The sequence below is a fragment of the Anabas testudineus genome, chromosome 13, assembly GCF_900324465.2.
Source record: "Anabas testudineus chromosome 13, fAnaTes1.2, whole genome shotgun sequence".
Lineage (NCBI taxonomy): Eukaryota > Metazoa > Chordata > Actinopteri > Anabantiformes > Anabantidae > Anabas > Anabas testudineus.
The window spans coordinates 11,417,006-11,489,094 of record NC_046622.1 but is presented as its reverse complement, the minus strand read 5'-3'; the positions used below and the strand labels follow the sequence as shown (position 1 = coordinate 11,489,094).

The 72,089-nt window shown below is 41.2% G+C and overlaps 1 protein-coding gene across 5 annotated transcripts; it reads right to left on the bottom strand.

Annotated features, from left to right (window-relative positions):
• Positions 1-30,171: 30,171 nt before the first annotated feature.
• ets1 (v-ets avian erythroblastosis virus E26 oncogene homolog 1) lies at positions 30,172-67,338 on the bottom strand. 5 transcript variants are annotated; one of them, XM_026366692.1, is made up of 10 exons: positions 67,223-67,338; positions 65,841-65,917; positions 60,203-60,350; positions 41,351-41,470; positions 40,492-40,692; positions 40,091-40,168; positions 39,409-39,654; positions 37,866-38,126; positions 33,620-33,738; positions 30,172-33,412 (listed from the first exon to the last, which is right to left on the bottom strand). In XM_026366692.1, the coding sequence occupies exons 2-10, from the start codon at positions 65,907-65,909 to the stop codon at positions 33,197-33,199; spliced, it is 1,458 nt and encodes a 485-aa protein (XP_026222477.1). In that variant the 5' UTR covers positions 65,910-65,917; positions 67,223-67,338; the 3' UTR covers positions 30,172-33,196. The 5 variants fall into 5 exon arrangements, with proteins under 5 accessions (XP_026222477.1, XP_026222481.1, XP_026222478.1 ...); XM_026366696.1 differs by lacking the exon at positions 40,492-40,692; XM_026366693.1 differs by lacking the exons at positions 60,203-60,350; positions 65,841-65,917; positions 67,223-67,338 and adding exons at positions 51,814-51,837; positions 52,389-52,786.
• Between the last annotated feature and the right edge of the window lie 4,751 nt (positions 67,339-72,089).

Here is a 72,089-nt window from a genome sequence, read left to right as displayed (position 1 = left end):
ACACAGTTTGTAATTTTGTATTCCTTACATCACATTTTATTTGTTGGTTTGTTTGGCTCAATGTGAAGTGACAGATGGAAATGAGTGCATAACTCTACCCATCAGTGTAGGCCATTTGTGCATGCCTCCATTACTCCGTAAGCGTCAGCAAAGCTTTTTTTTTTTTTTTTTGTTTTTTGTTACAGTTTCTCACAATAAGACAGGATAATGCCTGCACAAACTACAATTTAATCCTGAAATGGTCTTAGGCGGAGAAAGTAAGATTAAATCAAGCTTCTACATGACTGAAATATTTCCTGGATAATTACTGTACGCCAACAAGACAGTGCATAACGTAGTCATGTGTTTTGCTATTTGTTTCATATGAACATTCCTGGGGTTAGCTGAAAAACCACACAGTTATTATGTGGGAAATATCAAAGGCTGGTGCGGCCACCAGGGATGAAGTGGAGAGTGTGGGAGGTTTGTGACATACCCCCCAATTTTTCTCCATCTGCCCACTGAAAACACGCATTTACTGTATTTGTGTGTGTGAGTGCAGCTTTTTGTGCATTATCAATCATCATACCTGTAATAAACAGCATCTGATTATTATTAAATCAAGCTCAGGCCTGTGCCAACTTTAAAAAAATAATTATTATAGCGATTTACTGGATATAAACTCTTCACACTGACTTTTCGGGGTTTTGAATTCTGACCACGCATGTTTGTTTGTCTGTGCATCTCCGTATGTTTGAGAAAAGGAATGTGTGCCAGCGCTTGGTTTATTGGTGTTCACATCAGTCTGACCTCAGGGTGTAAAGGGCTGTTTCTTCACCGTTACTTCACCAGCTCATGTTACACACCACCCATCCACCCTCGGAGAGAACAAGATGGAGGTGGCCGATGCCTGAAATGGTCCAGCTCTCTCACATGCAAATTAAGAAATGTGTAAAATCACCACAACACCACACAGCAGTTGGTATTCATTATGGGTGGTTATGTATGAGCAGGCTCACATCAACACACACATATATTTAGTGCTGAGCTGTCTTTTTAAGCCTGAAGTGGAGTAGTTGTATACAGGCAACCAAATACATGTTCAAATTATGTAACAACTGATCCCTGCATATGCAATCATCACATCGAATGTCTCTATCAGAAGGATACTTCACTTGTGCACGTCCATGTTTATGTACAGTCCCCCAAATTTCAATTCTCAGGGGTGATACCCTGTGGTGTAAGGTCTCAGCTCAATAATGAACATTTTTGGCCTTGAGAAATCTGTGAATGTCACTGGTCCCAGTATTTATAAGTCTGGTTTGTGAATCTCCCCACAACAAGGTCCTTTTCCACTAAAATGTGTTCTCCAAAGCCTCTGAAGCTCTAGAGCAATCTTTTAGCTTATTTTATGACCACTGGGAAGGAAGATAATGGATAGTAGGAGATGGGAAGCTATGCATGGTAGATGATGCACACCTTTATCTTATTGCTCACATTAATAAATAGCAGATTTGTGCAAAGAATAGTAGCTGGGGAAGCTAGAAGCTAACTATAAATAAATAGATTAAATATGAACTTCTCCCCCATACAGTCTGGGTACAGCACATTTATTGGCTGGAAGGTACAGAGTGTGGAAGAAGGAGTCAGCCCTCTCCTCTTCTTTCATCATTTCCCCACTCCCTCCACACTGCCGCTGCCCCAGAACCCACCTTCATTAAAACTCACTAGAGGGTTATGAATGGGCCTGTCTGGCCCGCTGCATGGCCTTGAAAGCCCAGCTGGTTCCTATTACAGACTTTCAGACATTCACAGTGTGTGTGTGTGTGTGTGTGTGTGTGTGTGTGTGTGTGTGTGTGTGTGTGTGTGTTTGTGTCGATTTGGGTGTGGGTGAGAGAAAGAGAGAGGAAGAGACAGAGAGAGCTCAGTCATCTGACACTGAGTGGTAACAGGTTCTGGTTAATCCCTGGCAGGTAGCTTTGATGAGACACAGAATTCAGGTGCTGCCAGAGGAGACTGTGAGGTGGGGGCAGTGATGGAGGCAGGAGGGGAGGTGGAGAAAAGAGATGTAACCCTTGTTTTCAGACCTTATAGGGTGCCTATCTCCAACTTCACAACCTCCATCTCTTTTTCTCCTCCTGATCCCATCCTCCTCTTCATCCTCATGTACTCCACTTCCTTCTTCCTCCTGCTTTCACTTACAACCACCCCCAAATTCACATCACTCACGTCTCTCACTGGCTTTCCGCTCTTCTTCTTTCACCTGCTTGCCCTCTGTAATTTATAGTAATAAATAAAAATGTTGTCTTTTTTTTTTTGGTAAGACGTTATTTTCCTGGCTGTGATCCAAACACAAGGATGGGATTTCAGGCCCCAAGCCAGACTTTTTGGGCTCATTTTTATGGAAGTGTATAAATCTGAGTGGGCCACAGAGGGGAGGTATATGCTCAGTCCCATGGCCTTTTGTTCTCATGTTGTTCTCTTATTGCAGCAACAGGGGGTTGAGCGCTGAAATAAAATTGTTCAAATGAAGAACCCATGCTACAGTAGCCTCGTATATCATCCAAACAAGGGCAGACTTGATGTATGTCTGAGTTTTAGTGCTCAATTTGTTCACAAAAATAATGGGAGTTACAAGATTATCATCATTATGAATCGTAAATCCATTTAATCCCCTCATCTCTGAATAATATTCATTCATATCTTTTATTGCTGTAAATACACACGTGAAGGGCACTTAATGTACATTCACTCTAAATGGAAAATGACCTAATAGCCTGACAGCATAACTTCAATTCAACTGTAATGGGCATATTTGAGTCATATGTGTATTTTCAGCCCTCTTTCAGTAACAGATGCTAAGTTGCTGGAAATAATAGTGATCATGGCCGAAACAAGGGGGAGAAAGTGATGGAAAGAGGACACGTCTTCACTTATGATTACTTTGTTTGTTGGACACTGTAGTTTAAATAGACTCTCACCACTTTGTATTCCCAGGCCTGAGTAGCCGCCTCACTTACATTGAGGTTTACATTCTCATGCTCTCCCATCCACCAGAACCCCAGCATCCCCCCCCCCCCCCCCCCTACAAACTGAGACTTTTTTTTTCTTTCTCCCATCAGCAACACCCCCATTCACAATGGCAATCTATACCCCTCCACACCCCACCTCACCCCAACCATCCTAATCTGCTACACAGTGCAACACATGTGCTTCCAATTAGGTTCTCTTTTGTGAAGTGAGGCTCCTAAGACCACCACCTCCTGCTTGTATTCACACACCCCCACTTTAGTTCTCATGAACACATATGTATGCAAAACATTAGGCACACTGCCTTAATATTGACTTACAGCCCCCTTTAGTACAACACAAATTTTAGTGGTCTTACTGCTTTAATGTTCTTTTCATTCATCTTTTCAGTGTCTAAAGAAGATTTAGTTGATGAGTGATGAAATGAATAGGTGGTCGTAGGTTTTGTGCATATGCATTCACCTTATCAGCATGATGTGGTCTCTTAGGAGGTGTTATTGCACTGCTCTCTCTGAGTTACACTGTACATGTTGAGAAATTCATCCATCTGTGCAAACTTCTAGTTGTGACCACTAGAGGAGCCCCTACGACACACAAACACCGCACACCACTCACTGACAAACACCCAAACTCGTTTTTTGGTGCAGAAGTCTGTAGCAGGAAGACCTATTTGTCACACATCAGTGAAGTCCTTGCAATTAACCGTGCAATTATCTTCCAACCGCTAATGGTTAATGTGGTCTTTTCTTGTCCTCAAAAAGTTGTGGAGTCATGGAGGTCTTCCCTCACGTAGCATTCAGTCTTACACCGTGCATCCACTTGAATAAAATGAATGCACACACAAACATGCACGCACATTAGTTTTTTTGTTTGCTGGTGACTCACATAGCAACATTGTTTAAGTATAGTTGATTTCTAGGCCGCTGCTGCGGCTTGTGATTGAAATTGCTGTTGCCAGGGAAACGCTCTAATTTGGCTTCACTGTAGACATTGTGGTTAGAGCAACAGGTGCCTGTTATTTTTGGTTGCTTTGTTGCAGAGTGCTGTGTGTTTAAGTACTTTTGTTTGTGTGAGTGTGTGTGTGTGTGTGTGTGTGTGTGTGTGTGTCTGCAAGGGTGCATGCACATGTTTGTGTGCTGGTGTGTGTCCTACCATGCTACCTTTGCATCTTCACAGTGACAGAAATACACAGCCACAAGCTGAGACAAGCAGGAGCAAATAAGGCTCTGCGGTTCGTCGCGCTCCACACCCATGGGATACATAGCATTTGTTTACCAACCCCCCTTGAAGGTGTGACACGAAAAAAAAAAAAAAAAAAAAGAAATGTTCTTTAAACCTCTGTTCAGTTCACACAAACAAATCAGGCATGAGGGGAAAAAAAATCAGGTTACTAAAGCTGTTGCTCTAAATCAACCGCCACTCAACCTGACCTTTCAGTTTTTCCATTCCTCTGTTCAACTAAGCTGATGCGTAAGAGTTTGAGGTGACAGGTAAGGTAAGAAGATAGAGTCTGATTAGACTTCAGAAACACCAACCAGCACCATTTGTGATATGAAACTGTGAGCAGTCCATACTTAATGTAAATGACAAATAGTAAGACGGCTCTATAGATGCAGTCGCTGCGGGTAACTGACATTTTAGAGATCTACAAACTACACTAATGCACTCAGTGTGTACACTTGTGGACTGTGTTAAATCGGCACAGCTTGAAAACATTTCAAGGAAAATTAAGACAGGAGATGCTGTTGCTTGGTTTATTTTGCAGTAATAATAATGTCACGTTAGGTTAGGTTAAGTGAGTCTTAATACTTGACTGTGTGTGTGTCACAACTGAAGTTTAACATTCATACAATGACTTAAAATAATAAATCAGATGAAATAGATACAAATCTACAGGATACAACTAGGATGCAATAAAGAAAAAGGGGTACAAGTTACAAGAAGTTGGGCTCACCTGTATATTCTTTATATATATATATCATGAAGTCCTGATAGTCTTAACAACCTATGCAATTAAGGGTCATCTGTTTTAAAAACAGCTGCAGACAGGAAATGCAGAATATCCACCTCAGTCCAATCAACACTGGGTTGCATATTCTTAAAAAAAAAACACTCAGAGCTTCAACAAATATTCAGATGTCAACAAGGTTAAGCTAAATTCTTGTTCACTCACACAGCAATTTAGACTTCTGGTAAGAGCAGCAAAGTCAGACACCAGAGGTAGGAGAGAGGCCCACGCAGTGAACTTTACCACACAGCAAGAGTGCTGCTTTGGGCATAATCCTGCCTGCGCAGATAAGTCTGATGAAGACATACACAGCAAAATGCATATGTGCACATTCCACACACACACGTACACTGACACAAACAACCTCACTCTCGCTGGTCCCCGTCTCACATTCAAAGCGTTTAGTGATAAATGTCTTGCAACACGGGGTGGGGTGTGGGGGGGCAGGGGAGGGGGCTTTTGACCTTCGCCACTATGTCCACCCACCATAGGCCCACGGGAGTCCATCTCCCTGTGAGCTTTTGCCCGGCTCATCTATGTTTGAAGGGGCGAAAGAGACAGAAAGAGAGAGAAAGAGGAGGATAAGAAAAAAGGGAAAAGTTCTCTAACCCTGTGACCTCTCTCCAGGCCCTGAGCAGGGGGTAGGTTGGAGCCTTCCATGCCACATGAGGCTCAGCTGCGTGGTGCTTTCCTTCTCTGTTATTCCAACTCTCTGGTTACAGTCCTAAACCCAAGGGGGTCTTTAACAGGGGCCTTGGGATCACAAGCCTGACTGTTAACAGCTCCAAGGTGAAAGGCCTCGGACATTGCCCTAAGCCTTGCATGTTACTTACTCCCCTAACGTAGCCAGTTCCCTGGAGATTCCATCCTGCTCCATGGGTTTTTTTTTTTTTGTTGGCATGCAATGCCTACTTTCTTGCTAGCTGTGGGTATGCCATGGCATCTGTTACTCTCTTGTGCACACTGTAAAAAGTATTTTGGAATGGAACATTTATTTTGTCACTGTACCCATGCATGGTTTTGAATGCATTCATAGACGGTAACTTAACTAATAATTAACATTGACCTGCCTGTGTGAGGGAAGTCATCAGCAATGTTTAGTTATCAAACCACCATCAGTGCCGTTTGCCTCTCACGAAATGATGGATTGCTCAAGAGAAAGTGAGCTTATAATCATTCAAATATATTCATGCTTGTCATCTAAATATTCAGCTTTTGTTTTCACCCTTTTCCCGACCTGATAATTTATCTTTTTGACAGTGTGGTCATGTTCAGCTCAGTGAAATTTCCATTATCTCTCAAACCATTATCTACTTATGTACCACAGTTAAACCTGTCAAAATCAATCCAAACATGGCAACTGATCTATGATCTGCTGCAGGCCCAAAGACCCTCTGCTCTTTTTGTCAGAATTACACTTGTCATTTTCTATCTTAAGACATGCCTCTCAAGATGACAGTTGTTCTTTTCCCACAGGTGTGATTCGTCATTACCATTTGACTCTTTAGCTCCCCCTTTTCAGTTAATCACATTACTTCTAAAGATATGTGATGCATTTAGTGTGGAGTGTCATTCCATTAATAGTATTCAAACCAGATTTAAATCCTTTTGCTGGAGCTCATCTATGTAAATTCTGATGCAAAGACACCGAATAGACTAACGGCCATTATCCTGAAATATAACACCAGGTTTAGCTGAACAGAAAATGAAGAAGCAACTTTCATCTTGGCTTATTTGGCAAAGAAAAAATCAGCCACAACAAAGGTTTTGCTGTGGTGCCCATAATCAGTAAATCTCACACTAAGAGTTGAATATGCCCTCGTTTATGCCAAGAATAACAACTTTTTTTTAATCCTTTTTCTTTTTTTAACACTCGATCTGACTCAGTCTGCAAATCAGCTCTGGCAGATGGTACATTGTTATAATAATTACTCTGTTGTGTCTGGCCTGGTTGAGGATTTCCTCTTGGAAGTGTCTAGCAGCAGCTGTAATGATGTCTCATTGAAAGTGGGTGGAGGTCCACTGCTTAACAGCTTAACAGGCTGCTTTAGGTGAGGTGCAGGATGACCTTCTTCCCTCTGCCACACATGTTCAGCATACAAGGGGACATGCATACACACACAAAGCGAGGAGCTAGATGGGCGAGTGATGCCCTATGTGTGCATGAAGCGTCCTGTGTGCGGGATGTGACGCACATTTCACCGGCGTCCTTTCAACAAATTCTCTGTCTCGCTAACTCTGAACTTGTCTTAACCACATCTGCTATGTTAATGTGTCACATTTTGTTCTTGCCTGTCCAGAACAAAACACATTCCTTGTATAATGCAGCACACAATTGTTTTGCCTTTAGATACAGTACTGGAACAATCCTTTGATAAGAACCACTTCTTTTCTGTTGTTTGTTCCCAACAATAGAGTCTTGAATCATCATGCACTTGGTCTTGTTTTGCGAACATTTGCTTGTGTCTCCCATGACCCTTGACGTCCTACTATCTCAGTCACACAGACACATCACAATTACACTGGTCAGGCCAGTGGCCTTGCTCCCCTATTGTCTCCTATCCCTCCAGTCGTGACCCCAGCCACCTCACTGTAGGACTCTGTTCCTATTTATAAAGGGGGGGGTTTCCTCCTCTTGTATTGTTGCTGTTTGCCAGTGCTTCCTCTTTTCATTGACTGACCTCTTCTCTACTTCCTGTTTGTGTGGTGGACCACTGGTCATCCCAAGGGTAGTTTGGTAACTCCTTTAAATTACTCAGGATGAAAGGGTTTAGTTTAGGTAGCATAGGCTGGAGGAAATCTGAGTCATGTCTGGATCGCTAATGATGTGTCCAAGTATGGTCACACTATCCTGTTCGGGAGTACTGTACAGTATATTACATATTATATACTGCCTATTGAACAACAAGAGACTGTTCTAATAGTTCTTTGTAATCCTTTAGGATTAGCTTTCCTTACAGGGAATATGTTCTTCAAAATAAAAGGTGTTTTCCAATACATCAATAAATAATAGCATGACAATTGTGTCTTCAATATTTTTCTCTATAAAAGGGTTTTGTACTAACACATAAGTGGGTAAAAAAGGTTGTATCTATGGATGACATTAGCACATCACCCCCTAACTAAGCTTTTCAGAACAATAAACACAATCCACTCACAATTACTGTAATGGCTTTACATACTGTATGTTTCCTCCTTCAACCTTCACTGACAAAGGCCAGTTTGGACTCTTTAAATCCTCTTAACATCGACGCTGTTTGTTTAGACTATCTACATAAAACTGCCTATCAACATTCTCACTCTGAGAAACTTTTCTGTAACTTTTCCCTGCCAAGCACCCAATATTTATCAGTTTATGACAATCCAGGCTGGTGGCGTGCAGTCACCACTGATTGCAGAACAATCTGTGAGTTCCACTTCAGATCTCATGTCCCAAGAGGGACCTTTTTATAGTTTAACAGGAACCAACCCTCCCCTGTGGGTTTTACTCATCTGTGAGAATGACATACTTTTCTTCATAATTTATCTGTTATTTTCTCCACTGTTTTACATTTCGCACACAAAGTAATCAACAGTCATAAGGGAGGAGTGAGTATATTTGCTTTTGTGGCGGTGGTGAGACGAAGGGTTAAAAACTGGAACACAATAATACTATACAGATTGAACTGCAAATTGCAATCATATGCATATACAGTCGTGCCAGTTTTGTGCCACTCTTTTGTTTTTCAGAAACTATGGCCTCAAGTGTTTAGATGAGCAATTACAAATAAACAATACGGTTGACACTGCAATTCAATATCAAACAATCTCCAGCACAACAATGAGCTGAAACATGGGCGATATGAGTGAATGGCTGACCATTGATGCATACTTCACTTTGTTGCCAAGCCGATGTTAAAACTATGGCAGGAAATGATGTAAATGGTGACCTGGAGAGGCAAAAACATTTTTAAAGAGGTCTCATGAGAGTCTGGGTGACAATGGATCAAAATGAGACAAGAAACAATGGAACCCAAGTTAATGACAACATTCACAGCCTCTACCAGATGCTAGTGTGGAAAAAACAAAACAAAACAGAACAAAAAAAATCTAGTTTGATTATTTAGACCTTTGAGCCTTTGGATTCAAGGCTATGGCCCACCTGGATGTTACAAAAGCCTCATCATACAGAATTGGGAGGCTGAACTCCAACTCATGAGCTCTTATCTCATTCCGACATCTGTTTGCACTGGGTCTTCCAGATGTTTCCTGCTTGGCTTCTGCTGATTCTTAGCAGGGCCAAGATCCCGCACACTTGCCTGTCCTCGCAGCCTAGTGTTGGTGCTAGACCTTTCGGTCCCATCAAATGTGTTTACGTAAGGCCCCAGTCTGATAGTAACTTGGCGACAAGGCTAAATCATATGCCAAATGTCATCATCTGTTAGTGGGAGAGGCAAGTTATATTTGATACAGGCAAGTGTTTTGGCCTTCAGGAGGTACAAGATTTTAACTGAGTGCTTTCTTATCCAAAGGACATGATATAATTATACCCTTTCTATCTCCTGTGTTAAGGTGCACCCAAAATAGTTGCTTATATATGATAATCAGCCGGATAGCCAAATGCAGTTCAGTCTTTCAGGCCTACGTGACTGCATTCAGTAACTAATAATGTCTGTTGTTAGTAACAGATAGTTTGGATGGCAGCCAAAGTCACCTTTCCAGTAAGTGCAATTCCAGGCTGGAATATGAACAATAATGCCATTATTACTTTTATATCTGATGTAGTATTTAATAAACAATGCTAGAGTCTAGACACGTACACAGCCTGGTGTTATGAGTCAGTGCAACATCACATCTTCTGACCGCTGACAGACACCAGGCATCTTTAAAATAGTAGCTCGTTACATAACATACGACTGACTACCGAGAATCTCTGAGAATTTTTAGAAATTTAGAGGGCGGTTTCTTAAAGTGGCTGTATTGATTTTCTCTCACCAAAGGGGTGTTGGTGAATACAGAATGAAGAGTTCTAGAGGATGGTTTGATATGACTTACTCTCTGGCAGAGACCAAACACAAAGTGAATATCGCTCTAAAGTGCGTGATAATTGTTCTGTGACTCCTGGATAAGTAAATAGACAAGCATAAAAATATCCTGAACCATAACTCAAAAGAATTAGAATTTCTAAGCTGACTTGTAATCAGAATTTGACAAATGATAGATAATTTCAATGTCAGCTTCAGGGCCTCACATAGTAGTATGTACTGTAAAAACAACATAGCACTAGAGTTCTTTTCATGGTCTACTATTACATTTATATTCGCTGATCATTATCTCATGCCCAGTGTAATGGGTCATGAACTCAAAAGCTGTTGTATCTTCAACCTGAACATGGAATCACCATTGATGTTAAACCATTTCATGTTTAAAGTGCCATCGTGGCTTTGATCTCCCACTTCAGTGGCAAATCTCAGCTCCACTGGGTCTGTATCAGAGCTGTGCAGGGATCAGTGTTTTACAGCAGCTTGATAATAGTCGGAGACAGTCTCTTACAAGATGCTGAGTTACTCTATCATCACTGACAGCAGTGGAGACTGCTTGCCTATCTCCTGTCTCATCCTCCTTTTCCTGACATATTTCTTCTCCCAACTCTCTGCCCAAACCTCCTCCCTGCTAAACCACGCTCTCGCTCATCCTCCTCTACTTCCTACTTCTTCTCATCACTCTTTTCTGTTTCTTTCATCATTCTTCTGCTCCACAAACCTACGTTAATGTAATGGTGGAACAAGCTATACTTAAGTTGGACATTTAAAATAATGCATAACATTTTTTCGTAAACATGCATCATTTTAATTTAATTCCAAATTATTTACACATGCCACTAACTTCTCACTTACGCTTTCCTATAACTGCGCTGTGTGTGTGTGTGTGTATATATCTTAAACAACATACACGTAACTTCTGCTATCGGAAAATTACATCTGCTGGAATGCACAGCAGAAGCTGTCTGTCACGCTACGCTGCAGCACTGCAAGCCGAGGTGAAGTCTGAACACGAGAACCCGTAGCACATATTACATCATGAAATGAGTGTCTGAAGCCTGCAGACAGCTTGCAGAGACATTGTTTGATGGTTTTGGTGAATGCGTAAGTGCCACTTCTCCTCACCCACACACATAAACAAACCAGAACCCTACATCACCCCAGAGAGACAGTGGTTCATTATGACTTTTTCCTCCTTGCTGCAGATTACAGTTTAAAAAAAATAAAGAGTTTTATAAACTAGGCTCGAAGGCTAGTGATACTGTGCAATATCAGTAAGATTCATTCGAGTAGTGCATTAACCTAACAGGATCAGAGTTTTGCCTGCCCTGCTGTTTAGGGTATTGTGGTTTTTTGTTGTTGCGTCACTGTGAAGTTCCAGTTATGTCACTGCTCTTGCTTGAACCCATTTCCAGAGAAAAAGAGGCTTCAACAGCAAAATGCAATTACAAAGTAAAATTCCAGTACATTTGACGGTGAACAGTGTGAGAATGGCTATTGGTTCAACATGACATAGATGGAAGTTACGCTGTAGATGTAGTATCCTGTATCCTGTCTAAAGCTTTCTGTGTAAACCTGTTATCAATTTTGAGTTATTTCTGGTACCTATTGCTGGTGAGTTACTCTACTCAAACCACTGGCACCGATGTACAGTACGCTGGCTTTCAGGCAATGGGATCTATTTAATATCTTCCTATGTTTCATTTGAATTATAAGGATCAGATCAAATTTATAACATGTACTGCCAAGATGTTTGATTCTTTCCAGACCATTTGGCACAAGTCTTCGCACAGTGCCCTGCAGATGGTTCTTTTATTCACCTTATCTGCTCTCCCCCCTCCCCTCCCTTTTTTTTTCAATTTTTTCTTTCATAAAATGTTGCGGCTGAGACTTTTTTGGAAACGAAAGAGGAAATCCATCAGATCTGCAGTGGTGCACCGTACCTCTGGCCTCATAAATTGTACATGCCTCAAAGTAGCAGGAAGCACAAGCCTAATAGGGTGTATCCTCCAGGTTTCCTGTTAGGTTAACCCATTGGGTCTGGGGTATTCTAACCTGCAATTAGATCATGTGACATGACCTCCCTCTTGCCCTAACACTTAAAATGAATGTGTCCGTAATAAAGTCAAGCTGCACAGTCACCACTGAACAGTGTTTTTTTTCTCTTAATTGTAATGTCTTGCATTTTCTTGTCATTTTTTTTGATGGAAACTTCAAGCACCCACGGTTGAATAGAGAGAACAGCTGATCTGTGAGGTGATTTAGAGTGATCTCATTTCAAACAAGTCATGTTGTTACCATTAATGTCTTGTTTGCATGCTAAATAATGATCAGGAAAACACACTCTTCACCCAGCTATTGGATTTCCATATCATTATCGGAATGATACTTGCTCAGACGCACGCATGCAGACATTTTGTCGGTGCTTCATCCAATTCCCTGCTGTTCGCTTGGTCTCTGAGGGATGATGTGTGGCTCACATTGAAAGGGTTAGATCTGAGCACAGGAAACTCCAGCTCAGAGCACGGAGAAAGAAAGAGTGAGGTGATCAGGTGCCCCATCTGGATCCAATCCCACCTGGGCCCAGATAAAAATAGAGGCTGGGTGATGGGCCATAGGCACACCAGTCCTTCAAGGCGTTAGAAGGACTGTAGGGGCCGCATTTGTCCTCGACAGTGTCCCACAAATGTCTCTTAATTTAATTTAAAAACAATAAATATTATTTGCTCAAATAAAATAAATAAAAATAATAAAAAAGTGAGCCTGAATGAAACCTTCTCCCTGTTTCCACCTGTTTTTTTTTTTTCTTTTACTCTTCATCTCTGTCCAGGATGGGTTGCAGGTTTTCTGAGAAGAGTTTTACAGCATGTTCCTAGTTTTCAGCAACCGTTGCAGACATTTCAGATGTTGAACGGTGGGCCACGGCTTCATTGCTGAGCAGAGTTAGGCCTTTGAACTGTGGGAGTCATCACCTTTGTGCCTCCTTTCACAGATAAAATGCTCAGATAGGACATGTCGAAAGGATATGTTTCCAATTTGACTCGTGCCACCGTTCTTCCTCTCAGCCACCCTCCCGATCCCCATCATCTTTCCTCCTATCTTTCCCCCTCTGTCTGCCTCTCTGTCTGCCGCGGTACATGTGTTAGACAGCTGATTAATTGAGTTGGGAGGGGAATGAGAGAGAGCGGAGAACACAATAGGGGAATATATTTATCATTTCTATATTCATCCTCAGGTATATAAAAAAACATTGCCGTACTTAGAATTACATAGATCTACCGCCTGACACCCACAGATGCTCTGCATTAATGTCTTCCTGGCCTCAGTGTAAGATAATAATTTAAAACTGTTTCTGCATGCAGACCCCAGGGATGACTCTTATCTCTGTGCACTTGTGCTCACATGGGTCTAGTTGCTCTAACAGAGATTGTGTGTGATTCTAACACACATGTATAGCTCAAAAAGCTCCAGCTAGACTTTAGTCAAATAGTATTTTAAAACTATCTTGGCATTTATTTAAGGGAAACTTAGGCAGAAGATTTAGTAGATGAGGCCATTTTTAAATCATCTTTGATGACATCTTGCTTGTGAGTCAAAGTTCTGTGTCAGCACAAATACGGTATTGACACAAAAAAATCAAGAACGGCTGACAATGACTTCTCTTATCCACGCATATGTGACTAAGCCCATCTGACGACATTGACTCATGATTAATAACAAGCTTTTGTAATTATTTACAATTTCTCACACAGGTCTAAACCCATCTGTACAATCCCCATGCTCTCTTCAACACCAAAGTCCCTTTTTACAGCTGCTATCAACAAAGTGATTATTATTCATCGCTGTTTAGTAAACATGAACTCGTGGCAGTAATGAATGCATCTTGTGCAGATTTCTTCCTGTAAACATTGTTCTAATTATATTTAACAAGATTTGAAATATGCAACAATGTGTGAACTGTGTTATGTCAGTCCATGGAAAAGCCCAAGTGGGCTGATATATATTTGTTTTTGAGCAATGCTTGCTTTGTTTTTTTACCAATTAAAATGTGTAAATCATTAAGCTGCAGAATCTTAAACTCCGTGCAGGTGTCACTAAATACCTCCAAACTGTGTAGACCAGGGGTATTCAAAAACATGTAGGACGTCCAGTCACTCAACAACCACGCACAGTAGGGCATTTATTGTTGCAATTGCAACACCTATCTTAACTTGATTATCATATATTATAGGTAGATTGCATTTTTAGCAATTTAAGCATGCATAGTCTTAAAATGACCCCAATGCACGAAGATATTTGGTAAAATGTAAATGAATTAATTGTTTGGCCCAACGGGTTTTAATTACCATCAAATCCTACAGCTGTGCAGTAACAAGTACTGGCAAGCCATTACACTAAATACCTTGTAAAGGCCTTACCCAAAACCCATATGACCTTTTGGCAGTATGACTGCATAGTTTTGGCCTGTCCTCTTTTGGTAAAACTTACTCAGGGATTGAGGAATGAAAGTTGAGGAAGTGCAAATTTAGTCAAATAGATCAACATGTTGTACTGTCCATGTTTGTTCACTGCTGATGAGGACACGCCATGGCTAGTCTGCCTTCTGAAAATAGAACTTGCACACAAAGGCAAATGATCTGTCCACTTACAAGAAGTTAAGAAGCCAATTTCCTAAATATTGTACCTAAAGAACAGGCAAAACAGTTCCCTGTTGTTTTGCATTGAGTGCCACATTATGATGGAAAAAAACCAAAAGTCATCGATGAAACTATTCTATCACAACATAACACAGCATATTCTGAGAATGACAGAAATGTGGGGGGAAAACATAACAAGGCTACTCCATGCAAAACTATTTCAGGCTGCCGAAGGAATCAAAGAAATTTAGATAAAATGATCCTTGTGGTAACATTAGTATAGTATAACTCACAAAGTGGTAGAACATTTAGAAAAATGAAATGTATTTTAAATGAAAGATGTTGCGTTTGATTTTTATGAACTATACAAAGAAAGCGAACCTACTTTTGAAATTTTAATTTGCTATTTAATGACAAAAAGATTTTAAAAAGAAAGAACAGTTTTCAAGTCCAAATGTGCAGTATGACTGAAAACGCGTACGTGTCCGCAATCTATGTTCTTTCAAGGACAAATAGCAAGTATGAATGGGTCTCAAGAGTCCACTTTCAATGCAGCTGCCATTGTGAGGCCTGTCGGTATGAGCCAACCTATTTTGGCAAAGGAGAGATGATTGTGTTGGAACGCTATGTTTATAGAGGCAATGTACCATGCTGTTGAACATTTGATGAATATGCAGCTCTTTGAACTTTCATATTGCAAAACAAGAATAATTTTGTTCGAAACATCTGAACAATTCATAAAATTGCCAAAATGTAACTTAGTTTAATTTAGTTATGAAAAAAATCCCCCTCTGTAGGAATTCATCGCTGGCAGTTTTACTCAGATTGATCAGTCAGAAGCATTCAATCAAAACAAAGGATGTCATGGTTTGTGTGGCTTTTTCTTTTGTGTATGTGTGTATTTTCTACAGAACACTTGTTTAGTGGAGGATTGTGGTACAGGACCGTCACAGAGCTGATATTTTAGTGCATGGTGATTGAAGCTGTTCAGCTTTGCGGGTGCAGCAAAAAAATTACTTCTGGGGTGGAGTCTCTGATAAAGGTGGTTTCCTGTATTTGCTTCTTTTAGTGAGGGTTTGTATTTTTGTGTGTGTGCCTGCGTGTGTGTGTGTGTGTGTGTGTGTGTCTGTGTGTGTTTGAACAGGAGAGAGCAAAAGCTATTGAAGACAGCAGTTCCAGCTGAACGGAAAGTGTAGAGGATTGTCAAATCAGCAAAGTACATCCTTGTGGTCATCCTAGTGTCTCAGTATGTGTGTGTGTGTGTGTGTGTGTGTGTGTGTTTATCAGTCTTTAAATGGAAGTACATATGCATGCTGCATGTGTGACCACTCCACTTCTAATGCACTGTGTTTACAACTATGGAGCAAGTTGCTAATGGTTGCCTGGTCAATGACCCTTGAAACAGACTGCCTCCACCCCGTCTCCACTCCTGCTCACCAGCCCTTATCTGTGCTCACTGCCGCCCACTCGTTCTCATCTGCTAACAGGGAGGGTGACTGAGTGTGCAGAAACCGAAAGTGCTGTGGGTACTTTAGTTACATTGCACATGTTTACTTAAAGGATTTTAAGAGTAAGTCTGCTACAACAGAGAATTAGGACCCGGAGGAAGATTTATTTGTCTTTCAAAGTTTGTATTTCAAGAATGAGTTGGAAATGTTAGTAATAAAGTGAAAATGTACAACTGACAATCATAAAAGGTAGTTCCTAACTAGGTTGGCACATATCTCTTGAAGGATACTAGTCCATTCTTCCATTGCATCGGACATGGTCCGAATGACATATGTATTGAGTATTGACCCCTTGAGCTTCTGCCACAGACTCGCATAGGATTGAAATAGGGACCCTTAAAGAGCCACTCCTGAAGATTTTTGGACTAATGTGAATTTATACTTCGGATCGTCATCTTGCTGCAGGACCCAGAAGTGAACTGAAGCTAGACTGGCAGCAGATATCTTTGTATTATCTCTCAAAATGTCAACATGATCTTCATGAGCAGCAAAAGCAGCAAAACAGTCCCACAGCATTATGCTCCCACCTCTTTGTTTAATGTCTCGTTACATCAGACCAAAGGGCATCTTGTTTTGTTGTGATGATGCAGTGTAGAGTTTTTGTAGACTGCAAAACTGCTAATTAAAGTTCAGTGCTGCTTGATTGCTCAACTGCTGTTTGAAAGCTTTGGTAATGGTGGTTTCCATGGGAAAGGTAAGGGTTTTGTTTAGCTTCATCTAGAAGGCTAATAATTTTGTAGCTAATTCTGTAGCAATAATAGTATAAATTGTTCAAGATAAATTAATACACAATTGTTCTATAAAACAACAGGTAGTGGTAATACACAATATTTTTAGATGTTATAACCTATGTCTAAAAGAAAACAGTATACATCATTCAGTAGAACTGTCTAACTGGACAAGGTTAAGGTCATCAATAAATGTAACACTTCATAGCTTCAAAAATATGCAGTAATTAAGTTGAGTTATGGGTTATGTTACATACTCTTGGCAACCAACTTATGCATTTAATGTGTACAGTGTAATAGCAGATAGCATTTACACTTGAATATGATCAGAGCTGAATTTTTACTAAGTTGAATAATGACTCTAAAAAAAGTAATTATAATAAAATAATACAATTTTAAGTAATTAAAAAATTCTCACAGTATAAATATTATACAGAAATGTTATTGTGTGTAGACTGGGTGAGTTGTTAGTGTTAGCATGTGTGATGAGTCATGGCCACAGTTTAGCTTAGGATATGGGAATAGACATAAACACGATTTTTAAAACACCAAAACTTTGACATTAGTCTAATTTAGCTGCTGTCTTGCAAAAAAATGTTTCGGTTTCAAGAACAACATCACCTTTGCTAGTCACTCTGCTTTGCTTTAGTTCGGTGTCACCTGACAGTGAGTCCCATTTCACCACACGTCAGCTGTCCTCTGAGTCAGTGCTTTGGGCCGAATCCCTGACCACACATTTGCCTAGGGTGTCTCTTCCCCCTCTCTCTCTCTCCATTTCTCTCTCACTTTCCCCCTCTTTCTCTCATTGCTGTGTTAGTAACTACAGGGGGAGATGGTGAGAACACTAGGCCATAGCCTTTCCCAGCCACAGCCCAGAAGATTGCTGTGGAGCAAGGAGCCCACCTCTCGCCTCAGCCCCCAGCCCCCTTGCCCCCAGTGATGTGGGAAAAGCCTGGGAGGGTGTCCCACTGAGCGTGCTCACGCAGTTGTCCCAGGCTCCAAACTTATCACTGCAGCTCTCTGAGGCGCAGCACCAGCTTGTTAAAGATAGCTCCGTTCGTGAGTGTTTTCTTTGCAGTGTTGTTTCACCTTGCGTCAGACCAAACAGAAAGTGCCACACAAGTTGCAGTGGGAGTCAGTGAGGTCGGATTGCGCCAGTGAATCGTGACTTCTTGTTACCACTTAAAAAGATCTGTGTAAACATCTGTTTGGCTTGCCTGAAACGGTCACGAGAGGGCTATTGATTGACACAGCTCTGACAGTTGTTTTCCAGCCATGAATTTCTGGTCTCTGCTTTTTTTCAAACATGGCTTTGGTTTCTTCTTGTTCTTTTTTATTGCTTTTGCAACAAGCGATTGTCATATTAATCACTACTGTAACAACCACTCTAATTGTAATGAGGCTTTCCAGCTGCATGGCTTAAATTTGAGAATTACAGATTACACAACGTCCGTGTGCAACAAGAGGCAATGCGTGGTGGATTGGTGAGTAATCTCTGGCTAGTCCCTGTGTGTATTACTGATAAAGAGCAGAAAGTTCTGTGTAGTGTCAAATCCCATAACAAGCCAATCACATGCACACACATGCACAGATTAAACAAATTTGCAGCATTGCAGAGGAAGTGAGTGCCAAAATGTGAGAAAAGAGAGAAATAATAAAAAAAGATCATCAACCTTCATCTGGGCTTAGCGAGCATGATCGTTTAAGATCCTTGCATGTCTGCAGCAGCAGTTCTTGCCATGGGAATGGGGAATTTGTTCCACAGCTTACACCTCCTCTGTCACAATGTTGTTTCTTTTTGTGAGAAGAGGGGATCAAGCAGAGAAAAACTGATGTGAAGTTCCAAGTGTAATGTTTTTTTTCTGCAAATACACAAAGAAGCATAAATCACAGTTGCTATATGTACGCGTGCTCACTTTTTCGCAATACACCATTCCAGCAAGTCTGTCACAACTCATTCAGATTCACCATATGCGAGGGAGCAGATCTTAGTATGGGAAACTCTATGACCTGAGAAGCGCTTGTCTCCTCCACAGCGTGTGAACCACCACTGTCCTCCCTCTGTTTCCCCACGCTCTCCTTCCACCCCTTTCATTCTAAACATGCCATTATATTTTTCTCTTGTCATCCTTAGGTTTCATTGTCTCAGAGAAGCTGTGACCAGTTGGCACCAAACCCATGTCTGCTTTACATTAGCTGTGAGAGTCCTGTTTATACAGACTGAGATAAGGACACTTGGGAAAACACTCAGAGCAGAACATGTGCTCATTTTTGAAAGTTTTGTAAATTGCATTTCTTGTGAGTTACACATGCATTGTCACAAACTGGAGAGGGGCAGCGTGAGCAAGGATTGCTACAGTGTGTGTTTGGGTATGTGTTTGATTGTGGGGTGGGGCATGGGGGAATGGTTTGTGGTTATGTGAGCAAGAGCTTCTTGGCACATCATCATATGACTTTATTCTCTCTCACACACAGTGAGAGAAAAAGGGGATGTGAGCACATAGAGTGTTTTATTGTGGAAAAAAAAATATCACAGTTGCAGAGTCACAGTAAACACATGATTACATAGCAACCACAGAGAGTTTTTAAGCCATATGTAAATATAGGTGAGATGGTGTTGTCTATGTGGTTGTTTATTTAAAAATATAGTGATGACATTGTCCTGTGGTTAAGAAAAAGGGAGATACATCTTACTTACCTTGTTTCTGACACACAGTAAGCATTGTATAACCATTAGACTTTAGTTTTAATCGATCTATAAATAATTCAAATATATACATAAGATAGTATTGACTGCAAATATATATTAATATATGATATATTGATCAATTACATAAATAAGACATAAATCAAGGCATAAAGTACAACGACAACTAGGCTTAAAGATAATTTAATTAAATATTTTATACCTGTTACATCATATTTGAGACAAACATTTACAACATAGTTTTACTATAAGATAAGATTACAGAATGTGAAGTAGTTAGTTACTGCATTTGACACACTAGAGACTACAACGGAACCACGCTATCAAATACATTCCAATGTGGTCATGTTAATGATGGGTTTCCCATGTACACAATAGTATGTTATGGAGTTCAACAGGGTTCTGTTCTTGGACCAATACTTTATTTTAACCTTATACATGTGTCCCTTAGGCAATGTTAGTTGGAAATTAATTCTTTACATTTCTTTAAATTGTTCTATAAATTTCAATTGCTATGCAGATGACACCCAGCTTTATTTATCAATAAACCAGATAAAATAAATCGATTGGTGAAACGTCTATATTTAAAAGGGATGAAGGTTTGGATGTCCTAAAATCAGAAAAGACAAAGAGTATTCTATCTGAGCCCAAATATATCAAGTCATGCAGTTACTCTGGATCACACAGCATTGGTGAGTAATCTCAGAGTTATCTTTGGCCTTTGATATACTAGTCCAAGCACTTGTTGCTTTTAGAAGGGAATACTGTAATTCCTACTGTAATAGGATGTCCCAATATCTCCTTAAAAAGCCCCCATTTAATCCAAAATGCAACCAGAGTGCTGACTGGAAATAGCAAGAAAGATCATTCTTTTCCTATTTAGACTTCTCTCTATTGGCTCCCTGTAAAATATAGAGTAGAATTTAAAATCCTTCTTCTTACATACAGCACATGTACTGATCAAGATCCATCATATCTTAAATATCTCATGGTACCATGTTATCCCAACAGAACGCTTCACTCTCAGAGTGCAGAGCTAGTTTCCAAAAATAGAATGAGGCAGAGGCTTTAGCTATCCAACTAACTAGTCCTTAGTTCAGATTCAGGAGGCAGATTCCATCTCTCCCTTTTAGACTAGGCTTTATTTATCTATTTTATATTATTTTTATTTATGTATTTATTTGGTGCAGCTGCTGGAAGACCTTCCTTAGTAACATTCCTTGAGATGACTTTTGTTGTGACTTTGCGCTTTGTCTTTAATTATATTGAATTAAAATTTAAAAAAAATTGAAGTTGCTTCAATTCATTGAATACTATTAAAATATATGTAACAACATTAATTCTAATCATACCATAACTTTCCATAGTCTCTGGGTGAAGGCAGCCAATATGGATTTGGTATTCAAAGCCATCCCCCCTTCATGCGCTGCAAAGATAATCCACCAGAGGGCAGGTGACGTGTCAGATTGTATATAACACATTTTTTCCTTGTATCCCGCTTGTAATTCACTTTGGATAAAAGCGTCTAAATCTAAAGGAAAGTATGAACTATGTTGATGACTTAGAGGTACCAGTAGGTTGTTTTTTAAATATCATACGCATGGCTTTAAAGAGCTAGGACAACTTTTGAACAATATGTTATTTACAAAGTGTCGATTGTTGAGCCGCTTCAAAGGAAAACAACAACCAAGCACAGAGTCACTGATAATTACTGCACTCTGGCTTTTTCGAGTTAAGTTAAGCTCCCACACAGTTTAAAAATGTCTTCTGCCCAAATTTCCCAGGAGCTTTCTATTTTCTATAAAGTGGCAGACTGGCTACTTTTGTCCTCCAGACATCTTTAGTTCCTGCGAGTTACCAATCACATACACATTTATGTGTTCATGCAGTGCAATACGTATGATTTATCGCAGACATGATCAGCTTGGGAAAGTTTCTTTTTGTGGTTCAGCAAAGATCTAAATGACTAAATGTAAACATAACTTCCCTTGTGTCCAGGAAAAAGCTTCACTAATAAATAGAAACAAGACATGTGCAGTCAGCCCATCTGATGCTGTTTGGCACAGTGGTGCCTTGAGCTAAATGTGAACATCAGCATGCTGACATGCCTTGTGCCTACTAATGCTAACTAAGAGTTAGTAGTTCAGAATATCACCATGCTAACATTTATCACTTAGTACTACTCACAAAGTTTGGTAATTCATTGGATTGGATTGTAGGATTCATCCTATGGGGACCATGAATGTGCTTACAAAATGCCATAGCTTGCTATACTGAAACTGCTGCCTTTGAAATGCACTGGTTATGAGTAAACTGTGGTTCAGGAAGCGGAGTAGTTGCCCACAAACCATAGCGTCAGCAGATTGATCCTAGCTTCTCCCAGCTTTGAGGAGGGTCTTTAAACAAGATACTGAATCCCAAGTTGCTCCTGGTGGGTCAGACACCTTGTTCTCCTTCGATTGGTCAGTGAGAGTGTGTGAATGGGTAAATGACAAGCATCTTTATAACACTAAGTGGGCGCCACTAAGATAGAAAAGGGCTGTATCAGTGCAGATTATTTATTTAATGTGTATCGAAACTAGAAAGTACTGAATGTAGCATTTTTGGTCATGCTGAGATGACTTCATCCGATCTGTCCATGACTCCGTGGCGTCTTTATCCCTGAGTGCCAGTGAACTTGCTATGTTCACTTCACACTGCCTGCCTCTACTCTACTGCATTATAACTCATAGCTCAAGGTTGAGCAAAACTACTTACTGTGTTATTGTAACATTCATGTTGTATACATATGCCTTCATACTATCCCTGGGTGTTTCTATACTTTCCCACAAAACTTTAACCTTTTAAGTGCCAAAGGTTGACAATTGCTTACTTCACTCACTGTGGCCTTTGCAGAAGGGGGTGCGCGTACATTCTTCATAAAGAGAAGAAGTTTAGCTCTACAGTCTTTCTAATCAGGAAGAAAATTACTTCAATGGAAAAGCAATTTTGATTATAACCCAGATACTATTCTCTTATTTCTAAAATTTCCTCGTACCATTCCAATTCATCTTCTAAAGAAACATCTGAGCTCATTTTCTTTGGAGCAATTGCTCAGCCACCTCCTCCGTAAGGTAAGCCAAACCAGAGCATGCAACATGTCATAAGGCACATCATCAGCCAGTTCTCATGACTCACTGCAAACAGTGGGACAGCAGGTGCTAAGATTTGGTTTTCACAATCTCCCTCTCCTTGGTTGTACATCTAGCACAACTGGACAAGGACTGACCTTATTCTATAATTTCCTTTTGTTTCACGTTTGCCTCGCAGAGAACAGAAAGACAAGTGAATCAGAGAGTAAAGCAAGACAAGCGACAGAGAGCAGCCAGCCTGCAGTGAACAGCATGCACTTACTGGAGAGGAAAGAGGGGGCAGTGGTGGTAAGAGCACCACAAATATTAGGATCAGAATCAGCTTTATTGGCCTAGTATATTTGCTCATCCATGGATTTTGCCTAGTAGTTCTGAACATTATTACACACAGTAATAATATCAAGGGAAATACACACTGACTAACAGCAAGCAAAGACAAAGCTGGATAAAGCCACTAAACAATACACAGCTGTTATGAACAAACAGATGAGAAGGCGCGCACATGTGAATGGATATGTAAACAGTAACTGAGTTAGGTGCCCTTGCAAAAGAGCAGAGATACTTTATTTTTACATCACTGATATAAATCTAAGTGCATTGTTACAAATTGAAATTATGTAAATGTATGTGCATAAATGTACGCACTCGAAATGTCTCCTGACAGTTAAAGTTTCTCGTGAGATAATGTGATTTTGGAGAATGGAGGTAGCAATGACTTTCCTAACCTGTGTCGTTAACGCCTTCAGATATCATATCAAGGTTTCTTGTTTATTCTTTTGTATCTTTCTCAGTCATCAACTGTTTCAATCTTTCTGTATTCACTTAGTGAAAGCCTGGTATGGTGAAAGGTTATTGCAAGTGAGCTTTATAATGGAGGGTGAAAAGAGACTGACAGCGATATAAAAGCTGAGTAAAAACATGACGTGTAATTGGTATGATTACATGCTATTCTATAGAGCAAGCAGTCAACTGAGATATAATATCTCCTCACCCCTGACCATGTTATTAGCTTTGATTGGCATTTCTCCTCTGTAAATGCACTGTAGATTTTTCTATTGATTATTTTGTGCATATTAAGAGTCGCATTCTGATACCATTGCAGCCACCGCTACTTCCCGCACTTCAAAAGAAGAAGTTTCATTTTAGCACATATGTTGGGTGAGAAATATACTCTCTCAGTTGCGTATGATCTGAAAGTTTAACGAGACAGATCTATATGGTACCGTTATGTGCTGAGCATCTGTGTGACAGATGTCTTATAAAATGTGTATCATCAAAATATTTCCATGAGTGTCACTGCTGATTGAAAATATGAACAATATTAAACTCTAAGAGATAATGCAAATAGCAAGAAAAGTACAAAAGGAAAGAAAAATCTGAAAAGATATGATATATAAATCTCACCTGCAGCAAACTTTAGGGTAGTCTGACTCTATCTCCAGAAGTGGCAAACTATAGATTTATTGTTGCAGTCTGACCCAGGATTACTCTTGAAGACCAGTCAGCACTACTGCGCTGTAAATCAGGCCTTGACCAGCAGGAGCTAGACCACAAAACCAACAGTGTTAAGGGCCAAAGGTCAATGGGGAGGAAGCTTGAAATCAGGCAGCTACTGGTAATATCTTTATCTACTCTCTCGCTCTCTCTCTTTAGATAGATAGATAGATAGATAGATAGATAGATAGATAGATAGATAGATAGATAGATAGATAGATAGATAGATAGATAGATAGATAGATAGATAGATAGATTGTTGAGGTTTGCTTGAACAACCTCCAGTAACCTCCAAGTTACTTTCCCATGATTGTTTAGCCGTGGGGGCCAAAGCCTATTAAGCAGTTTGCTGGCAGAATCAACACAGTCTGCCTTAGTGATAATAGTGAGCTCTTGCTAAGAACTGGAGTAAATGCTGCTTTCACTGTGTGTTTCTCTTTGGCTACGGTGAATCACCATGCTTATTTCTGAATATCTGTGGAAAGTACCTGCTATAATAAGCAGGGTTTTCTGCAGTTTGTTGACTTGTTGTAGTTGAAAGTCATGCAATAGAAGAAACGTAGTGACCACACAGGAGGGCCAAGCTTTGAATGAAAGGCACAGAGTGAGTAAGTAAGAAAGAATAGCAGAAGCTTATGTTTGTGGTCCAGGAGGTTGACCCTCGGTACTATTTTCTCATGAATAGGGTGGGATGAAGTGCTGAGGATAGCAGTTACGAGGATATTCAATGTGTGTTTGAGTTGGTGTATGTGCAAATAGTCTTCTCTATATGAATTTCTGCCCTTTTGACTCCAATACAGATCAGTCAGATCTGATGCATTTAATTGGTTCGTAAATAATTATGTATCATTCATGTCTAAAGACCTTTAAGTGATTATTGAATTGTGACAATTTTTTTTTTGTCCATGCCATTTACATTAGCTAAACAGTGCTACACAATTTAGTACAGTTAAACAAGTCTACAAAATTATCATCATATCAAAAGTCTAAACAAGAGATTAGCTTAGAGAAGTGTACACTGCCAACTGCGTTTACAGTTTATAGACTATATTGAACAGCTGTCAAATAAACTTCACTGTGTAAGATAATCTACATGATGCTTCTCCAATGTTGCTTAAAATGTACAGAACAAGAAATCTGTAAGAAAAGAGTTGTTTGGTGTGTGTGTGTTTGTGTGTGTGTGTGTGTGCGCGCGTCTGTGTGTGTATGTAACCCAGACAGCCGGGAGAAAGAGAAGCGGTCTTTTCACTAACATTGATTGGAAGCAGATGTTGGCAAAAGCCAAGACAGAGAGGAAAATGTTTCGGAAAATTCTCAGGGCTCAGCCTTCCCTTTCTGGGCCCTGGCCTGCGCAGCCAATCAGCGCACTGCATCCACCAGTCTTAGGGGTGAAAGAATTGCTCCCATTGGATGGAGATACAAACGTGGGCGTTGGGAGCAGATGTCCTGGGAAAGTTGCTGAATCCCAGCGGAGTCACAGTAAAAGAAAAGCTAAAACATTTGCTTGTTCAACTGGGCAGTGACCAAAACCTGTTTTAAGCCAGCTGAACTCTCTCTCCCTCTCATTCCCTCTGCTAGTGCTTATACAAACTCTATAACAATGTTTGTTATAACCCCTGGTCGGCACATTTCAAGTGCTAAGGCTCGCAATTGCCCCACAATGGGAAACTTAATACTTTGTATGGAAAGAAAGCTAACTTAAAGACCTCTCTCTTTTAGACTGTTTTCTATCATCTAGTTTATCATCATTTTAAATTAATGCAGTTGAGCGCTTCCACAGCTCTACCTTCTCCTCCTGCCTTCCCCCATCTGCCTACCCTCCAACCTTTACTCTCCCATATTCAACCTTCCATTCCATCTTTCATCTTACTTCATCTCCATCCCCAAACCCCCTCCTCTATCCTCTCACCTCACGGCTCCCTACATCATCAGCACCCTGATTCAGTCACACTCTAGTTCACACATGGCCTCACCCGCACACAAAGCCCCATTTCACTCTTTTATTGTGTCACTCTATTGCCTATTCAAAGCAACAGCACAGCACAAATCAATCATCTTTCCTAATGGAAAGTCCACATTAACATGAGAGGACACTCCATTTCCGTCCCAGAATGCCAGGTCGACTGGTACCCGAGCTTCAGCCAATGCAGCTCTGGGGGCCAGCAGGCACTCTCATTTCAGGTGGGATAGCAAGGTGATGCCGTTAGGTCCAGGGGTGGCTCTGGGAGTCAATGGTGTATTAACTGAGGATGCGACAATGGCAATAAAAATGCAAATTACCAGCCAAAGCAGGGGATGGCCTGGATCTGCCCTTCATAAGCCTGGATAATACAGTCACCACACCTGCCAAGACATGTGGTTCAACACATCTCAGACACAACAATACAATGAATGAGAGGACGGGAGGGACAGGTAAGGTTTAGAAGGTGAGACAAACCATGAGACCATAGGTGCTTCAGCTTAGGAGAATACTCTTTTATCTCTGACAGGCATTATTGGTTTGTCAAACAGCCTCCATTATGTTTCATTTGTATGCTTAATAAGAAAGGTAATATGCTATTGAAGACACCAGACCACACCACAACACAAAAATGACTTTTACCCCAGAGGTTTAAGAGCCAAGACAAAGGAGATTGTTAGTGAGTGAAAGTCACTACAGACATACTGAAACACACATGAAAGTTAAAGTAGCTGTTGGTTGGCAAACTAAAGCTTGTGCAAAATTCCCAAAGTAAAAGAACGAACATCTCTGAAAAAGCTGTGTTCTGTTGAAGGTTCAGCTGCTGTATACTGTATTATTCAATGGACAGTCTACATCCAAAAGCAGGGTCATTGGCGTGTTTATGTAATTCAGACTACTTCATATGTTTCACTATAAGTAGAGTTTGTCCTCACATCAAAATCTGCACGCTCCCAAACTTTAATTGAGGCAGTACATTCAACTACTTTGTTATCACCCTGCAAATCATTGTTTCTTGTCATTGTAGAAAGTTCCTTTGAATTGTATTTTTGTGCTACACCTACACCCAACATTTCTTTTTATATCAGTTGTCTGCACAGTGTATATGTAAAACCAAAGAGTCTATGAACCCGAAAGAAGGGACTGTGATCAGAGTTGAAATGACCAGCCAGGACACATGGTATTTATACAATCCCAGTGCACCAGTGTGCAAAGAACAGAGTTATGGCAATAAACCACACTCACTGTTTCTCTTTCTCTTCATGATAGGGTTCATGCCTGAGTATATTCTGTTGCTCTAATTCTCTTTAGATATGGAAAGTCCCTGAACATTGCCTTGTCTACATTGGCATTAAGTATAGAGAACAATAGAACATGCATGTACAACAGAAACTGTGTCTTAAGTTTCGCTATCATGGCCCTCTGGGACACACTGGTCATATTTCACAACTTCTCTGCGTAATGGAACCATTGAGTCGCTCTCTTGTGCGTCACAGGGATTCTCTTTCTATGAAGAAGACCCTAATTTAGCACAGCGAAGATAGATATATTTGTGTTTTATCCCCATAATAAGAGAACGTTCATTAGGTCTTCAATCTGAAGACTGCAGCCTGTTAAAGCATCGTGACCAAAGGTTAAAGCTGATGCAGCTTTTACTGCAAACTGAACTCAGACTGTATAAAACTGCGCCCTTTAATGTAACATTTTTAAATCAAAAATGTCCCTAAGCACTAACGGCTACACAGCATCTTCTCTGGAGCAGCCCGGGTTCAGTGTCATTAAAATATCCGTTTAGCTGCACAGGTTTTTACAGTCCATTTAGATGACAAATGTATGCAATGTAACTTTCTCATCTCTAGATTTATGCAACTGTCTTTGGACATTTATTGTGTACATACGCTTTACTTTAACCACAAAAGCAGTTTCCTCTGGTAGTATCCAGCAACCCTGACTAGTGTGGTTGGTTGAAGAGATAGATGGACAGATTTACTTTAATTGATAACAAATTACTATCAGGACCACAAACCTTTATGTTGCTAACTGCCATGTGTTTTCAATTTGCTAAGAGTGTTTTTGTAATTTGGCACAGCCACAGTGCTGTCTATTATTTCATGTTAATGTTATGCTGCTAATTAAGAAGGTGGGGGACATGTTTGGAATAGGGTGCAACGGCAAACTCTGTGCTACTGAGCTAAAAATATTTAAACAGTTTAAATACTCCTGTCAGTCTGAAAAAAGTTTTTTTTCCTAGTCCTTCAATCACATTCGCAGTTTGTTTTGCTGCAGCAGTCAATCATCATTTATAAGTCAATCCCCCCACCACCCTCCACCCCCCTAATGTGTTTTACTCCCACACAGGAATGGTCTAAAATGCATACGGCTTGAACTCATACTGCAGACAGATGCTGTTTTATTCATTAGCTCAATGCTGATTTTTTTTATGTAGAGCAAACCCATGATGTTTTTTAGCTTCCTACTTCCTGCAGCAGCACAGTGTACAATGATATGCGACTCCCAATCTGCCCTCTAATGACACAATGTTATCTTAAAGCTGGTATAGTTTTTAAATGGCCCCAAAGAAGCAAGTGCGAAAAAAGAAATAGCCGAAAAGCATATATTGTATAGCACATGCTGTTGATATCATAATGTGTTCTGCTTAAATGGGGTATGTGCCAGTGTGGAGAACCCTGCTGATATATACAGAATTAAAACTGAGTAGTGTCATCTGAACGCACAACATCACGTCCTAGGAAGTTCACACTTTTCCATGCACAACACACAGATAAGCCAAATTCTGCAGGCAATTATGATGACTTCTTGATGTCACCTAATACATTCACTCCACAGGTTCAAGTTTGCATTGCAATAGTCTGACCAGCATTTCCTAACATCACGGCAACACTTGCTCATCATTTAATCTCTCTCCTCTCTGTCTCTCTCAGTCATGTTAGGACTGCATGCAGGAGACAGATGTAGCTCGGTAAGACTCTTTAGTTAAATATTTAGGTTTGAAATCTGACAAACGAGCCGCACTCCAGTGTCAAGAGCACTGTAAGCTGCTGACGACAGGAGGTGATACTTTTTGTCAGGAGAGGTAGAAATCATCTTTCTGTGATTTCCAGGTGTGACAGTTCACGCTTTCTGCGCAGACTTCCTCTTTTCTTTATGTCTCTCTTTGCTGTCTTTCACTTTTAAACATGACTATAAATCAGCACAAGCGTTCTTTGAATGAGGCACATGGGGGGGGGGGTGTAGCTTTGTGTCTGGGTTTGGATGTGCAATAACTAGATATGAGTGGTATCATAATGGTTTGGATTTTGTTCAATGTCTGTTGGGACGTGCCATGTCCGGGAAGTATTTAAAAACCTGCCTAGAAATCACATCTGGTCTGGATCATCAGCACAGTGTGAGCGAGGGAGGTGGAACAGGAGAAGAACCACCTGGGTAACCTCAGCCTGCCCTCTGCCAAGAACATTGCCAACTGGTCTGACGGGAGAATGTGGGTTTGATTTTGACAGAAGACAGCTCTTTTGTATTTGCTTTTGGGCTGTGTAGAAAAAAAAAAAGAAGTTTGGAGAAACAGTCCATAGTCCTGTATGTTTCCTATATACAGTGGAATTTATATGAGCCTGCAGTTACAAGCACATGAATGGGTCCCGGTGTGCTGGTTCCGATTTGATGTCACCTCATCAGCGTACGCGGGACACACTCATTAAAACTTTGACACACCAGAGCCTGCGTTCGTTTCAAAGGGAACCTGACCTCTTTGATGCACCAGTGTGTTGATTAGATCAAAGTGCAGATTTGTTTAACACATCTCTGCCACGTTTGGGTTAGAATCAGCCATCAACTTATTGAAAGCATCTATAAATATATGCGGGCATGCATGTGTACTTTGGATGTATGTGTATCAGTATTCTAAGATATGTTTATGAATCAAAGCAGTAACGCCACACACAGTTATGAAATCTTTGTTCACATATATTTTATAACATTTTGAAGTACATTAAGTACACTTTAGAAATAGAAGCTACAGTTTATAAAACCTTTCCAGCAGAAATCATTGATGGGCCAGCATCAGCCTTTTTTCCCCTCTAGCAGACAGGTCTATTCTCTATATAAAAAAAAAAGAATAAAAACAAAAACAAACAAAAAAAAAGAAATCGCTACATTATTTTGTCCTGCGCTACCTTTAAATTCCCATGAAGCACCAGCTGTCTGCGTCTCTTGTCTTTTATAAAATATAAATTATTGAAAAATATTCAAATGTTTGTGAACTAAATACAATAAAAAATGATCTCATAACAAAAATACAGAGACACTATAAAATATACAAAAAACATCACAAACAAAAAAAAAAAAGACTTGTTTCCTTCTAAATCTGAGATATGCATATGCAACAAACTATTGATGTGTATACACTTGCCTGACTAAGGTTCATCAATACACAATACCTGCAGTATTATCTGACACTGAACAATTTCCTGACAAAATAAATTTCAAAATATCAACATTTTAAGTAGCAGAACATTTTCTTTAAGCACTTTGTTTTTTATGACGTGAACCATATTAACATTCTGATCTTGTGTTGGGAAAAAAAACAAAACAAAAAAACAAAACATTTGTTTTGGGGTATTAAACAAAAATTAAAGTATGTTTAAAAATCTGTAAAGCTCTCTTTAACAAAAAAACGCAGACATAAAAAAAATAAAACCTGAATGAAACAAAAAAACAGTGTTTTGAAACCTTGACTCAAATGCAGAAAAGAACAGTACAGTGCAGCTTATTACTTATTAATTTGTATTCATTTTTGTGTGGGATGATGAGCATGGCAGTGGCTCAATGTTGGATGATGGTGGACACGCTCGTAACCAATTAAACACCATGTACACATACAGCATCTCTTTTCTGCACTTGGTAAATGAGTTGTCCTCAAGCTGTGTGCTTTCCATCATATTAAAACAAAAGATAAAAGAAAAATCAACACTTTGCAGAAAAATGTGAGACATTCTGGTCCCTGTCTTCCATCGTTGTGGATGATACCCAAAGCACCGTGGCCAAAGACCTCACATGGGCTTTGGTTATTATTCCTGCTTTGTCTCTTGCTTATTTGTGTAATCTGGGTCTCAATAAAGCATTATGAAATACAATCTGTACAAATAGACATCTCAAAAGCTATTTTCATCCATATGGGTAACATTCAGCCACTGTAAACAATAACATTATATTCTAAGATGATATTTGACTTTGGCATTTCCCATAAGGCCAGTGTACAGCCACTGTTCCCACTGTTGGGAGGAAACTGTTGAATTGCTCAATTGCAACCAGTGAATCTCTATCAATGTATTCTGAGCAAACTGCATAAATATGGATGGAATCATACAGGTGAGTTGCTCACTATGAAACAGTTATTATTTTCTTCATAGAGAAGCAACACACAAACCCAAAATTGAAATGCATGTCTGCCACTAGTCCTATATGTCCGTATTTGCAATCAAGTTTTCAGCTGAAAGCTGCAACCAAACTTGATGGCAGCAGCAAAAAAGTACACAACCCATGCAATGCAGACCTCCAAGCAGCGCCAACTTGCATCGTTTCTGTCAGTCATTCTCTATCAGACCTCACGAGTGATCCACGGATTCATTTCAGTGACATACATCTTCTAATTCCCTCTATTCAACATTGCTTCTATTCATGACCTCTTTTCCAACACTGTACCTTCACACTATGCTGCAAACCAATTCTTCTTGGATAAAACGTACTGCATGACAAAAGAAAAAACACTTTGACATTCTTAGGATCTTGTGAAACCACCCCTGTAACTACTTAGTTTGTGATTTTATTGTACAAACAGACATATATAAGACTATTTCAACACTTCTAAAGCAACACTAGACAGTGACCTGACAAATTATGCATCTACTCTGCACATTAAACATCTCTCCTTATTGTCTCCTGAATTTCCCCACAGATTGTCTATAATTTTCTAATACTGGTGGTATATGCAAAAATGCATAAGTTTCAGTCACAATATGTGTCTCTAACAAGGTGGCAAAGACATACGTAAAGGTGAAAGCGTCAGTTTCTAAAGCAACGGCTACTTTCAGTTGTCTGTCTATCAGACACTTCGGGTATGAGTAATCTCACCAGCTCCTCACACCCCACAGAGCACAGGGCCAGTGTCTATAGTGTTGTCTGATAACGAATCAGCACATTTCAGTTAAAGCCTCGTAGAGAAACAGAAAAGTTAAACTTCTAATGGCATCTAATGTTTGGTTTCACTGGAATACCTTCATTGAAAACATAAGCAAAATACTGTCCAATATATGCCTGGTAGGTGTACTCCGGGTGTCCTTAACATCAATAATACAATACTGGCGTAAGCTCCTTAAACGACAAACTATAAACAACACTTTTTGGTCCGAGCTGACAACTCTCTCCTTGCAAAGAACGCTCATGTAAATATGACAGTATACCTTCCTCAGTTCAGTTTAGACTTTTTGGCAAACATTTTTGCAGCGGGAACTTTCCGCTTGTGGTCTGCGTTTACCCCAAAAAAACGACAAGAATCATTTTATATTCCCCGATCTCTCTCTTTGTTGTCTCACAATTTCTGTCTGGGTCCTCGTCTCTCCCCGCTGTGCTACTTAGGCAGAACATAACCTGAATTCTATCCGGTTGCGCTCCATCTGCCCCAAGCTGCTAAACAACAACAGTATATATCACACATACGCACAATCATACACACATGCACGCACACGCACACATCTCAAATGCAACAGGGTATGAATACCAGCTTTTGGCTTGTGCCTTGCAAACATGGTCTGAGAAACAGGAGCTCAAAGTTGACAAAGACCAGAGATAGTCATCTGAAACATTTTGGTCCCCAAAAAAACGGTTTACCGGCTATCAAACAGTTAAGACTACTTTATGAGCCCCAGTCCATTTTGGCTCCTTAACTTCTGTCTTCACTTCCTTTTTTCATTTCTGCATTCACTCGTCCGTATCAGGCTTTACGTCCAACATTGCATGCAGCTCCTCAGGAGTGTACCCCAGTAGGCTTTTTAAGTCACAGACAAAGCGGTAGACGTAGCGTTTTCCCGATGTCTTGTGGATGATATTCTTGTCATAGTAGTAGCGTAGGCCACGGCTCAGCTTCTCGTAGTTCATCTTGGGCTTGTTTTTCCTTTTGCCCCACCTCCGGGCGACCTTAACAACAACAACAACACAAGTACAGGGAACACTGTGTCATAAATTATGATTTATAATCAAAGCCGCACCAACAACTTCAAAATAAACAACTATAAATGGACACAAATGCTTTTGAAGAAAAAAGGAGACATCGTGTCCATCTGGCTAACTACTTAAGACCTCCCAGCACGTGTGCTGGTGACCAGTAGGGTCGTGACCTCTCACCTCATCAGGGTCAGAAAGTTTGAACTCCCAGCCGTCGCCTGTCCAGCTGATGAAGGACTGGCAAGACTTGTCGGTCAGCAGCTCTAGTAGAAACTGCCACAGCTGGATGGGGCCGCTGCCTGCAGAACAGATGGGAGAGGGACAGAAGGTGTGCATTTATGTAAGAGTTGTTTACACTGAGGAGACACAATGTTGTTGATTTAAACGCTGGATGTGGGGGATGAATTAGCAAAGTGTGAGCTTGAGTAAAACACATCAAGTAGAATCCACATTTGTTCTGCAGAGCGCCACCATAGTACATTTCATTTACTCTACAGTATCCTGACGCTAAAACCCGGGGGTGTTGAGACAAATATTTGTGAAGAGGGAGATTTCTAGTTTAACAGTACAGCAAACGTGAGACACATTGGAACAACAGTGGAAAAATGTACCGGCAAGAATAAGGAGACTGAAAATATCTGCAAGTGAAAGAAACAATTCAGGTCAAAGATGGATACATTTATACAGCGTCTACTGCTTTGTATGACAGTGTTAAATATTCATGCCAATTATTCACTTATGTCTGAAGAGGGACATAGTAAACCTTCTAATCTGGGTCAGACTGAAGTGCAGCAGTGGAACCAAATGTCCTCCTAAATACAACAGTCCCATTCATCATGTATTCCCTTGTCTGCCAGTTGCCCTGTGCAGTATTCGCATCTAGAGTCTGCATAAGTTCCATACCGATGAAATCACTAGTTTAAAATAAGAGGGGCTGCCTTCAGTAACACGTTGTAGAAAGTTGAAATGCAGACTGTGAGAGAGAGAGAGAGAGAGTGGTTGCCATGCTATCTATGCAGTTATAATAGAATGCATTTTTATGAATAATCTGTAACACAAAAACCTTTGTGAAACCCAACTTTGGTGTTAATACAACACTTTGTGACATCTCATGGAAATAGCAGGGAAAGGAGAACAAAGGCAACTAAAAAAGGTTGGTTTTGACTGAACTAGATTCAACGCAGCACTCTTTGATCTTGTGGTTTTTGTTTTTTTTTCAGCACATACACTAACCCACCCACTTTTGAGGCTCGCATGTTGAAATCACACCTGCCTATGCAGTATACCGCTTCAGCAAAACTGAAGCTAAGCAAAAGTCACCCCTCTCGAGTGTCTCAGAAAACCAAATGTACCCTTATACAACACAAACAATAACTTGGGTGTGTGGGCTGAGAACTTGAAATGGTGCTTTAGAGCCCTCTTTACCACTGCTAGTACTGGAGAAGGTGCATGACAACAACCATTCTGACTTTGGAAAATAAGTTACTGTGCAACACTGGGTCTCTTTCAGACAGAGAGCTGTGACTAGCATTCCTAAAGCCTGCTACTGTAACAGCAAGCCCACATAAGGGTAATACAGTGCCATTTTACCAGCCCCCATTCTCTCACGCCAGAATGTAGACGACCCTTTGAGGAAAAAAAAAAAAAAAACTTTCCAAAAATATGTTACAAGTCTTTGTGCACAATGGGCCTCTTTGAAAAAGCAGTGTGGCTAAAAGGGCGATGGGATGGGGGCTCGGTGACCCATGGCATGCTAAATGAGGAGTGTTTATAGCACAAGGGTCGGTTTCTGATTGGGCCTGTAACTGAGGATTAATAGTTGGGTTAATTTTGCAACAATAATTATAACTTAAAAGCTCTGCCTATTGTGATTATCATATTATTACCACAGTGGCAGGATTCAGCTACTAGTTTAAATCTAGTGTGCATATTTATATGTTTGTACTTGTGAGACAGAGAAAAAGCAAAGTATCACGATGCAGTCTGAGAGTTCTCCATGTTGTAAGGTTGCATGAGGTTACTGTAGACAGAGGTGTAAATGGTGAATTGTCACAGGAAACCACGGCGATGACAACTGGAGCTTCACTTATCTCTCTGCAGTCTTATCAGCCTCCCTGTCCTCGCAACAAGTGTCACCTGTCACCCCATGACTGGGACAGGAAGCTGAGAAGAGCACGCTGTCACAAACATCGATTTAAAATTTTTACAAAAACCCGTTCTTTATTTTGAGGTTTGATGTTATGTTTTTGTTTGAGGTTTCTCTTTTTCTCAACCTTCATTCCCTCTTCCACCCACACATTTGCACACAGGCATACATGTACACTCAAAAAGCTGCTTCCCTGTTTGAAAGACTGCACACTTGCACTGCTCCTAATAGTGTTAAGGACCAGAGTAGATGGTATGACATTTCCCTCTTTCAGGAAAATTGGCATCTTTTAGTATGATGTCTTTTCCATATTTCCTTTATCCCCATTGTGTAAATGCTGAGAGGAAGCACATTCTCCTCAGTGAGACTACACTACAGTGCATTAAAGACTTATCAGACTTTCACACATTAGCTCTTGGGCCTTGGGTTGTGTTGTAGATCTGCAAGTTAAAAAAACCCATCAAATTTAAATATGCACAAATCTCAGAAAGCTTTAAATGTTTGCTCCGTGCATCATGTTTGTATGCATTTATTTTTAGTTTCTTGGCTTATGTCACTTTTGTCAAATAGTGTAAAGGGAGCACAGCGTCTAACAGTAACTTGAGGGGTTTTAAGGCTCGTCCTCTCGCTTCATTATTTGATTATATGTGCATTACAACATCTTTCCAACATCATTACGGATGAATGACTCATTGTTGTATAAGAGACTTCTGAAGTAATGACCATACAAATGACCAATTATCTTGTGCATACCAACTTTGGGACAGTCTATCAAGTTCTGATGTATGCATTGTTAGCAACGCTGAAAAATTTGCCTGGATTTCCCCTTTTCAATGCTGCCAACCTCACAGCCTTGTGACTGTAATTTAAACATGGCTGAAAAAGTCCCCTAACGCTTTAAGAAGTGATTCAATATCTGCACTCTGCACTGTTTAACTGTCTTCACAATCCAATTTGTATACAGCAATGCATCTCATAAAGAATCAACTAAGCCCTCTACATGACTACTGTACAAATGTTTTGTATTTATTTCCTCATGCACCACATGATTTGGAAGGTGTCACGGCATAAAGTGATATTGAACAAGAGTTTACACAACATCAAAAAAGACTGCTTATATCAATTTCCTATATAGTTTCCAAACTCCAGGCAGTATTTATAGCTCAGTGTTAGCATACGCATCTTGTTAAAAGTAGGAACAGTAGCAGTTTTTCTTTTCTTTTTTTTTTTTCTTACACCTTTACAAACCAAAAACCATGACAGATGCTAAAATAGTGCATTTGCTTTAGAGAAGCTTGCAGATATCTCCACATCTTATTGAACTTAGAGAACATTCACACACCAGCTCTTTGAGCATGTACGAGTATGAAGATGCCTCATGAGATCAAGAGATTATTTTACTCTGGTGCTATGTGCAGGGGCAGGCATAATTTCTATGTTTCGCCAGGGTTGCTAGGACGACCTGGAAAAAATAGTTTCAGATGCAGGCTGCAGATAACAAGGTAGATGAGAAGTAAAGATAGAAAGAGAAGAAGAAGAGTATGGAGGAGAAGGTATGAGCAAAATCTATTTTGTTTCCTGTAATGTGCATGACTCGGGCTGCCTTTTTTTTTTTTTGGCTCTAAAAGCAGTGCATTTAGGCACCCCCACATTTTGCTTTTGCAGAGCAGCAATAATTGTGTTACAGCTGCACTGAATTGTATCTTTTATAAACTAAATCCTGCACTTTGTAGAATATGTTACTGAAATTTAAAAAAGTGTAATGCTGAATTTGAGATATTCACCACTTTTCTGCCCAGTATAATGGAGACAAATTAAATGTTGTTTGTAATGCTGACAGTTTTGTCAAATTACATTTGAGAGCCATAATTTGATACTGTAATACATTCTGAGTATACAACTGTTAATGTTTTAATCCATGCTTAATAATCTAGTCTAAAATCGTTCGAGACAATGGATTTTTTTTTCCTTTTTCTTTTATATTGTACAAGAGTGAACATCAAGAAACACGACATTTTCTTACACTGTGTAACTATTAAAGTTAATAATGGATGCATTTCTTTTTACGCATACCAGCATCAGGGTCCTCGAATTGTGCGTGCTGTCTGACTTAAATGGAGCAGAGCTATAATTAATGTTATTGGTTACCTTGTGCTTTTCCTGCTATGACATTTAAAAAAAGTCTGCTGTGAAAAGGGTCCATGAAAGGCTACAGAGTGATTCAATATCCTGACACTATACAAATTATACTGTAGAGACTATGACCACATGATCTTTTACCTGTGTATCCTGCCAGGGCTGCTGCTGGGATGACAGGTTTATCCTTGCTGAGGTCTGAGCGCTCCCTCACATAGTCTTTGAAAGTGCCCTTGGGCTTGTGGCCGTGCAAAGCAGTGGGGTAGTCTTCTGAGTCAAAGCTGTCATATGAAGGTACCCGCTGCAGACTGCTGAATGAAGACTGGCTGCTCCACGACTGGGTCAGTCGGTCACAGCTCTCAAAGCTCTCAATGCTCTCAAAGGAGTCCTGGCCACCTAGCTTACCTGAGAGGACAGGGGATGGGAGGGAGATAGAGAGGGAAAAGTAATTGTAAATAAACAAGTTATATAGGTGTTAATGGAAAAAAACAAATAACATTAAGGCTGTAGACTTCAACACGGCAACAATATTTAAAAAAGTGACATAAACAACACAATAAATGATGCACCTTCTCACTGGCATATATGATTCTGTATGGTGCCACGTCTCTCTTCATTTCACACCTCATCTCACTTGTACAAGCACCATTTGGATTTGATTTTAAATGGAAGACAATCACACAAATTGCCTTGCTATTTTTGACCTTGGGAAAGATAAGATGAGTCTCCCAATGGTGAGTCATTAACAAATGACAGATAATGCAGCGTCTCAATTGTTGCTGAAACCTTCAACTGCTCGAATTGAACCCACATGTGGATATCAGTTGTGCTACAAAATATGTTCCCATGTAGGGAGAGCACAAGACAACAATCAAAAGCTTGGTGTGTGTGATGCATGTGGATTAGGCCTTATACCTTGCAAGCAAATACTTAAAGCACTGAGAGAAGGCTTGCTCAGTGTATATGGCACATGATATTTATTTTTATAGTTGATTTTTTTTTTTGGAAGAAAATCATAGCTTTGTAGCTATAAATGTAATCTATGCTGTTAATTCCTCTATGAACTATCACTGGGAGAGAAAACAAGTCTATGCCCTCAGAAGAGAAAACAGTTTCATGAGAAAACCCCACGCTTGCTAACTGAAGATGACACCTCTATCTCTTTACTCAGAACCTTAAGGTTGAGTCGAGGAAAAGAAGCCAACAGAAAGAGAGAGAGAAAAAAAAATTGAAGGTTACACCACTTTGACTGTTTTACATAAAGGACAAGGCGGCAAGAAGAGAACACGTTGTGGCTTTGGTTCGTGTATCACTGTGACAAAAACAATAGAGTTTTCTTTTTTTTCCCAACCCGGTCTAGAGTACATCAGGCAGCTTTGCTTGAACCACAAACCAACCAGAGGGCCTGCTTTTCTTCTCTTCTAATACATACGCACTGATGTGGCATGACAAGATTCTGGTAGCATCAGCACAATAACACACATGCAGACACCCTCAAAAACACTTAACATTTAGCTGCACCCACACAATCACATGCACGCACATATGGACATGTTTATGAAGCGCTCAGTCCAGCCTTTACAATATACATGCAGCACATTCGCCCTGCAGTGCCTCTTAAAACAAATCATAATTTTTGTGCTTAACTCGCAAATCAATTCCTTATAACCATCATATGACCCCTCACCTCTGCTGAGGCGTCCCACACACATGTTGTCAGGGGATACCACCTCCTGTTTCACAGAAAAGTAGTCTCCCTGCAGCGGGTTGAGAGGCGTGTCCCGTAGGATGACAGCAGGGTATTCACTCTCATATTTAAGCGTCAGCAATTCCTCTGAACTGATGGGATGAAGTGTTTGATAGGACTCTGTGATGAAGCCAGGCTCTGAGTATTCAGAAGGAGGGACACACTGAGCATGCTCAACACCGTAGCCTAGAGACACAAAGGGAAAAGGGTGTAGATTGAAAGCAAAGAAAGAAAGAAAGCAAGAAGCAAAGCAGGGGAGGAAGATCAATCTTAGGGGAGTGAAGTCATTATGTCTCATGCTCAACCACTGCCCAAATGTGAGAGTGTGAATAGTCCATAATAAAACAATGGCTTGAGTGCAGAAGATGAATCTTGTACATTTTGGAAATAGCATTGAGGTATAACCTCAGCAAACCTTACAGTGTTGCTATTTATTTACTATGATATGTGGTTAATATGCATCTATTGCTGCAGAGATGCAATGGTGATCATATTCTAAATCCAGATCCTCTCTTATTCACAATAAACCACTCCTCTTTTTTTTGCATTTACATTCATATTCCAGGCAAGCACCTTATACTATTACACTGAGTAACTGAGAATGAGTGTGATGAGTACTTACTGACAAAGTAGTCTGAGGTATAACGGGACTCCTGGAAGTTGGAGGTCAGTCCATTGATGGGGTAATGTTTTGTATCTTCTTCATGAAAAATAGATAGAAAACAAGAGTCTGTGACCTCACCATTGATTTCATGTATCGTGTAACTGCATTCAGCATTATGAAAAATTAATGACCTGAGCTAAACTGTGTCTTCCTGTTTGTCTCCTGTTACTATAGCACATGCTAGCAGGGTCCTAAATTTGTACAAGCAGTGACATCACCCTAAGTGATGAGAGTGTTTCTCACGTTTAATATGTGAGATAAAAAAAATCTGCTTAGGCCTCTTATTAAATCCATCTCATAATGCACAAAATACTGCATTTAGCAATTGCAATAATGGTGGCAGTCTAATGTGGCCTTACCTTTCTGAAGCATTTCTAAATGTTCCCAAAGGATGTCACCCACAAAGTCAGGAGCTAAGTCCAGGAATCGTTCTTTCCCCATCGCACACAGGCTAGCTCCATTCATACAGAATTTGTCAAAATCAACGTTCTTCAGACTGAACTCATTCACTGTCCACGTTAGCCACTCAGCCACATGGTTTTCTGTCCACTGTCTGGGATCTGAAGAGGATCAGAATAAGTGACCGTTATATTTAATGCTATTTTAAGTAACTTGGAGTAATAGAGCTGTATTCACGCTCTATGTACTGAGGTGCCTACAACTACACATTAACTCAAGTATTTTACACATGACTGTCACCCAGGACTGATTGAAGTACAGATTAAATTTGAACTAGTTCCTCTGAACTGCACTAACTGCATCATCAGTTTTCAGTGTAACAAGCTCAACACTTTGGTTATGATGCCAACTTTCACAGTACCTCTGTGGTAAATACATTTATCAATACCAAGTCAAAAACAAACAGAGTGGCAGCGGTGGACACGAAAAGCTGTTGTAATCACAAGTCTGACAAGACTGCTTTTGCATGACTGTGGGAAGCATCCATTTAGGAAGCTAAATGATTATTTGAATCTGTATCTGTGTTTTGATTATCTGCATGCTGCCTACACTGAAATATATATGTGATGTACAGTTACTGCTAGAATAACCTGGTTTTCACCGAATTCTCCTAAAAGAAGCCTTCACTGATCTAAAACAGGCTATAACATGAAAGGATCATGAAATGACATGTGCCCCTATTGAGATGACTTTGCAGGCTCATTCAATCCCCCTAATGACAATGTTAATAGGGACTAATGAGAATTCAAGCAGTCTTACCTTTGGGAATACCCAGCCGCTGCTGTTCCTTTGTGAAGCCACTAAAGGTAGCCTTCAGAGCCTGCGACATCATCTCTTTACTTCCTGGAGTTAGCAGGGGGACATCTCCACACTCCGGATCTGCCAATAATAATTGCAAAGTACATTTATTATCATTATATTTTGAGCAATATTACTATCTATTTTATTTTGGATTGTAATACTCATATGTTAATAGTATATGCAGTTTTAATTACAATAGACAATTCAGGCTACAACAATGCATCCAGTGTATTTCATTTAACAGAAATGGGCGCTAATTGAACGGAAAATTGAATTCAGACAGAGAGAGGGTGAGAAAGAGAGACTGAATGTATTTCAGTTAGATATTCGCAAAGATACACACACATTCAATCAACGAAGTGGTATATGATCATGATCAACAATGTGGCTCCACAATTATACTCTGTCTAGACAGACGCTGTCTCCATATCAGGTCCAATCTATTTAAAAAAGACCTGTCACATTACTGGACCTGATCTGTTTAAAACCTGTCCGTGGCTCATTTTGAAAGACAAAAAAAAAAAAAGTTTCAGTAGGTGGGATTTCAGATCTTTGGCAGATCTCACTCATCTGACACTTGCATTAAAATAACCACACAAGTTCATTTGCAAATACTGCAAACACTAACCTCTCTCCTAACCAAACACCCTGGGTAAGATAGCAGTGCCTAGTGCTCATCAGTGACACCATGACCCTTGCTAGCCCTCCTACCATGTTGGCCCTACACAGTAGGCCTACTGTCACCAGACCAAGCATGGGGTCAAATATTTCGAGAAGTCAAGGGTCGAGGGATGAAGTGATGATGTCACTATGGCTGCTTGCGGGTGGCTAGGGGAGTTAGGGGTGGGCTGTCCCGAGGGTCTCAGTCACACACTAGGCTTACTGTTCTCTGCTCAGAGCCAGTGGGCACCCAGTGGGGAACAGAGCTCCCTTTGATGGCTTTAAACAGTACCTGATGACTCGCACTCATCTAATTAGATTGACCAGGCTGCAAAAGTGTGGGATAAAGGGGCAAAACAGGCGACATGATGAGGGGAGAAGGGGAAAGCCCTTCAGGCCACTAACAATAGAATAGACTGCTAAAACCTAATTGGGCCAAGACTCAACATATGACTTGTAAATAGACACAGAAAGGCCCATAGAGTTCCAATAAAGTGGCATGACTTATCATTCAATCTGCAAAGTGTCTGTGCTCATTTACAAATCAAAAACCAACGCATACATGTATCACAATCTGTTAGACTCTGCACTGTGACATAATGGCATTATCTTATCTGATCAACTTGGTGGTGGTAGTGGTGGTGGTGGAGGGGTGGTTGTAAAGTGCACGAAGCAAAACTCCAGCAAACCACATCAGGGCATCAGCAGCTTAAGGTACACACAAAAACAAGTGTTCAATCAGGTTCTGACTATTGTATCTTGTTTTTCTCATTAGCTCATCTTATCTGCCTCAATTGCACGTCAATTAAAATCGTTAAACATCTGATCACGAAGGTTTGGCTTGAAGGCAAATGAGGTTGTGTCACTACTCCCACAGCACCACCATTTGTTGAGCCCAGATGTTCTGGCATCTCCAGTGACTGGTGGTTTTTATCTGCCAGCAGTACACTGGGGAAACATACAGTTCATGCTTGTTTTCACCACTTGCTGACGTCTCGACCTCGTCTGGAATGCACAGCAGCTGTCCCTCCTTCGCGCATGTAACCAATGTCTGTCTAGCTGTTTGTAAAATTAGGTCTCCCAGATTTCCTTTTTTTTTCCCTTTTTCTTTTGGTGCTTCTTTTTTCCCCGTCGATTTTTTTCTCTTGCAAGAGAAACTTTGCAACCTTGCAGCAGACCCAAGACAGAGGACAGATAAGAGCTCTTTGCTTCTTCGTGTGATTCAATTAAGGCCTGTAATAATATAATGCACTGTGTTTCTGTTGTGTTGCAACAGAAAGTTATTCATTCTGGTCAGAAGTCAAAGCAGGGTAGAAGAGCTGAGAATAAACACTTTCACAAAGTCAGATGAGACCTCAGTTAAACTATTGTCAGATACAGCTCGACCATCAAAATAAACTGTACAGTTTCACAATAAAAATAAGACCTGAGCGAGCTGCCTTTGTGTAAAATGTGCCCCTGACAGCAAGGATGTTGAGGCCTCCATTGAGCTCATTTTTCCTTTAAGTAGTCTTGGTAGTTCAAAAACGTACATGTTGCAAATGGCTGCAAAGTGAGATGGGACTGGGGCTCAGACAGTCTGTGCTTTGATGTGAAAGCAAAGACGAAATGTGGCGGTGTATTTAAGCTGGATCGAGTGGAGTTTGTCTGCACTTTCGAACTGCCTGCACCCCTCCCTCCCCGTTGCTTTTATCAACCCAGTCCCAGCCTGTACTTGCCCACATAGACTTGAACCCACTTTAGCACTAAATCCTCCATCAAAGACACTCAACACCATCTTGCACGAGAACTACCATTAGGCACTCTAAAGAGAGAAATGTGTGAACCATGATTATAGAGAAAATTCAAATATGAGCTGCAATTTGTGTGATTCCTTTTGTTTTTTTATTTTGACTTACTTGCCACCCCCACTCCACTTAGAAAGTGGAATTTTTATTTCCCGTGTTGAAGCAATTCAAATCACAATGACTGCATTCTAAGTCTGGACTGTGAGGCGACAATGTAACTACACTTTCAACAAAACACCTTACTTTCCTTATAGTACGTGTATACATTGTTTTGTCGTATTTTTGTAAACTGAAATCTTAAAAACATCGAGCAGAGGTCACAGTGATGTTGAAATACCTAAAATTGCAGTGATAATAGCGCAGTCTCCATGGTGAATGGTCCATATGAAAGTTATCTGCAGCAGAGGTAATGTACAGTGTGCATCCATTAGTGAGAGGCGAGCTTGGATCTAGACAGTCTGTAGTAAATGATGAAGTCCTGATAGGATTTCAATGCCTGTGAGTCCCATTAGATACAGAATGGTCAGTATGTACTGAGAGTTAGAGCATCCACAAGTCATCACTTTCCACATTAGACGCTGTGGGTCTGTCCGCAAAATGAGTTCCATCCACTTAGCTCACGAAATGTGGGAGTGGGTGTAAATCACAAGCAACATTATGGCATTCGAATTTCACTAACAAGACTCCGAATAAAAAAACAGCATCTGCAGTGAAAAGTATAAAATGAAACCAAATTCTCAGAATGAAGCATATAAAAAAACAAGTCAGTCTATTCCAAGAATCACTAATGAAGTAAGACTGATGTTTAGTCTGGATGTACAGTAAAAGGTATTGATTAGTTACTCCCATCAGAGCCATGATATCAGTAATGGACACTCTGCTTATGTGACAGTGATATTTCCACCAGCGATTCTCACTGATTGTGCACTTTTACTGCCCTGTCCTTAAGGCCAAGCCCAAACCCAACCTTAGATGGAGGCTTTATTCGGCACCTTAGACTGTTAAACTGACACACATATCGACACACGTACACATAAGTAAAGTAAATTAGCAGTCTTCCTTGCTTGTGCACCAGAGCGTGAGCATGAAATTGGGATTTTTGCAGCTAAAGCCAAACTCCATGGGGCTGAAACATGCAGGGATGGGCAGGGCAGGACAGGGCTGGGCTGGGGAAGATAGCAAGGGAGAATCTTGGATGCATGAGGGTTGAAGGGGGAAGGGGAGGGGGTCACCAACTTGTAATACGAGCCCATCACTGGACAAGAGAACCGGGGGTGGGTACAGAGAGGGAGAGAAAGAGACGGACCAATGAATGGGAGATCTCACAAAGCTCCCTCTCTTCTCCTTGTCTCTGGAGTGACATCACAATGGGATCAGTGCCATCTCCCAGCCTCTGGCAGAGACTCATTCATTCATAAAGCCTGGCCTGCCGCCTCCACTCAGAATGATGCAATGATACAAGCAGAGCAGGCAACCAGGCCCAACAAATAAGAGACAATATGCTTTTTATCATGAGATTGAGCTATAAATAACCCTATAATGTTTATCCAATGAGTGGGTGTGTGTTGGTGTGAGGAAGAGAAAAAAAAGAGCACAACATCAAAAAAGAGTGAGCAAATTTAGGTTTTTTCAAAAGTGAAATATTTCAGTTATCAGTGTTTCAATGCTATTCTTTGCTCAGGTGTGTGGTGTTTTTTTTTTTTTCTTTTTCTTTAAAGAGTCAATTTCCTGTGGCTAAGTTGCCACTTCCTGTGGGAAGTGAGGTAAGTTGTAGGTTCAGGTGCCGGTCAAACATTTCAGATCCACCACCGAGGCCTCATAACTTTCTTAAAGTAGACAGGTGCATATCAGTAGGGTTACATCAAGGTGCAATGAAAAAGAGAAGAGGTCATGGCTTTTTGCCAAGGGCTTATAATCGGCTCTTTAAGGCAGACCAGTCTATCCACAGCAGACCAGGGGTGACAGTAGTAACTAAGAGAGCCTTTGATGGAGATCCATATCTGAGTCCCTGGTCTGAGAATGAGGGGTTATAAACCCGACCGACATAAAGGGAGCCTATTCAGTGGCACAGAGTGATAAAGTAGTAGCTGAGGGCAGCGGTGGAGGGAGTGTAGGAAGACGGGTGGCAGTCTAGCTCTGAGAGGGCTGCTTGTTCTGTCAGTTGCTCCACTGTTTAGATTTCCATCTCAATGTCGGGGACCAGAAATAGAAGCGTAGGCCTGGTTCAAGCCAAGTTGAAGAAGCCAGACCAGACCTAGACCCAAGTGTTAACCTAAAGAAATCCAAACCAGGACCATCCCACCATCACAGCAGCAATGCTAGAACACTACTTTTATTCTTAGGTCTTTACCAGTGGCTTCTGGCTGCCCTTTTAAAGCGCCTGTGGTGGTGTAAAGCAGCTGTATGGGACAAAGCCACTACTGCTGACATCTGTCTTTGCCATGAAACTGGAGTTGTCCAGGACCATCACCACCACAGACACACTGGCTACTGAAGCAGACAATAAGTGAGACTAATACCCCCTAGCTGCCTTGCTGTCTTTCTTTCTTTCCACTCTCTCCATCTCTAAAATCATATTAGCTTATGTTGTGAAAGTGCAATGACTGTTCTGTTTATGCCAAAGTCTCAACGCTTGATATAGCATTACCTCTGAGTTCGAAATGATCCTTGCCATCATCAACAGACCCTAAACATATTTTTCCTAAAAGCATAATGGAAAACTTATTTTTTTCCTCTATGAGAATGAGGGAAACATAGAAATTCAGCATTAGGCACCAGCAAAGAACTGGCAAATCTCAGACAACGTTTCTATCATGTCCATATACAGTATGTTAAATATGTATACGTTCATCCACCAGTTCTTGGCATGGGGTGAGAACGGGAATACACAGGTGAGCTCTACTGGACTGCAGGCTGCAGGTGGTACTAGTCTAGTCATATCCAGGATAGCTACACTCCCAATTTCCATCTCAGTTGTAAACAGACAAGGGATGTTCTGGAGGAACTGTTTAGGCATTAAACCAAACACACGACAAATCTGACAAACAGTTTACTCTCTGTGTTGCATTTTTTCCACAAAACATTGTGCCTGCCCCATTTTTAGTCCAAACTAATACATTCTACCAATGTAAGTGTGAATTATGTGGCACAACATACAGCCACACATCCAGCTACATTGAAGCAAGCGTCGCGCTCGACCAGTCTTTTCTGTATTATGTGTGCATGTACGTCTTGTAATGGCTGGGTTTAATTATACAAAATACATATATAAGAGTTTGTTGCTTGTTTGAAGGCGAGCTATGGGAGACAGATGGATACTTGATAAATAAATTCCCCCCAGACCGCAGTGTTTTCATGTTGCATGCTTCGCATTCCACCTCTGTTTTACAATCGCTAATGTGCTTCTCACAGCTTTTTTGTTTTCCTCTAATGTGACCAAAAACGACTTGTGGTCTAAGTGGCAAAATGGTTTCAGCTCAAGATGATGAATTGGCCTTCTATTTAAAGCTCAGTATAGGCTCCATGGCTAATAGAAGCACAAAACATCAAACATGTGGCCACATGTCTCTCCCTTTTTCTTATTTAAGAAGTGCTATTTTTCACAACAACTCGATACACCTCAGAAATGGCTGCCCCGTGCTTATTAAAACAAGTAAACCACAATTTGGTAACTGGAAAGACAGCTATCTATCTATCTACATCTGAGTGTTTTGCAATGAGAGATGGAAGTGATTTCTAAAACATGCGAATATCCTCGCAGTTGTGTAAACTCATGTTCACCTTGTCATCTCTAGCGCCTTCTCTCTGTTTCCCTCTCTATGTCTCTCTCACCACACAGACACACATACACACAAAAACACGCACATAGAAAGGCACAGACGGGCTGTGACTCATTCAATCAAAGAATGACTGGACTTCAGAGGATCTTGTGCTGCCTCATTTGACAGTGTGACTGGTCATGATGAAAGCAATGACCATATCTTGTAAAATTCCTGCTCACTGACTCAGTTACCTTGTAACTATGCTTTAAACAAACATGTTTCATGTAGCAACGGAGCGTAGCTAATAAGCATTTCTTATATCCAAAGTCAAAAGACAGTGTTCCATAAACACAATACAGAAGTTTGTTCTCCGAGTAAAATTTTCATTATGCTCTAAACATGAGTAAAACTTATTTTGTTGTGTTAAAAAAGGAGGTCAGCCTAGACAGACAAAGCTAAGGAATCCAGCTGCTTTTGCTTTTCATAGCTACTCCAACAGCAGCTTAAAACTGTACTCCCCTCCATAGCAGCCAGAACACATGTGCCTCCCATTTGACTGCGTCACTGAGGCCCAACTCACGAAAGCCACAGTGTTGCACCTCTACCACACAGCCTGCCACCCACATAAACACACCTTTCTTTATCTTTCTTTGCTTTGGCAGGCCAATCAATCAATACAATGGTGATGCTGTAGGTCTGACACACATCAGGTCTTTGGCTGTGCCCCATTTGTCCACCTGACAATTCGTGCTGACTCGAAAAGCAGGTGGTGTGCCTCAAACACAGACAAAACATGAAACAAGGGAAGAAAATCTAGAGCATGCATTAAACAAAACGAGTGACCTCCTCTTGTGGACAGCTGAACATCAGTACTTAAAAAAAACTGCTGTCTTTCAGGACAGTTAACTGATTTGTTAAGCAGACATATTTCTAAAGTAGCCCAGTTTCCATTCCAGGAAACAGCGCTCCTAAATGTACAACCATAAAACAGAAACAGCAACAAAGCCAGTTAGAAAGTACTCAGGATGATGTGGAGATCCGTGGGTGGCTGTGGAGCCATTTTGGGGAACAGTCTAGCCAGTTAGAGTTCAGAGTCAGATTGGTAATGTAAGGACAGGAGAGGCCTGTGGTACCAGAAACCAGTAAGCAAGCCAAGCAGACGCACAGTCGAACAGCTGGTAGCGTGTGGTGCAGGAGGCGTCTAGTGCCATGACTCAGGGATTACAAGCAAGGAATGACTGGGGATGGGACAAAGTGCACTCACCAGTACCTCACCATATACCACATCAAGGTACCCTGGCAGAAGCCCATGTGGCCGACAGAAACATGTCGAAACAGAGGAAGAAAGCGAAAGAAGGGGAAACACTCAAGGAAGAATGGTGTGCGTGGGTGGGTGAATGATTGAAAAAGGTTGTCTGTTACAAAAAAATGGTAATGACTTTTTTTTTTTTACTCACCAAGGACATTTGACAACCATCATACCGGCCAAACTTTGGAGAATCACTCTCTCCATCCCACCCATTTTTTTCCCCCGCCTCACCATATGCTTACTATTTAGCAGACTGCTGTATCTGGTGCTAACACACCTTACTTTATGACTAAGCTTTACAAGCAAAGATTAAGGCGTGTTTTCACCAGGGAAACACTGTGATAGGACCCACACAGTAAAATGGTTTAATGTTTATATGATCAACACAGCAGATGACACGGCTGAATGAAGCAGCAAAGACTGGGACACTGGCTGAATGGTGGGCATAACCTATTTGGTGTGATACAAAGACATCAAATTGCAGCATGAGGAATAAAGAAAAACAAGGTTATTGTTGAGTCTAATAGTCATCAATTTCACTAGTCTCCATCCAGTTTGCTGACAAATACAACCAGCACAGAGAGGCCTGTTGAGGAAGCTGGTGTTTGCCCTCTAGGCAAAGAGCTGACCTGGTCAAACACCAGGCAATGACTTCATGCGTGTCATGTACATTTCACCGACTAATCAAGTTTTAATCTGTCAAACCACATCATCCTCAGTTTGACACGGAGCACATCAGATGACAAACTGAACGGTTTGCTCTGTTAGGCCCGATTCATTGATGGACCACATCAAGAAAAGCCCGGATCACCCAAACAGTGTTTGCACAGCTGCCAGATGGCTACGCACACACAAACATTGGCATATATTACACTGCGCTACTGAAGGAGTGCTGACAAAAACAAACTGAAGCGAAAAAAGCTTATGTAACTCCCTCTGTTCTGACTCAAGAGTCATTCGCGCAGCGTGGCTTGTGTGTGCTTGTGAGCACACCGTATGTGGCAGGTGTGGAGCGAGACGCCTTATAAGGGCTCTCAGGAGAAGCAACGGGCATGCCAGTTACAACAATCAGCAGAGTTTTGATCAGATAAACGCAAGCCTCCCCCTCAAGTTCCTCCTATCCCTCCACGCATGCCACCCAGCAGGGCATGTTCACAAACATTCCTGTCAGTCACTGAACCCTGACCCGATGAACAGAGAAGGAAAGTAAAAGAGGCACAACACACTTAAACAACGTCCGTAATTTTACAACCCAGCACCTTCCCTGTTAGGTAATGTTCTTTCCTTTACTTTTAGAGCTTCTCGGCAGAGCTGACAGTTTTGTTATGACTACATGATGCTTTCAATAATGAGCTACCATGATCTGGGCTCCGCCGAAGTAAGTGTGCTGTGTCAGGAATCGACTACTATGACACCAAACAGAGGAATAAAAGCTTGGTGGAACATTAGAGGCCCTGTTTGGGTGCACCTCTGACCCTGGCAGTGTGTGAGCGCTTTAAAGGGTATTAGATCTAAAAGAGAGGACAGACCTTGAGTAAGCTGACACTAGCTGCACTTCCGTCAAAAAGGAAAATAAACAATAAAGAAACCACTTATGCCTGTTACACTATGTGGCTGCAGGTGTTTGGAGGTTAAAAAAAAAAAAAGAAAAGACAACATCTGCAGTTCCCACAATGCCATAGTTCGGTGTTCGCTTGTGAAAGGCTGTAAAGTCATGTCCACTGGGAGAGCTCCTACTTTCAAGATCTAACAAATCAACAAATCCATTCTGGTTCAGTATGGAGTGCTGTCTGTCAACAGGCAAGCAGCCTGTCATAGTGCTTTACACGTCTGCAACACATAAAAATCATCAGTGCCGTGTCTTATTAAGATCACAAACAGCAAAAAGACATTTGCGGTCCGTTATCTTTCAAGCATGGTAATACCGTGTATATACCAGGGTGTTTGTGTGAAGTTGTGAACAGCTCCTTGGCAGCCTCAACTTGACCTGAGCGCACCCAAGTGAGCGTCAGCAGGAGTGAGCATTGTGAAATAGTTTTGCAAGATAGTGCTACGCTTTGGCAACTTAACTGCAGCTGTCAGCACTTTTTATACGTGAGTTTGAGAAATATGGATCTCTCAATCTATGCTCTGTGCAGGTATTCACAGCCTTAAGAAGATGGTTAATGCGGTAAGTCACAGCTCCTTAGTGGGTCAACACTAGCAGTTAGTGTCAGATGTATCTATACTGCTTGCTACTTCACTAACAGGCTCGACACCACCTGAGCTGCAAAGGCACAGGGGATTAGTAAATGTAAAAAGCTGGTAATGCAAATCACCCGAACATGCCACCATGTGGTAACACTGCTCCGTGTTAAAACTGAGAAGTGAAACCACACCAACTTTTAAAACCAAACACAAACAGAGTTCACTGTTGTGGGCTTCCCTAACTGTGCCATGGACTATCCCTGGAGCAAGCCAAGTCTTCCGGGCACTGGAGTCAGAGGAGCACGCCTCAGCAATGCAGATTCATCACCTCAGCCAGCCTCTCCCTCCCTCTGGAAAGTCAGTTTCAACCACTGAGGAGGAGGAGGAGGGGAAGGTAGAGAAGAAAGGAGGGAGGGAGGGAGGGAGGTAGAGGAGACAGTGGGGTTGGTCTGGAAAGGGGCGATTAGGCACCACCACTGCCCGTCTCCCGAGCCGGCTGGGCAAAGTGCCTTAGCTCTCACAGAGTGGTACTGAATATATGGGTCAGAGATGGCTGCTTAGATGGGAGAGAGAGGAGACGGTGATAGATCCCCAGTGAGATCAAAGCAGGATGAAAGAGAGAGGGATACCATTTGTACAACAAACCTACAGAGCATATATCAGTAGCTCATTTGAACAAACCACCACCAAAAGTGAATGGGACGAAACCTGACTTACACTGGGATCCATGTACAAGCAAATCTGAAAAAAGGGGAATTAGTTTAGAGCAATGATTAGTTTCAAACAATCAACATCTGTCTGACAGTGTGTCAGCTACATCAAAGCATTTTAAAAAACATTGATCAATTCATGTGCACATTTATATATTATTTACATGACATAATTCATTGTAGTTCAGTGATGACTGTCTGCAAAGTGAGCGGAATAACTTTCTTTTCTCATGCTGGCACGTTGTCTGACTTTCAGTGTTGCTAAATAATACAAATCAGACCGGTAAAAGCCGGATACATTAACAACAATAAGAAACATGCACATACAGTACAGCCCACCCAGTGACTCCTGCGTGTTGTCCAATATTGAGCAACCAGCTCCGGCTTCACGTTGAAATAATGTTCAGCACGTTATGTCTCTCATCTCATCTCATCTCATCTCATCTCATCTCATCTCATCTCATGTCATCTAATTACCGAGAATCGCCGCTGTGGTTCATGTGAACCCAGCAGCCCGCTGCTGTTACAGGGGACACAACACTGAACTGTCAAGCTCCTCACAGAAAGAGTTGGATTACTCACCGTCCATCTTTTCAGCCTTTATGATCGTTAACGTCGGTTTCATATCGACAGCTGCCGTCATGATCATCAGAGCAGATCAGATCAGATCAGTCACTTAACACCGCCGCGTCCCTCTTCTTGCTTTTCTTTTTCTATTTTTTTTTTTTTTATTCTAACAGCTCCAACAACACTAGAAATAAGAAAAGCGTCTCTTCTTCCTTTCGCACCTCGGTCAGTTGTGATGGTCGATTTTTTTTTTTCCTCCTCACACTAAAACCCCGATTGAGTTTCTTTTCCTCCTAACTTCTCTTTCTCTTTCCCTCTTTCCCTCTCCGGTACATGTACACACACTCCCTCTTTTCCTCGTTCTTTCTTACTCACTCACACACTCACTCACTCCTTCCTCTCTATCACTGCCTATGGGCGTTGCATTGCCGGAGCCGGAGTGCGACGACAGCTGAAGGGGGCGGTGTTAACTGACTTGATTCACAATTCAATTACAATACAACCCCCCCCCCCCCCCCCCCCACATCCCCATCCCACCCCCGCCCCCCTCGCTCCAACCCCACCCCCGTGTCTCTGTGAGAACCTACCAGGACCCCTTCACGTCATCAGGCGCAGTTAAGTGTCTGCATGTTCCCGCAAATTACTCACATTTAACAGAGACGAGAAACACTCTGTGGAGATGTGAGAGGAGCTGCTGAGTCTAGAGAGGGAACTGTAGTAGACAGAGACCGGTCCATTCATCAACAGTATCATTCAATGGAGTTTCACATGAAATCACACATCCTAGTGTGAAGTCCTAAAATGATTATAGGGAAATCACAGGGTCAGATTGTCAGATTGTAAGAAATGTAAGAAAGACAGTTTGTCTTGTCTTTTGAGATTTTAGATCTTAAAATAGGTACCTTCAAACACATCAGGTGAGAACTGGTAACTGAGTCCTAAAACGTCTGTGTCCTACATTCTGCAGGTCAGGGCTTCCTCATAACTTGTAGCTCAGCCTCATAAACACCTCAGGGTATTTCCTGTTCACCTTACACTGATCAATTAAAGACAAAGGTCTGTTTTATTTTTCTACAGTATAAGCAGCTGCATCACGTATTACATTATAATGTTACAATATAAATATATATATATGAAGACGTATATACATTCAAATGGTTTAGCCACACCAACTGCTCTGATCCTCCTGCTTTAGTGAGTATTGTTCCTGAACAACAATAACGGACAATGACCATGTCTTACTGGAAACTGAATAAGGAATTTGTTCTGCCACTGTAAAACAACAAAGACAAGAGAAAGATTGGGGTTTTTAGCCACTCTGAGAAAACCACTGCCATTAGGGAACACCTCCCATGGCAACAAAGCCCAGTAATAGCAGATTATAATAGTAATTCTCACACAAGTTCCACTGGAATCTAGGGCTTTTAGCAAAAAGGGAAAAATTTGAGCCCCAAAAAGAAGCTTTTTCTTTCTTTTTTGCTCTTTAAGGCAACAAATGCAAAAGATTTTTCTTTGAGGCATCATCCTTCTTTTTCCATATATCCAACCGCACCATAAGCAACCTTGTTGGAGTGAGTCATATGGTGCGACCTGTGATGCAAATCTGATACTTCTGCATGTACTGTATGCATGAATTTCTAAATGGGATCATGTGGATGGAGGCTGGGGAGCCAGGGATATTGATCACACATGGATTTTTAAACCGGTGGTGCTTCACCGGCTCCATTAGCAGCCCTGGATCAGGTTTCATTGGCCTGATAGGAGCCTCGTCTGGGAAGAGTGCTGGTGGGTTCTGCGGTGAGAGGAGCTGCCTCACCGGGGGCAAAGTAGTTGGGGGGGGGGGGGGGGGGAAGAAGGAGGAGAAGAATGGAAGGGGGGGGGACAGTACCTCGCACTTTATCTCAGTCAGCCAGTCACTCACTCTCTCTGACTGGACCTCTTTGTTTTCTGTTAATGAACTCCCTCGTATCTGTTCTTTAAAGGACAGCCCGGGTCCTTTTGTGCCTGGGGGCAGCCATTAAGAGTTTAATGGCGTTGCTGACTAATATCTGGGCTGGCGTCACTGTAACTCATTTCAATGTAGGTTTCCTTCTTTACATCTTCGCTCAGTTCTACTACATGTTTTTAGTCCTATGAAAACATTTTGAATGGCCTCCCAATTAATTTTAAGAACACATATTAAAGCTAACAGCACCACAACTGAATTATTAAACTGAAATTATGAAATAATAATGTAAACAGACTGCAAAAAAGCGACTGTAGAAAGCATTGTTGCCTGTTGCCAGGAAACGTCTGAATACATTTCTGTTCTTGGATCTCAGGACAGTGTGTTACTGATTGTTTCTCAGAGCAGTGACCATTTCAAATTGCCTTCAGACAGCCTGGTGTACAATGACCCCGAGGACACATTTTTATGAACAGCACATTGACATGAGGATAATTTCCATAAAAAATCTAATGGTTACATAATAAACACTCAGTTTATTGCCATAGAGTTTATCTCTGTAGCAACTGCTTGTGTCAAAGTTTTGCACAATACAAACCCAGAAAAGAACTATTGTTGAAACCAACTGTGTCATTTCCTTTTAAGACAGAGGTATTGTCTTACACTCATAAAAGAAGTGTTTCAGCCAGTATACTTGAGGACACATGTCCCAGATCAAACAAAATTTGGTTTCAGTCTCTCTCTCTCTTTTTTTTTTTTTTTTACCCGGCAAATGCAGTTGCCATGGTTTTGACAGTTAGCTGGCTTCACTCATTTGCGTCGCAGTATAGCACCTCTAGGTAAAGCAGCTCTCTTTCTCCTCGTTGCTCTCTCTTGTTCACTATCTGTCTCTCACTGGCACATCTGTGTTGTCTGGCTGTCTATAACCCTTAGATGTAACCGTTGCACCTGCTACTTTTCACAGAGTTAACTGAAAGGTTATTCGATTTAGAGCAATCCATACAGCTGTCAAGTGTAGTATTTGTCTCTGATGTTGAAACCTTTGTGAAAAAAGGAGGTTTGGTTTCTTTAAGTATTTACATATTTCAAAATTATGTTTTTATTATTATTTTTTCATTATCAAGCATAAAATGTGACGTCTTGCCCAAGACAAATCAAACAGTAGAACATTTTAGACAATGGATGGTCGCCTGGCAGTTTTCACATGTTGAGTGAACAGAAACCATTTAGCATGCAATCAATCAGTCACTCATTTACAGGCACTCAAGCACACAAACAGATGGGTGATGGACACACACACACACACACACACACACACACTCACACACAGAGACACACAGACAGAGAGTGAGCAGACAGTGAAACAGTAAAACAGTGGGGTCCTTGTGGCCTCTGTCTAGTAGCTCAGTCTCGGCTCTATCTGTGGTGGATGCTGTCTGAATGTGCCACAGGCTGGATGCACTCCTACTGAGATCAGAGGGTTTGCTGGGACAGGAGCGGCGCATGCCTGTGTGTGTGTGTGTGCGCGGGTGTGTGTGTGCATGCATGCGTGTGTGTTTGTGTGTGTGCTCACGCACGTGTGCTGTGCTTGTGCACATCTCTCCTGTGCCTCACATTCCTAAGTCTCTTCTGAGAGTATGTGTGTATCAGCGGGCATGCATGTCTACGTGGGCGCGTGCTGCTGAACGGCGTGCATGTAAGTGCACTGGGTAAGTAGCAGAGCCTCCCCTGAACAAAGGCTCGGCTCTTTTCTGAACAATTAGCTTCGCTAAAAAGGACATCTCTTCCTCCATTAGCGGCACCACGTGCCCCCCATCACTCCATTGTGCAGATAATTAAATTATCCCCACCCCCCTCGGAGTCTCTTTGCCTCCCAGACCTCCCTTTCCCTGTCTTGCCCTCCCTCCTCTCTGTTACCGCCACGTTCTCAGATAAAGCTCCGCTAGTCCTCAAAGGTGAAGGGAAAATACATCAGTCTGCGGGTTTAATATATTTTTCGTGTACTAAATAAAGGTAGTACAGGGTAGTACGTAGTGCCACTTAAATGTACGGTACAAAGAAAAGAAGACTGTGAAACTAGTTGCTTGTTAACTGTTGCATAAAAACTCTTTATATTTATACAGGGGAGAATTAAACCGTTACTCTAAGATGGACTTGATTCAACTATGAATGGATTTTACAAGTAGGAAGAATTCACTCTCACCATTACTGGTGTACACTCATTGTAGTTAACAGTCTGTGAATATTGCTAAGCTCACGTTGTAAACATTAAAACAATGGGTTGTCTCTCTTAGGAATCATTAAAGCACCACCTTTTCTGATGAGCTGGCGTCTGTTGCATCATCAGCCATCAGCGATTGCATGTTTTCAGAACTGCATGTTCTTCGACTGGAGAGCTTTATAATTAGTCACTGCATTATTGAGAGGAACTTACAACACTCACACTTCCTAAAAATAAAACTTGTAGAACTCCAGGAAAGGATCTTTAAAAATGTGAATAGGCAGTAAGGCCATGATCCTTCAATCAGTGTACACAGTGAGGGAAAAACAGTGAGAGGTCAAGCATGTTTATTCAGCAAAACAATTCCGTTTAATAGGGTATTTATCTATGAGATTGATTCTCTTCAGTGAAACGAAGCAGTACTTTTGAGTTATGGGACAGAAATTCCACAGTGACACTGCTGTAAACTTGTTTCAACGCACAATGCAACCACTTCTAAGAAGTGTAACGTAACGTGTAACGCAGACACCCCCTCGAATAGTTTTAGTCAGATTTTTTAGAAGTCCTACATATGTACATGGTAGTAGTAACAGATTACCTCTTTCCTCTCTTTACTGACTATCACCTCTGGCCTCAGGACTATCATCACACTGTGGAGTACAAATCTAGGACCATGGCAGCACTGTAGCCCCGTTCCTCTACAGTTGTCCATTGCTTTTCTGTGTTTCCACTCTTGTTTTGTTTTACTGTTGGAGGGGGAAGTGTGCGCCGTCCTGATTAGCATCACTGTTTCCTCCTTTCCCATAACCCCCCAGACCCCCGCAGGCTGCCTGTTTACTTTTAGAAATAAAAAATGGGCCTGCACCCGTGAGGACGTGCCCCTCATCAGGGCCGAAGCTCCCCCCCCACCCCTTGTCTTCCCTTACTCAAGGCTACACATCTCAGTTCCTCCTCTCCTCCCACCAACGCCAGTCCAAGCCTTGTGAATTATCCCTCTCCTTATCTGTCTTCTCTCCTCAAACTGTATTCCGCCCACTCTCCTTTGCTTTCCACCTCTTTCCCCTCCTCTTCTAACTGTCCAGCTGTCAAATCACATCAAATAAAACACAGGCCAATGGTCCCTGAGTGCCAGATCACAGCTGTGTCTGTGTGCACTAAATGGGAGTGGATGTTTAAATGTACAGTGAACTCACCAGTGCCTGGGAGTGGATATGCGTATGTAATTGTGTGTGTGTGTGTGTGTGTGTGTGTGTGTGTTTGTGATTGTGCGTGTGTGCATGTTTGTGTGCGTTTTACTGAATGGGAGGATGCTGGAAGACAATACACACCAGAGTGTAGGGTGTGAATTTAATGAATGAATATGTGGAGTGTGCTTCATTGCAGGATGTTACTGGAGTGTGTGTGAATGTGTGTGATATCTGTGCCTGGATTTTATCGAGGTCGTGCAGGATTACACACACTTTTTCACACACACACACACACACACACACTCACACGCACGCACAGAGTACATTTCTACAATGAGAGTTTACAATAGACCCTGAGGAGTGTATGTTGGATAGTGAAGAGCAGATCTTGGTTAGTGTAAACATCACCATGGCATGGCTGTTGTCAGGAAGCGATGTGTGTGACATTGGGCTCTGGGCCAAACATGCAATGGTCCTTTAACATCCTCATCTCACATCTGCTCTTTACTTTTTCTTTCTCACACTTGCACATTTCATTTTTACAATGGCCAAATCCCAACGTGAGAGTAAATGTGACTTAAGCTGTAAAATCCCCAGTAATTTAACCACTTTAAAAGTTAAATAAAAGATAGAATTGAATCAACCCTGTCTCCTAAAAAAAAACATTTTTATACAAGTAAACTACAACTACATTTTTGTCAGGAAAGATTGTGGGTTGGGTTAATTCCAGAAAAGTGCAAGAGTCAATTCACATACACTGTTAAAATTTAAACAAAATCAAATGCTTTTCTAGCCTAAACCCAACTTAGGACTCTGGACTTGAACTTGGGTCTGTGGATTGTCAGTCTTGCATGTTACATTATACACACTCCATTGACCCCATCCACCTCTTTGCAACTTGCTTTCCTTTAATAAATGTGGCGCTTCATTCATTCAGCTTTGTGGTTGCAGTTTAATTCTTTACCATCAGAACAGAATTTTATTGAGAAGGGTGTATTGAATAGAGCAGAGATTAGTAATGTGAGATTTATCATTAGAATTTTATTATTATTAGAATATAGTGAGAGGTGTTTGCATTTGCTCATGCTTGTTGTCTGAATGACGCTGTTACCAATGACAATTTTACTTTTAAAAAATAAACAAACATAAACAGGTGCCTTATAAATGGTGTAACCCTAGCAGTGAAGAAATGTTTCCAACTTGATGAACTTGTGAGCAAATTGAACAAAAACACATCTGAATTTTTCAAAATGACAAATGCTCAGTAGTAAAAAGTGAATCCTACAATATGCAAAACACATCAAAGTAGAAATGCAAGGAATGTCAACAAAAGGATGAAGCTGAAGATATTTGCATACATTTACAATTATGTATGTAGGGTGAAGATGAGTGATCTGAAAATGCAATGTCAAAAAAATCAAGGGGTGATCGTGTTTTCAGTTTGAGAGAAATGAGTCAAAGCAACGGCTGCAGGGTGTGTCAGAGGTTATTTAGCTGGTTTTGAGGTTAGCAAAGACTCATAATAAGCCATATGCTGTTAGCACAAAAAACGTATAGATACCACCATAAGAGCTGACTCTAACAACATCTCCAGGTGGCTCAAATGCTCTCAGACCTGTGGTCTGCACAGTGTAGGATTTAGAAGAATGAGAAAAAAAGGTCAACGCTCGGTCATTTTTTTCCACTCAGCAATGTTTATGTCAACGGTTTAGCGCTGGGAGCAATGAAGTGAAGGCTCCAAAGGAGTGTGTCTCTGGCAACAAACATCAGCAAATCCCATCAAATCCTGACTCCCTCTCATACACACACACACACACACATGCACACTCAGGCCCCCTCCACCTCTCTAGAGACCAAACTAGAAGCTTGGGAAAAAGATGGCCGCCCTTTGGCCCTCTGTCTTGCCCCTTGCATCCAGCTCAGGGAGGTGACGGAAGAAAGCTTGTGCCCCCCAGCACCCCTACCCTACTCCCGTGGCGTACGTCCCAGTTCACCAGCATCAATCACGTTTGAGGACGAGTAGAGGCCAGAGTCAAGCACAGGCAAATGCACTGGAAAGAATGTTCTAGTTTAAAATAAAACTCATTTAAAACAAAAAAAAATCAAAAAAATTAAACAGGGATTGGAAGCAAGAAAATCCTGGGTATTTGGTTGTCCCCAGAAGAAGAGTGGGAGTGAAAACAAGACAGGGGGTATCTGTTAAAGGCATTGCCCTCAGGGTCAGCATCACCAAGCCCCTGTGCAGCACAGGCAGAACAACAGGCCAAGCTGAGAGTGTGCGCATGTGTGCATACATTTGTATGTGTCTGTTTTAAAAAACTAAATGAGGGCATTAAAATGTGAGTATCGGGATCCCCAACATGAATGCTTCACCTAACTCAAAGCCTTTTGTTTGTATTTTTCTAAAATAGAAGTAATGTCGAACCTTGCTTCACATGTGATGTCTGAGGTCAAGCTGTCCATTTCTTATTCTTACCTGTAGGACACATGTCATGTCCACTGGGTACCTCCTGAAGCGGTATATCCTCGGGGAAAAGTGGCTGTGATGGGTAAAACTGCTGCTGAGGGTAAACCACACCTGGAAGCTGGGTTTGAGGGCCCAGTGCTACCCCTCCAGTCTGCCTCTGGAGACACACGAAACAACAAAAATTATGGTTTAGCCAAAGCCTGTATGTGTGGTTGTTGTGTTGGTTTTAATCTGTTTAGGGGTGGTTTCGAAGCATAGATGTTGCACTAATAACATTTGCTCTAGTTTTTCTGAATGGAAAAAAGCAACCCTTCAATAACGGCACTGCAGTAACAAGGGTCTAGAAAATAATGCATGTAAAACTGCTCTAAATTATCAGTGTTGCAACTGTTCGTGTATTTTCATATAACAAGTATGTTTTGTATGTAAATTTACTCGCTGGCCAATGAAAAACATATTTTGTCTACATTTAGTGAAAGATTAAGCAGAAAACAGGATTTATAAAACAAATATGTCATTTTATTCCCACATAGATAACCTATGCAACTAAATTTGACTCTTTCAGTTTATCTTTACTGTGTTGTTTTATCCTGCTTATCACAGAAATGTTCACGTAAGAGGTTCCACTGAAGGGGAAGTCTAAAGTCAGCACTTGACAGTGGAGCCAAGAGAGATATGACATTCTGGATACAAGAGATAGCAGAGGAGAAGATAGTGACTTAGCCATTTTTAGCATATCAAAACCTTCATTTATCAACAACCAAAAACCATAATAGATACTGTTGAACATTTCAGTTTGAAAAAGATGTTAACAGAAAATTTATATTTCCCTTATAAGACTGTGTCTAATTAGACATAAACCTCTCTTTTTAACTTAAATAATAATTATAAAACTTGTTCCTATTAAAACATATTTAAAAGGCTATATTAAGTAATCAGCTTTCAAGTTTCTCACCTCTAATAAGCTAAGAGCAACTTACAGAACTGCTTCAGCTCAGCGATATCCTTAGGTCCAAATCATGCTTCCTACGTGTGCATGGCCACAGTGGTATGTGCAACATAAATTTCATCATTAGCATTACATCACCCACAATGACCACAGGTATCGCTAGCTTGTTTGATATCTTACCCGTAGTTAGTTAATGCTTGATAGTTGGTTGATACAAGTGGCAAGAAATCTTTTTGTTTTCTGCATTAATTTATCATAAAATGTGATCTGATCTTCATCTAAGTCAAGAATGTTAACAAATATAATGTGACTAAAATAATAACACAAAGAAAATCTGGCCTTTCATGTCTTTATTAAGAATAACCATAAAAACCTCATAGTGCTAGTGAAAAAATTATGTGAACCCTTGGAATTAATTATTGGTTGACCCCCCCCTTGGCAACAATAACCTCAACCAGGTGCTTCCTGTAGCTTTAGATCAGACCTGCACATTGTTCAGGAGAAATTTTAGCCCATTCTTCCAGGCAGAACAGCTTTGGGTCTGTCATATTCTTTGTGTGTGGCTCGCTTTAAGTTGTTCCATGGCATTTCTATTGGGTTGAGGTCTGGCCTCTGAGTTGCCCACTCCGAAAGGCAGATTTAGTTTTTTCTGAAGCCATTGTGTTGCGTGTTTTGGGTTATTGTCCTGTTGCATCATCCAAACTCTACAGAGTTTCAGCTCACGTACAGACATTCTCACATTATGCTGAAGAATTTTTGATACACTTGGGAATTCATCTTCCTCCCCAGTCACTGCAAGCTGGCCAGGCCCTGATGCAGCAAAGCAGGGCCAAATCATGATGTTTCCACCACCATACTTTACAGTTGGGAAGAGGTTTCATGATGATATTCAGGGCCCTTTTTATGCCAAATGTAGGGCTGTGTGTTTTTTCTAAATAGTTCTAAATCTAAGTTTTATCAGTCAACAAAACATTTTGCCAATGCTGCTGTGGAGTGTCAATGTGCTCTTTGGCAAATTTCGGGCAGCAGCAATGTTCTTGTTAGGAAGCAACAACTTCCTTCGTGGTGTCTTGTCATAGACACCCTGCTTGTTCAATGTTTTACCTACTGTAGAATTATGAACACAGATGTTAGCCAGTTCCAATGATGCCTTTAAATCTTTGGCTGTCACTTGGGGTGGTGTTTGTTTTGCTCTTGGGGTCATTTAGACTGGACACCCCCTTCTTGGTAGAGTAACCACAGTCCAAAAGTTTCTCTATTTGTAGATTGTTTGCCTAAATGTAGACTGGTGAATTTCTTTTACATCACTTTGTAACCCTTTCCAGCTTTATTTAAATCAACAATTCTTGATTTGATCCTCCAAAAGCTTCTTTTGGCGAGACATGGCTCACATTAGCATATTCTTCATGTGCAGAGAAAACACAAAAGGTTTGAGTGTGTTTAGTGTCAGTTGATGTAGCTCTAGTCCACTCTTCAAAACAACTTTTCTTAACTTACGCTATAACCTGACTCCAATTAGCTCTTTTATTTAAAAGGTTCAAATACTTTTTCAACTCGCACTGTGAGGTGAAAGATCTGAATTTTTTTTGTGTTATTATTTTAGGCACATCATATCTGTTAACGCTCTTGACTTAGATGAAGATCAGATGACATTTTATGACAAATTAATGCAGAAAACCATGAAATTCCAAAAGGTTTACATACTTTTCCTTGCCACTGTATTAGTTTGACACACTGCTTTGGTGCATAATAGCATAGCGCACATAGAATTGATTACATGGGAAATATAATTGATATTTATGACAGTGGGGTATACACTACATATACATACTAGAGGGGGATCCAAACTGCTTACTGGGGCTTTAATAACTAATGTAATGCAATTCCTTTTACAGACAATTTGTCTGTAAATGGAGATAAACTGATGAATAAGTCTATGACATTGCTTTAGAACCATTACAAGCTTCATGAAAAAACAATAATTGTGATTGTCTACTCACTGTAGGTCTCTTTTTTGAATGGCATGTTTCACATGAGCAGAGACATCTGTCGAAGAGTTTTATTGCATCAAAGTAGCTCTCACCTTCATTCATGCTTTGGGCTCCAGATTTGTGTTATTAATTTGTGTTTATTTTCTAATTGAAAATTAGATGAAGCTCTAACAATATCTTGACCAAGTTATAGATGTTGATACACATTTTTCTTGCCTCTGTACTTGTCCTACTAGCCTCCAAAACGAGGTATGTTAGATTGTCATATATGAGCTGACAGACCGGCTGACATGGAGACTGGTGATGTGATAAGAATCCTCTGTTTAAGCACAGCAGCATTTATCAGTAGCGGGCCAGCTTAATGGATGGCTAACATGACCCGAAGATCAGGGAGGGCAGTTTATGAGGCTCTTTAAAGGCTGCCATCTTCTATCAGCAAAGGGGAAGATGTTAGATAGGCATGGAGGGAGTCACATGGATGATTTATGTTTTACACAGATCAGTTCAAATGTGGGGTAAATATCAACACAGACATCAGTTTGGACACATCAATTGGAAAATGAACAGGATGCTAACAACAACACTGAACGAGCTTACTATGCCAATTTGAAGTGACAGTATTTATAAAGTATATTGTGAAATAGTCTGTATATCCACTTGTCCAGTCCATGAATTAACATCTTTACGTTTGTGACTGAAATTATTTCGTTATGGTTTCATACCAAAATTAAAAGAGATGGCCTGCTTTTTCTTCTTTACAAAACATTGTAGTTTATTTTAGTTTAGAATTTACTTTGAATCATGCTGTGTTGTTAGAATAAAAGTCTACACAGGCTAAATACTTATAACATAACCTGTATTAAGATTTGAGTGTCAAAATCGTAGATGAACTAGTTTGTGTGTAGGTTGCATATTTTTTTTAATTATTTTTATTAACTGTATAGAAAGAAGACAGTCATTAATTGAATGCTTTTAGACTGTGTCTCATACGGTGTCATACATTAATTCAGTTAGCTAATTTATTCATTGCCATGTGCTATAGTTGCACATATTTAGTTTATTTGCCCCCAAGTGGTTCTTAGAGGGAATTATAGTGTCTATGGTTAGGGCACAGGTGTGGCCCAGTCACCCACAACATTAACAACAGCTGGGGTCAGCATGGGAAAATGTAATGCTGGGCAACAAGTGTCAGAACATTCAGTCCTGCCGCCTGGTCAGAGTGTCCATTCTAACATTAATACAACCAGGTGGTGTTAATTTTGTGGCTGTTTGTATATATTAACAGTAAAAACACAGATGTACTATAATAATGTTTGCAGTGCTGGGGCCCACAGTGTTGTACATGCTGGCCATCTACTTTTACAGAATTGAGCTACCATTAATATTATTAGTTATAACTGTATTCGTTCTACAATGAAAAATATCTGCCTGAGAGATTTAGTCTTTTGCTGCTTCTCTCTGCAGTACTGCATAACCAAGCAGTATGCTACAGTATGAGGTCGTTTGTGTTTATTATTAAAACAATTTGTGTGAATACATCTGAATGAGAAGGTTCAGTGCATGTCATTCCAAACTAAAGCTGTATAGGAAAAGGAGCTATGCTGCTGCTTACGTTCCTCATGTGGGAAAACATCACAGCGTTCTGTAATTTCTCATTATATTTCTTGGAATTGGGATCATTTTTGCAATGAGGTGGTCTCAGGTTTCTAATCGCTACATTGAGCTAGGAAGCACAGATTCTTCTCCACTGTATTCTGCATACACTCTTAGTGATGCATGGAAGGTGCTGACGATCACTGTGTAAACATAAAAATAACACACATTGGGTCTACTGCTTTTTGCTGATAATTCATGTAAATTTGAGAGAATAGCGCTACTGAGTGACCCAGGTTCACCTTTTGACCAAGTCTGCCCTGGTATACAGTAGTCTCAATTTCAAAGGCAAGCCCCACCACCTGAGCCAATTAAAACCCAGGGAACTGTATCATTCTCTGTTTTCTATCAGGCCAGGGTAAGGTTTCCATTTGCATATAACCTCAGTCTCTTATCCTAATGTGCCAACGCTCTGCATACAAATGGAGGCATTTATTTTGCCGCTTCTTGGCCTCCACCCTCCAAACGCTCACCTGACAGGAATCCCAATGTTCCCAGCAAGCACCGTCTCTGACTCTGTATTCAGCTCTCTCATTTGGAAAGCGTTAGGAGTCTTGGTGTTCTTGCAAACAGACTGCTGCAAAGCAGTGTGCGGGTGGCTTAACTGAGAAAAGTGTTATTCGGTAGGAATGGCCTGACTCCAATTTGATTGGTTAGGGACAAGGATAGAGGCTGACAGACCACAATATTTACAATATTACATGCTAAAGAAAAGTGCATCTTGAGGCAGGGTCGGTTGTGCAACATAGTGGAGTTCATGAAGGCAATTTCACAGCCTTGTAAAAAATCATATTGTACAATACTGTTTCCCAACTTTTGACGAAATCATGAAGGACAGCATGTACAAACAGTGACACTATTGGTGTAACGCTGGTGGACTAAACGAGGAAAAGAATCAGAGAAAGTGTGTTCCTGTGAGTGGATGCTGCCTTATACATTCCTACACAAATTACACACACACAAAGACACACAGCTGCCTCACACTGCTGCCCGGCTGTGTGGTAGGTGGCAGGCGCAGCATGAACGCAGAGGTAATTTACGAGGGAGGTCTTACCATTGCGCCCACGCGGTCACAGAGGTGAAGGGCTGGGTAGGAAGAAACTGGATCCATGTAGTAACTCATCGTGGACACTGTGGACAGGAGAAACGGGGCCTGCTGAAAAGATCAACACGCAACTAGAAGAGGCAGGGTGGAGTGACCTATCTATCACACTATGTTTATACTTTGCGAGCAAGTGTGTGGTATATGCTACATGTGTGAGGGGACGTGTGCTTTTTGTGTGTATAAATAGGTGTGTGAGAGAGGCGAGAGTGAGAAATTTGAGTAACGATAAGCTTAAACAGCAGCCACACAGGGGTGAAAATGTCAGCTCGGAGCTTTTGAAAACAGAGCAGCATGTCATCACATCCTAACTTAGTCTGATTTAAGATTTAGGGCTTAACTCGAGTATTTATTCTGATATTATTCTTTTCACTTCTCTCATTCAGATCAGCAGTATTTAAATGAAGAGGACAAATATAAATGCCATCCATCCAACATTTCCATCCCTTCTCCCTCTCCAGCTCTCTTTCTCTCTCTCTTCCTGCAAAACTACCGCCTTCTCTCTCTCTTCCTCCTCCTCATTCTCATCCTAATCCTCCTCTTCTCCTTACTCTTCCTCTCCTTTTCTCTCCTCCTACACGCATTGCTTATCACTTAACATTGTTTACTTGAAGCAGCATCAACAAAAGAGGCTGGAAAACCGAGCTGAAGTATTACATTAGAAGGAGGAACGGTGTATATGGGGCAGTGGCAGGTCCCATCTTCCTCGCATTCATATGTTAAGCAATTTGGCATATCTAGTTTATGGCAGCTGTTGACAGGCTGGAGGGAAGATGTGCCAGCGCTCAATGCCTACAGATGTTCACCAGCTTAAAAAGATTCAGATGCTCTTGTTTCAGAGAGAAGTACCCATGCACAAATGTGCAAATCAATCCTGCCATTCAAATCCAAGCACTACCTTTAAGCTTTTACTAAAATCTGGCTGATTTGGGAGGTATAAAAATGTAAAATAAACCCTAAAATAGCCCTATTTACTCTTCAACTGATATAAGTGGCTGATATTAAGAAATTGCATGTTTTTTTATTTGGCTCACAAAGTAAAGAGTCCATAAAAATAAAAAAGAAAAACGATCAAAAATGTGCAGGGAGAGGAAACTTTTTCTCGTTTTTACGTTGCTTTGAGGTCGCATGAATAAGCATATGATGAAAAGCATCTCAATTAAAAAAAAAAAAAAGCGCGGTGCCCGCTCCATGACCATTCCTGACGGGAGAAACAGAAACTTTCAAGCCAACACTTTCCCCCTCCCGTGTGCATCAAAACAACAAATCCCACCTTTGCCTTCTTTTACTGCTGATTTACTGGAACTTGGGATACAATAAAAGTTTGCACTTACCGACTGCGACGTGAGAAGTTTCCTGTAAAGTGGACGCGCTGGGCAGCTGAGCGTGACAGCTGGAGCGGTGGACTGCAGAGATGCTGTACCTGCTCGCAGCGGAGTCCCACAGTGGAAGGAATATTATGCACACAGTTGGTCCCTCCCTCAATCGCACGGTGATCCTCTCCAAATCCTGTTTTTCCTCTGCGTGTTGCCTTTGGACTTGACGCGCAGTTGCGCATCACGGACAGGCGCAGCGCAGGTGGAAACTTGCACAGGTGTCGGCGTTAACATCCCTTCAGGGTGCACTTTAATATATCATATTCATGTGGTAGGGTGAAGTGGCCTTTATTAATCTTTTATCAAGCCTTTGACACTAACAAAACTGAACAATGAAGTTATTAGGGCAACAACTAATGTGTCATTTCACCCTCACTATTACAATCATCTCCATATTCTCTCCTTTTTGTGGCTAATGCCTCGATAAAAATAGACTGTTCCAAGCTAAATTGGAATTAAGTTTGTTTATTTCTTAGTTTGTTTTCCTCTTGCGCATAGCCTCACAGTCTCACCGGGGAAAGAAAATAGCAGGAAAGTGGCAGGAAAACTTCACACAGAGACGTGTGTGATGACAATGACAATGACTGATCTTCCTGTGATGTTGTCATCTGAAAAATAACATCTGTGTGTCTGAGTGTGTGTGTGTGTCACATCAGGCAGATGTTTATTTAAAGCACCAATATGCCATGTCTCAACTTTTTTTTTTTTTTCTTTAGTCAAAACTTGATATTCTATATTTGCCGCTAAATATCAGTAGTATTGTCCTGCATGGTCAACCTAGCCTAGTCTGGCATTAAACTAGTGCTAAAACGAACCATTGGTGGAACTGCAGCTGTCATATCAGTTTGTCTCAGGACGAAGAAGCATCTGCTTCATGAATATTTATTTACTGTACATCACTGGCTATCATATCGCTCCCTACCTCCTACCTCCTAACATAAACCAAAAGCGTGTGGGCCAGTGAATAAAGCTGTGGCAAAAACGTTGACCACTCGTCTGTGAAATGAGAAGGAACCTCCGGCACAGCTAAAGATCTACTGTAAAGCCACCTGCTCTGATAAGGATTGGTGATAACTAGGTAACAAGGTTGAGGTTTGTCTGTCTATTTGCTTATTTATCACTTTATTTGTTTATTTATTTTCATGCTGCAAGCTTTAAAGCCCTCCAATGGACAGCTACCGAACAGCTCTTGCTCTCTGTATCACTTTAACACTCAGCACTTGCGAGTCATCTGAAACACCTTGTGGCTCCATGATAATTCCCTGACCCCGGTGCAGCATTTGTTTGAATTAGAAAGTGCATGGTTCAAACCTCCTGACAGCCACTGCTCTTAACAGTAAATCTTAAAGGTCTCAGGGTAAGGAGGTGTGTGTCTGTGTGTGTGAGTAAGGAGCTGAGGGAAAAGGGGGGGGGGGGTCAAGTCCAATGTGAGAGGCGTGAAGAAGTACCATAAGGGGCTCAGTGGCAGGCAGCCTGCATTTTCTCAAGACCTCGTCTGAATCTCTTTGCGTTCTGTGAGCCTCAGAGCCCCAGGCCCCCGGGGGACACAGATGGGCAACACGTCAAGGGCAAAAGGTGAGGGTATGACTTATTGCCATGTGGAGAGAAAAGTACGGGACGCGACCCTGTGATGAGACCAAATTGAATAAAAGCAGGCTTGAATGCGATCCAGATCTTCAGCTGATGCCCCAGCAATGCTGTTTCAATTAGCTGGCTCACCAGTTCAAAGGCAAGGCCCTCGATACACTTCTGCTCCGCATGAAGCCACTATCATCACGTTGCCCCCCCCCCCCCCCTTGCCTTTCACCTCCCCATTATGGTGCCACCTTTTTCCGCTCAGAGCCGCTGTCTGTGTGCTCGCCATGCTCATGTTTTACATTAAACAGATAGTGAACACCTTGCCATCGCTCCCTGCAAAGCCCATCCGTCAAAAGGCCTGCGAGGGTTTATGGCCCTCACTGTCTCGACTCCTGGTGTAGATGTATGGTGCTCGTGAATCTACGTCAGCGCTGAACGAAGCCGATTTGGCTCAATCGCTTTCAAATAGTCCAAACTTTTTTTTTTTTTGTGTTTAACGCTGTATTTTTCATAAAATCTTAAAGGGATAACGACACGAGGTCTTCATGGCAAGTTCTGGAGTCATGTGGGGGTCATGTTCCTATGTTTTGAGAAGCAGCAATCCTATGCTATGCTGCTTTCCTTAAAGCTAACACACAAAAACACTAAAAAGTCAAGTCAATCAAGGCTTCAAATAAACATTTTGCAGCGAGAATTAGCATCCAAGCATGCGTCGAGTATCAATTCTACCAGCCTGATGTTTCAGCTATTGCTGCCAAATGTTTGTTATTTTGTTATTTTAGATCAAATATATTAAACGCCACTGTTCCGCAGCACTCGTGTTGCCTTTATCCCGGGACAGATGGATTTCTGTCATTGCAATGCTTTATTTGAAGTAGTGAAGCTGAACCATACTGCTGTCTGTCCTCCACTCGGTGTCCTGCATCGTGGTAAGCAGCTCCAGACTGTGAATCCTTTGGTCTCATTTTCTCCTTTTGGATCTTCCAAAGATAGCGCTGACAGGTGATATTAATGATCTTTTATTAGCATCGTCCTGATTGCTACAGATTTTTTGGAAGCAAGAAATAGAGGAAAAGAGCAAGAGGGAGGGAAAAAAAAAAAAAAAAAGGAACGAATATGGAAGTCCTCCACCCACCGCTTCTCACAGGAGATCGCCTCTCTCTTTGATAGCCTGCCCGAATCTGTTCCCCCCATAGAAACTGCCCTGCAGATGTTATTGCTGTATGCTGACTACAAAGAAGGAGCCCTTTATGAGAAGATTGTCTATTTTGGGCCTCAGTGTTTCCGAACCGTGGTGCTCAGTGAGACAAGTACAGGCCTAATCTTTCTGCTGCTGAAAACTCTGTTTTATTCCCTGCCCATGATATTTTTAGATTAAAGTCCACTTCTAATGAATAAAGTGAGGATGTAATATTTTATGACAGTATCAATATGCCATCACCGCGGTGGGCTTGGGCCTGAAAAAGCCTGCGTTGCTATTGGCATCAGCAGAGAGAAAGTAAGTGGGGGACTTTGGGGTAGTAACCTCAATCAAACACGGAGAAGCCCTTGTATCAGGCCTGACTAGATTCATTTAGACGTGTTTGTGGTTGAGACTCTCACCCTCACCCACAGAGCCATGACTTTGTTGCACTGTTGACTGCAAGGCAGAGGTCTTGGGGGCAATATTAGCTCTTGATATTATCTTTAATTAAAGCGCCAATCCCTTAGCCAAGTTGTCCAAACAGTTCTAAATAGGCTCTGTAAATCAGACAAACATCCTCAATATTTGATGGGTCGAGAGTGTGCTCTATAGCCTCCAGATGGTTTGTGTTTCTCAAGCTTTTCACGAGGGATGGTGTGGGACAGCAATCTTCTGTTCGAGTGTGCCTCTTGACAGAACAAGTTCCTCCAAATCACATGCTGTGTTGCTGGATTTCTGCCTAGGTGGCTTTCTCTCTCCCTTTTCTTGTGTTCTGTCTCCTCTGTATATGTGTGCAGATACTGTATCATTCAATTTTGAATCACTGCATGTTGTGTTTAATTGGCGGCATGCCCACTACCAACTAAGTCTGCTATACAACCACAGTGACTGTAGTTTAGTTTGATGCAGCATGTAGACCAGAGAACAGTTTGTGCATGTATATGACTTCACTTTTACAATCGTTGATAAGTGAAAAAGGGTAATAACACAGTTTTATAAAAAAGAAAAAGCGAGTTTTGTAAGATGAAAGGGAAAAACAGGCTGAGGAGGGAGGGAGAGAATGAGATCCTGAGTCCAACATGCCCCGGTTGATAAACTGCTGGCCCGGCGCCAGAAAACTCCCCTCGAATATACACACACGCACACAAACACCCCACCCAGTGGCTAGTTTGACCTCACCATCCACACACAAGCACACACACACACACATGCATACACACCACCACCACCACCACCACTCCAGTGGCGTCTCCAGCTCACTATTCCTCTTCATTAGTGTCCCAGAACGAGATGGTTGTCATGTAATTAGCAGAGGAGGGTTTCTGAATGCCTGTGTAACACACACTCTCATTAGAGAAGTGAGAGAAGGCTGGAGCGAGAGAGGAGAGGTGGAGAGGCAGGCCTGGGAGGCACGTAGACGAAGAGTAATCAGCGAGACAGATGGGGAGAGAGAAAGGCCAAAGAACAGAGAGAACACGCCAGGAAAGAAAAAAAAAAAACGTGTCGAGAGAAACAAGAGAAAGAGAAACTTGTTTAAAGACGGGAGAGATTTCTGACTTGGGTGCACCAGCTAGGGACATGGGAAACTATGACATGGTTGGGACACAATGTAATGACTATGAGACTAGATTACATTCTGAATAGTTTCATTTTGTTTTGTTATTCTTGTGCTCCCTCCCACAGAGTGACAGGTGATGTTAAATGACTGTGTATTACCTCATATACTTCATACTGTTCATACCAATCCAGTCAACCAAGGAGTACAGCATCTTTACTAATCTGGGTCCATCCTTTGTGAGTGGTATTTAAGGACGTAGTGCGAACCTGTCAGTCAGCCTGATTACTTCCTGGTCACTTGGAAAGAAAAAAAAGGTGTCATTAGGTCTAGTACATCCTTGCTGTGTTCACACTGATAACAGCAGCGGTGCCACTAGTGGACCTGTCGGCTTTGTTCAGTTCATCCAGTCTGTGACGAGGTGTGGTCCGGGCTGCAGAGGAAGGCTTATCAGAGTGATGAGAGGAAAGAAGGAGCCGCTTGTCAGTAGCTGGTTTTCAATGCAGTCT

What these genes read in the sequence shown, in the direction of transcription:
- ets1 (XM_026366692.1), bottom strand. Translation starts at nt 65,909, where the DNA reads ATGAGTTACTACATGGATCCAGTTTCTTCCTACCCAGCCCTTCACCTC. An exon ending in GCGGCTGGGTATTCCCAAAG is followed by an intron (nt 40,693 to 41,350) that starts GTAAGACTGCTT and finishes GATCCTCTTCAG; the next exon opens with ATCCCAGACAGTGGACAGAA. An exon ending in TTTAGAAATGCTTCAGAAAG is followed by an intron (nt 40,169 to 40,491) that starts GTAAGGCCACAT and finishes TTTTTCATGAAG; the next exon opens with AAGATACAAAACATTACCCC.